The 72089-nt window shown below is 38.7% G+C and overlaps 1 protein-coding gene across 2 annotated transcripts; it reads left to right on the forward strand.

The window, feature by feature from the left end:
• Positions 1-776: 776 nt before the first annotated feature.
• Positions 777-37939, forward strand: NDNF (neuron derived neurotrophic factor). 2 transcript variants are annotated; one of them, XM_039217774.1, is made up of 4 exons: positions 777-1289; positions 26500-26688; positions 33854-33978; positions 35899-37939. In XM_039217774.1, the coding sequence occupies exons 2-4, from the start codon at positions 26501-26503 to the stop codon at positions 37290-37292; spliced, it is 1707 nt and encodes a 568-aa protein (XP_039073705.1). In that variant the 5' UTR covers positions 777-1289; position 26500; the 3' UTR covers positions 37293-37939. The 2 variants fall into 2 exon arrangements, with proteins under 2 accessions (XP_039073705.1, XP_039073706.1); XM_039217775.1 differs by lacking the exon at positions 777-1289 and adding an exon at positions 4829-4865.
• Positions 37940-72089: the final 34150 nt, after the last annotated feature.

Raw genomic sequence — 72089 nt, forward strand, 5'->3', positions numbered from 1 at the left:
GATCACTAAATCACTCACTACTCCCCTCGCCCCCCTCCTTTTTTCTGTGCCCCGGCCAGGTTGCTAATTAGGTAACTTCTTATCATAATTACCTAGTCAGCCTTAATGGCTTCACACACTCTGCTCCGTCTCTCACTGGTCCTGTAGGGCTGCTTTTCAATTGTTAAAACAGCTGCTGAGTTTCAAACCGGAGGAGGCTCGGTGTGCGCCGAGGGGGAAGCGCTCCCTGAGTGAAGGCGGTGGTAGGCAGGCGGTGGGGCGAAAAGTGGGACATGAATGCACAGTTTGCACACTCTGCTTTCCGTCTCCAGCCTTCTGGATTTAGCTCGTCTCCCCACCCCCTCCCCTCAATCCACCCCAGAGCTCCCCATTATTGTGCACCGGGGTCTTCCTGACGGGGCGATGGCTCCGCGTACGCTTCTCCCTAGGTTTTGTGGCTTTGAGGGGGTCTCGGTGGGCCTCCCTCTTCTTCCCCGCGACTGGCGGGGAGGTAAGGACGGCAATTTGTTCCCTGAGATGCTGCCCGCGAAGGTCCCCGTTTGGGGAGCGCTGGGTCGCCGTGTGTGTGTGTGTGTGTGTGTGTGTGTGTGTGTGTGTGTGTGTNGTGCGCGCGCGCGGTGGCGCGCAGCGGGAGGGAGGGAGGAACTGAGGGGGGAGACAGCGGGCAGAGGAGGGAGGGGGCGGGCGGGCAGCGGTGGGGCGGGAGGGGGAGCGGCTCTGGGCTTCAGCAGTGACACTCGGGAGCGAACACACACTCCCCGCTCGGAGCCGCGAGAGAGCGGAGCGAACCAAGCCGCGCGCCGCCGCCGCCGCCGCCCCGCGCGCCTGGCTCTCCTCGCGCCGCACTCCGGCCAGGCGCCTGTGCCCCGAGCGGCCGCCCGCGGAGCCCGCGACAGGCCCGCTGGGCTGGCAGCATCCTCCCGCCGCCCAGCCCCCGCACGGTCCCGGCCTTTTAAAAGGACCTCCCGCCACTTCCCCACTCTGCCCCGGGATCCCCCAGCCCCGCGCTGCTCCCCGCGCCACTTCGAAGCAACTTCGGCTGCCGAGCGCCGCCAGCTCTCGCCCGCCTTTGAAGTTTGCAGCGCCCACCGCAAAGTTGGGACACTTCGGCCGATTTAATTTTTCTCTTTTATCCGCCTCCTCCTCCGCCTCCCAGCCCCTTCGGCTCCTGAGTACTGGTGCTTAGCATCTTGGCCGGTGCCCGGGACCTGGACTGTTTCGCACACCACACCTCAGGGAGGGATTTTTCCTCTCCCCCTCCCAGGAAAATCAATCCGATTTTTTTTAAGGTAAGTAACGAGAGGAAAGCAAACTCACGACGCCCCGACGCCTTAGCCCGCCGCCCCAAGACCTGGTACAAGGAGTGTTAACACCCAAGGGCTCCTCTGGGATTGGGGGTGGAGGCGCGCGTCCCCTAACTCAGAGGGGCCCAACGAGGCTCTCCGTCGCCGCTGGACGAGGGCGCCAGATCCCAAGGAGCTGAGGGTTTAAGGGGCGTGAAGCAGGTCTCCCTCGGTTTTCCACGCTGGCTTCGTGGCTGGGCGGCCCCAGCGGTGTTAGGAGGTGGAGAGACAGTGCACGGGCCGGGGACGCGGGGTTCCAGGTGCCCAGGGTGCGGCGGAGTCCGGGGAACCACAGAGCATGTACCCCCGACTTGGCCTGGACACTCCTTTGCCCGCCTGCCGGGAGCACTGCTGCCGCCCCCTCCGGTTCACCTCCTCCAGCCTTGGCTGGAGAAAGTCTGCGAGACTGGGGTGTCGCAGGCGCGGGCGTGTGGGGCGAAACGCGTGGAGTCTGGACTGCGCACCCGGCTGGTTCTCCGGCAGAGCGGGCGCGGGCTCCTGCTGGGAGCCCCCCAGTCGCAGCCAGGGGCTCGGGGATCTCGGTCCGCTTCGGCAAGCCGAACCTCTCCGCTTTGGCACCGCGTTCGTGCTCGGCCTCGTAGGCGAGCACCGTTAGAGAAACTTCCTCGAGCTGAGCAGGGAGGCCGGGGACCTGACTGATCCTGCTTTCGCCGGGGTCCCAGGGCAGCCACCGAGGGGACGCTCCTTCGGCTTCAGACCGAGCGATAGGGCGTACGGAGTGCCCTAGCCCTGTCTGGGCACCAGTGGGTGCTCGCTCCAGTCCGCCCTGCCTTCAGTGCTGAGCTGAGAGTTGGGGCGGCCCCGACACTCAGGAATCCGAACGAGCGGCTCCAGGTCCCGGCCGTTCTCCTGGGACACTTAGCAAACTGCAAAATTTAGGGTGTGGTTTCGTTTCATTTTGCGCCCTTCCTGCCCCCACCCCCCACCCCCGGTACCCCCGACCGATGCCGGAGAATTCCCCGCAGCCGTCGGCAGTTCACGCGGGTCGGGGAGGCCCTCGGAGTTTGCCGCGGGCACCTCTGCAAAGGGCGCTCAGCTGACCTTCCGGCAGGTCGCGGTTCCCCTCCCGGCCCCCTTTGGGGCGCTGTCCATCTCCTGCTCCCGGGTACAAGTAGCTCTGGTGAAACCAAGACCTTGGGCGAGAAATGAACCTGAGAAAATGTCTCTGGGTTTGATTTTTTTTTTTTTTAAACATAGTTCCTTTTAGCAACTTAGTTGGACTGGTAAATTTGTCTACTTCTCATCATTCGATCCTACTATATCGAAGAATTTATACTTTCATTTAGTCCCTGACCTCTCCAACCACACTCCCCTCTTCCTCCCACTCCCTCGCCCACCCCTTCTTTCGCCTCGCTTCCTGAATCCTTTTTCTTTTCTGAAGGAGGGAATCTCCGCACCTCCTCCCCTTTTCCTCCCACCCAGTCCCTGAGCGCTTGTGAGAACCAGGGGAGTCGTCAATGGAAATAAATAGGACCCCGCTCCATTCTCCGCCCCCTTCAAACAAGTAAAATCCTCCCTGGGCTCACAGAAGTAGAGATAAAACATCCCTCCAGAGGGAGCGGTTTTGAGGATTTGATGGAATGAACGGTTTTATTACCTTGAAAGATGTGATGGATGGACGCGAGAGCAAATATGTGTACCGAGAGCTATCAGTAGTTATTAATTATTGTTTAGTAAGAATGATAATAAGGCCGTACCCTCGCTGAAGACCGTGTTTATATTTGGTTTTGATTTTGTGTCAGTCTCTTACTACAGTGGTTTCAGAAAGTGAGTACACCAAAAGGTATTAATTTCTCACACTCATTCTGTGTATGGAATTAATTAAATGTCAAAAAGATACTGTCATTTTACCAAAGTCTTAACCCATGAACTTTTCAAAGGATTCAGTCTTATGAAATGCCCTCCTTTGCCTCCCTCTGTCTCCTTAAAGTTCAAAAAACATGGCAACATAATTAATTATAGTCCCAATTCCCATCTTCAATCTAAACCTATATGCAGGATTACATTAAAATATCCCATAATGTATCCTTTAAAAGTGACTCTAATGAGTTTGAATTCTTCGGGAGGGGGAGTCAGCTGGGAATGAGGGGTCCAGAAGTTAGAAAAATTAGTGACTCTTTCAGATTTCACTAAAAAATCTTTTAATTCTTCCGTTAGAGAAAGAAATTACAAGTGTTTTCTCTGCATAATTCTTAACGTCAGTGAATATCCTTAATCTTTCCCGCACACTAGAAACATAACAGCTTGCAGCTTTGTACTGTTTTAATTTTTATGTCAGGACTTCTGATTCATTAAACCTGTATGTGGAAGTCACAGGCTCCACGTGGCAATAACACTCCGTTTTAATTAGTAACTATCATAAAAAAGAAGCTAGAACTCTGTAATGGGCCTAAATTGCTAGGAATTATGTGTGGTTTAAATTACGCATTTATTTCAGCAGAAATGAAACCATGAGTATAAAACATCTTTTAATCACTTGCAGACACAGCTTTTATCTCCCAAGATGTAACAAAATATATAATTGAAAAATATCCTTCTAAGAATGAGGGAAACCCTTACCCTCTGTTTATTTGTCCTGGGTCTATTGAACATTCATGTGGTAACATATGAATGGTAAAAAAGCAAAGAGTGATGTCATAACCTTGGCAATACCATGCTGAGGGAATGCTTACATTCAACGTAGCCACAGTGGATCAATCTTCAGATAACTTAAGGTAGCAACTTTTTCAATTCGCTTCATGAACCTGATGATTCAGATTTTAGTTTTCTCACTTGGATTTATTGACCGGAGTCTCCGTGTATAATAGGCGAAAATTTGTGTTGTAAAACTAATTATTTGGCATGAAGGAGGGAAAAGGTAGAAATAAAATGTATCTGTCCATTGTTATCTTCCTATGTTCATTTCTGTAGTATTTCTATTCAGTCTATCAAGAGGTCAGAACTTTTATTTTAAAACTGATTGTGTTTTTGTTGTCAGTGTTAGGACAGAACTTCTTTTTCGTTTTGCAGTGATGAATGAGTAGATATTGGAATTGTGACGGCTATGTCTGAGTTAACAGATAGCAAGGAATAGTAAGAATTTCACATAATGTGCACGGATTAAAATTATTTTGATCTTTCTTCCTTAGTTGTACAGTGATAAAGTGGTTGAGTATAGTGACCAAGCAGCGTTCTCACACTTTTTTGCTCCCTCTCTTCTTGTCAGGTCTTGGTTTAGGGAGCCCTGCACCCATAGTACCCTCCAAGTAATAAATGGACCTTGCCACGGTCAGTTGCCGTCAGCTTAGTCATCAGGAAGAAAGCATATCCCATAGTCATCTATATTGTGTCAAAGGCAAGTGTAATCTACAAAACTAATTCAGATTACTCACCTGACCTTGAAACAATGTCCAGAACCTCTAAATGTTTATTTTGGAACAATTATTCTGAAGAATATAATTTTTTTCTTTTCTAGTTGGCTCAGTCAGCCATTCATAGAAGCAAAAACCAAACAAGTTATAGGTGAGTAGTAAATAGTAAATTGCTCCAAATCTTTGCTTTCAAACTGATTTCAAAAAATTAAAGTCCTCCAATATTTAATTATTCCATGTAAAAATGCCTTGCAAATTAAGCCCTGAAGTTGGGATAAATTTTGCCTTATTTTCCCATTATATTATGGCAAAAATTGACACCTATGATGCACATAATCATGCGTCCACATGTTAATTTTCACGTAAGAGTAAAAGTTAATACTGTGCTATTGTTGGTAAAAAAAAAAAAAAAAAGAATCACATAGTACAACATAGAAAAACAAACTAATACTTTATTGCATCATATAGTGGTATGCTGATCCTAAATTCAGTTATATTTCTGGGGGAAAAAACACAGCATTTTATGATGAATCTGTGTTTGAATGTGTGTATAGATCTCTTGGGACTTCTGAGATGACACCTGACTTTTGATTTCTGTAACCCATCAGTGCCAAAACCAGTGACAAAAGTATGTTTGTTCTCAGCTGCTTACTTCCTGAACACATTCCCTAAACCTGAAGATGCTATATTCACACCTTCCTCCTTTCTTTTAGAATTTTATTACAACTGTAAGCCAACTAATCCATGCATTTTAGTATTTTGAAATACTTGGAAATTATAAACTATATAATATTAATTAACACCAAATAAAAAAGGTTTTGCTTGTTTTGCATTTTAATAATTAAGGGTAAAGTATTTGATCGGTATGGAATAAAACCAAACCAGCAATATGTTTCTGCAGATCTCTCCCTTTGGGACAAAGAGACAGACTTGACCACAGAACAGCTGGATATTGGGTCCTGTTACAATGTCAATTTTTTTAAAGAACTCACTAAGCGAAATTTGATTTAAACCTTAAAGTCCATAGACCTCAAGTCTTTAAATATAGAAACATCCAAGATTATATGTCATTATTCCTTCAGCAATTATCCATGTCCTTTGGAAGCTGATTTATTTTAGTTAGTTGGTAGACAGTTTGGGGTTTTGATTTGTTAATTTTTCCTGTGTCAAATTTGAAAAGAACATACATTTAATATGTTATATATTTCTCTGAAATATTTATTTTAGTTTCACTTGTTGAAAACTCTGAAATGAATCTTTAAAAAAGAAAAATATGACAGAATATATATAGTTAATGTTTCCAATGGCTCTTTTAATTGTTCTTTTGAAAGAATTTGCTGCCTTCTATATAGTTATTAGAAAAGGAAGAAAAACGTTTTTAGAAGCAAAAGGTAATAGGGGCACCTGGGTGGCTCAGTCAGTTAAGCGTCTGACTTCTGCTCAAGTTGTGATCTCACAGATGGTGAATTTGAGCCCTGTGTCAAGCTCTGTGCGTGGAGCCTGGAGCCTGCTTCTAGTTCTGTCTCTCTTTCTCTCTCTCTCTCTGCCCCTCCTCGCCCCTTGCTCACACTGTGTCTTTCTCTCTCTCTCTCAAAAGTAAATAAACATTTTTTTTTAAAAGAAAGAAACAACAGGTTATATGAAATTTGGAAAGAACTCAATAAAAACATCATTACACATGATTAGAAATCAGCTCAGATGAAGGGAACTCTTAGACACAGTGTGGACATTTTACATATAATAACCAAATAACAAAAATCAAGTTAGCAACATGTACTCATGTCCATTTTGTAACTGGAAGGCTTACAGTCTCATAAATAGTGGCGCCTGACTGTAGTCTACAGCGACCATACAAGTTTCTGTTGTCTCCCTAACATGAAAGCAAGGCAAACAGTCTCGTATTCCAGCTGTGTGCTCAGAGGACATGTACTCTACAACCTAAAGACAGCCAAAAAATATGGACTGTATTCAAATGGGCTTTTTATCTGTAACTAAAACTCACCATAACCACATCTTGTTCTCTAAGGCAATATCCTTAAGTACGCAGATCTAGACAAAATGAGACTGAAATTTATCATTTTCTTTTTTTAAATGTTTATTTATTTATTACTTTTAAGAGAGAGAAAGAGAGAGCATGTGCATACAAGTGGGGGAGGGGCAGAAGAGAGAGGAAGACGCAGAATCTGAAGCAGGCTCCAGGTGCAGAGCCAGAGGCGGGACTCAAACCCATGAACCATGAGATTGTGACCTGAGCTGAAGTAGGGCACTTAACCGACTGAGCCACCAGGCACCCCTGAAATTTATTATTTTCTAAAAAAGTAAAACCTCAACTGATCATTAGAAAGATTTGTGAAGGGTGACAACTTGTTTTTGAATCACCATTCCGATTGTTAAAGTTATAATGCAGAAACTATGAGTGTTTTTTCGCAAAGATAGAGAATACCATATCTGGATAGTTGAGAAACAAAATGAGTGGCAACCTCGTACACTTACTTGAAAATACTATGTTTACAAGCGAACAGCTCGTCTAAAAGGACTTGATTTATTTTGGGTGAGTTTTCCAACTTAGGTGCCTCCTGGAATATAGGTGGTTACAATAGCACGTTGTAGTGAAAAATAAGCCTCATCAATCCATATGAACCTAAGAGATGGCTTTGATTACTCCCTTTTGTTCAGGCCATGTGTACTCTAAGCTCATGGGCATTGCCAAAGATCACATTATGCAGTTTATTTCTGTAATAAAATACGTTTCTGATTAAATTATCATTCATACCAAAATAATCTCACATAAAAATACGTGTACTTGATTCTTTTAGTTACCTTGTTTAAAATACATTTAAAGACAGATAATAAATACATTTTACCCATAAGAATACATTAGTATATATGCCATGATTTAAATTTAAATATTATTCATATGTTGATAGTAGTCAATAAATGTAATTCATATTAAATCACAGCATTCACTAAAATTCACTGATATTATCAAAAGTTTCAAGTTGGGATTGTTTCAGAAGTAACTGGATCCTATAACTGGAGAGGGATCTGTTGCCAACAGTGGTGACAGAGATCGGAAACAGCACTGGTAGCTAAAACACCTGGCAAACTGAGAAAAGACAGCAATCATTTATCTTTCGGCCTTCCCAAGTCTCAAATATTTCATTTCTAGAGATGATCCTTCGAAGTTTGCTCAAGTGTGCTATGAAAATATATGACTTTTTAAAAATGAAAAATGAAACTGCCTCTTAAAAAGAAGATAAGGATTTGATACTCTGACGATCACATTAGCAGGTACAACTGTATTAGTAGATGGACAAATGGGCAGGTCCCCTGAGGTACTGGGGAAGCGGTCCTGCCCCTAAATGTTACCAAGGCCTCTCATGGTACTAAAATGCTATCTTCAAAAGAGGATTTTTTTCCTTTTTAAAATAATTTTGTTTTTCAGTATCCCCTATACATATGAAAATACCCCTGGGAAGGGAAACAGTGGAAGCTGTTATAACTAACACTTTACAGAGATGTTAATAGCTAGATAAAGCCAGATCGGAAAGAATTTTAGAGAAGGGAGATACATATCTTTGGATTTCTTAGCCTCTCCTTTGGACAGCCTACCTTTAGCATGTATCTGTTCTTTCTTCTCTTCCTCTGATAATTGACTCTCAGTTTCTTATACTCTAGTGTACGTTATCCCCAGGGCCAGCCTCAGGGGCCACATTCGGAAGGGCCCTTGCGCTTAGTCAAATGCTCTTCTGTCACCATCTCGAAATTCTTAATTTTTGAACAAGAGGCCTTGCGCTTTCCATTTTACACTGGGCCCACAAAATATGGAATTCACCTTCTTTCTTCCTTGATGTGAATTTAAGATATGGAATCTTGATGTTGGGGAATTGGTGAGGACACTTGAGATTATCTTTGCAAGATTAGGTCTAGTGAGTATTTGTATTTAAAAACATATCTTTTCAGTAAAATGAAGGAAACAGGGTACTCTTTTAAACAATTGAGGCACTGAACAGATATCTAGCTTTTGATAGTGTTGATCTTATAAAGCAGAGGTCCCTGAAAAAGGGTGTTCTCTTTCCTTCATAAGGTGCCTCATTATGATGAAAGGAGGAAATATCAGAAACCCTGTCTATACTGACTTTTATGAATAAAGAAGGAAAAGAAGTTTTGTTAACATTATGTCATAGATCTCCTGTCAAAGGCTATCTTACTCGGCATATCAGATGGTCACTGAAAAAGAAATAATGGCAGAGGTGACAGCTTCTATGAAGTAAAAATAATGCAAGGTGAAAATAGCAACATTACAACAGCTCTGACAAGAAGTCGGTCCCACCCGAGAAAAAGACATGAAGTATAGAATTTCATCCAATATAATCAGCTATGGTACTCATCACCGTATCGAATGCCTTAAGTTATTTTATATATATGAGATACAGGTGTGTATTTTTTAATCACAATTCTAAAAGATTTGGAAACAACACATTAGAGAGCCAGAGGTCTTGAACAGCATGCTGAAAGAACCCTCAAATAAATTTGTCACCACTGTCTTCAAAAGTATTCTTAGTTATATGTATAAGTATTTGATAATTCCTGTGCTACAAGTAAATAGATAACACACCCCATTATGTTTTGAAAATTTCAGTATTCTAAGAGTTAAAAAAAAGTTATCTAACCTGCTCTGGTAAAAATATTTATAGTGCTACATTTTGAAATTTTTTTTTGAAATTTTATTGTTGATTATAAAGTTGCTAGTTATTAACTTATGTTAAAGTTGCTTCCATGTTTTGAATTTCACAACATGAATGAAAATTATTCTACTTATTAACAAAATTATAATTTTGTAAGACCCTCAATAGTTTACAAGGTCCTTTCCACATCCATCATTTACCTTAATCTTCACAGGAACCCAGTGAGGAAGATAGCAACCCTCTTACTGCTGAGAAATCTGAGACTCGGTTTCAGTTAAGAGACTTCCTTATGCTCATTCACACACTTTTAAAATGAAGTAGGGACTCTTGGTTTCATAAGCAAAATTGATGAAAATGTCTAAAAAATTTAAATTGAGATTAATTGCCAAATTAATTTGCAAGGACACAATTTACTTGGAGTTTTTTTGTTTACAATTTAATGATTAAGAAATATTGTTAATCTAGTCTAAATTCATAAGATCTTAGGTATAGACAGCTAATGTACTAAATGTTTGTTTGCTGGTTTTGGTAATTAACTTACTAGAGAAGTTTTTAGAGGAAAATGATTACTATTTTCCACATTTAAATCAGTATGTGTTGAGATACAACACTGAAAAATTAATAATCTGCAGAATCCCCTTTTAAAATAGTGGTAATTCATAATAATAATCCACCTCTAGAGTCATTCCATTATTCCACTAATAATATGGCATTTTTGAGAGATAAGGTTTGAAGTTAGGTTTGTCTTAAAAATTTTTAAATAAATGATCCCCCCCCCAAATTGGATGAAATTATACATTTCAATGGAATGAGAGTTACTGTAGATACATATGATAGGATATTCCAAATATTCTAAATGTTTAAAGCCCTTTAAAACAATGTGGAATAAGTAAGTTTAAACAGTGAAGATATTTATATGGACACTCATAACACTTCAGCCAGCCAGGTCAATCTGTGATTGAAAAAAATTTCTATATTTAAAGTTTTATTCACACTTACAAAACAATGACAACAAAGAGGCAGTTTTGAAACATCGTTTTCTCTTGGCAGGCTCTATCTTGTGTAACAACCAATGAACATTGTTGACCCCCAACACTCACCAGCTGCAACCTTTCCCTAATGCTTAAAAAAAATGTTTTTTTTTTAAAGAAGGAAAACCACACCTAACTGTATATCTTACTTTTGGAGGAGGGGAGGGATTAAATAATTATGGTCAGTGTTTTGTGGTTTGTCATCTCTCTGTTGTAGATTTATGAGCCTGTGTTATTTCATCATAATTTACTATAAACTCTTCATTAAAAGCGACCTTGGGGTCTGCCCGCACTATCTGCCTTTTGAGTGCCCTGTTCTTTAATCATCTCTTAATCCAGAAATAATAATGCAGAACATCCCAGGAACTGAGCCTGATCCTCAGCTCTCTAATCTCGACACGTGCATCTGAAATCCCTTGCTAGATCTAGTGCCTAAAAAGCCTGAGAATACCCACCTTTGAATCCGCTTAATCCATCTTTGTTTATTAAACAATATTGATGCCCTCAGATATGGTCTATCAAGGCTAACAAAAAGAATATTAAGAATTTCCTCGTGTTTATGTGATTATTTTTTAAAACCCAACATCTTGGCCTTTCCTCTGTTTCTAGTCAGCCTTTAAATAGGAACCTTATCTGTTACCTGATAGATTAGGTAAATTCAGATAGAATAACCTGAAACTTTCTGATACTTGTTTGAAGAGCAAGTCAAAACATGTATCTTTAGTTGCTGAATAAAATTTTGCAAACAGTTTGAGAACCTGTTTTATACTATTTATAGATAAATAGGACCTTTTTTCACACCCACTATTTTAAACCTCATTAACACCCCTGGGAATGAATGTTTTCCATTTTGTGGATGAGGAAACTCAAAAAGATTAAGAGACTTGCTCAAGGTACAAAAGCCAATAATGGTTTGGTCAGAACTCCTTCAACTCAGATCTTCCTACTCAAAGTGCAGTGGTCATTTTCTATTTTACTTTGGCAGCCTTTTAACTGTCCCCAGACTTGGAGACATGAGACCAGAGAGTGAGATACAGAAAGAAAAGAGAGGTGATGCATTAACTATCCTCTCTTGGAGGTTCTCTCAACTGCGAGATTGTCAGGAACCAGTGCCCTTGGAGAGTATTATCTCATCTCTCCAAAGACAGGGCTCTACATTTATAGTTTGTTGTTGGCCTTGGATTTTATAAGAGGGATTGCCAAAGAAATCCATATTTTAAAACTGTTACTTGAACTTAATTTCTTTTTATAAGAACGCAATAACTACATACCTATGCGCCCCCTGCTTTTTTCTTCTTTCTTCTTTTTTTTAAATCTAGAAGTAAGAATAACTTAGGGTTTAATCATTTTAACTATTTAAGGTTCCTGGTACGTCTGGGTTACTCTTCTACCTTTGAAGTATATTATCTTGATTACAGTATGTTTAAATTACTACTTTGATTTTGTCCTGTACTTTGGCACTGGAGGCCACCTCAAAAACTCTTTGATAGCAGACAGCCTTTAATGCTGTCATATCAAAATAAACTGCCTGCGGGGAGGAAAGAAGCAGAGCTTCAGGACCATCAGGTATTTGGGAAAATATGGGATGAGGTCCCTGGAATCAAATGCCAATTTTAGTCTATGGTATTTACTATTCTCTGATAATAATTATTTCTTCTTGATAGCACCTTATTTCTTAGTACTGTATTTGCCAATTCTATTAGGTATATGAACAAATTAGAATCTTGTCACAGTCACCTAAAAAATTCCACTAGTCAGTTATTGGGCTTTAAGTTAAACAGATATATTCCCCAGAGTCTTCTTGTTTTTTAATGTAAAGAAGGTAAAGAAAAGAGAAAGCTGTGAAAATGGGTAGATGTAATAGTAGTTCTCAAAGTAAAAGAAAGAAAGGATACGTATAATTTCCATGTCATCCATGCTAAGTAGATGTTTAAGACATTAACATTTGGTAATGAGTGAAAATAAGAAATCAGAAAGCTCAAACAATGAGGGGCACATGGCTGGCTCAGTCGGTAGAATGTGCGACTCTTGATCTCAAGGTTGTAAGTTCAAAGCCAACATCGGGCATAGAGATTACTTAAAAATAAAAGATAAAAAAAAAGAAATTTCAAGCAATGAAAATACTGGAGAAGTAAATCACAGTGCCACCATTACCAGATTACCAGTCATGGGATTGGAAGAGACGGATCTATTCAAAGTGCACTCCATGAACCATCAGCATCGTATCCCTGGGGAGCTTGTTAGAAAAGACGAGTGACAGGCAGACTTTTTGAATTAGAATCTGCATCTTCACAGGAAAGCTGAGTGATGCGATTGCACATTAAGTTTTGAGAAGCACCAGTCTATAGCATTCCTATTCTTTGATCAGAAAGTATCCCAACCAAACCATATTTCACATATTTTCAAGGAAAGTTCCTTTTGAGTAATGCACTGTGCTATTCTTACATGTCCTGGTAAGAACAGAAAAACTGCTTCCTTATACTAGGCCTCTGGACCATCTGACACATCCCACCCATCTATGGCAGCCTGCCAACAGGTTTCCATGAGGCCCACTTCAAAAGATTAAAGAAATACTTCCCAAGTCTTTAAGTTTTATACAATAACCAATTTTATACTCATAAAATTGTCAAAAGCACCCATAACTCATTTCCTATTTAGCTTATTATGTCTCTTATGAAACAAATCCCGTAAATCAGCAATAATAGTCCATTTTATTACTTTCAATTTTATTTATTTGTTACACACACACACAATGCCATGAACATGTGCTTGGAGTTGCTATGTAATCACCATTATAACTGTCATAAAGATAGGATTTCCTTTCTACAGAACTTGAGCAGGTCAAGAATATGTACAAACAGAAGTTAAAATGGTCTGCAGTAGAAGTATACACATAGAAAAGCACACAACTAAATTCCCTGTGGTTGTAGATGCCTGAGTCGTGAAGAATGAGTAGGACTTTGCTGCCCAGAGAAGCAGCAAAGGCATCCTAGCGAAGGCTCATCAGGCAGCTGATCCTGAAGCACACACTGGGAAAAGCAAGCCAAGTGTGGACAGTTGTAGGAAATAAAATCCTGGTGGAGCGAGCAGCGAGGTAAAGGACCTCATGTGCATGGACTTCATCCTCCAGTTCAGGGGGAACCACCTGACTTATCTTTGTTAGCAGAAGAGTAAAGCATTCTTGTTTATAAAGATAGCAGTGTCAGCACTGTGTGAAATGATCAAGGAGAGATGTGGGAAATGGGCGTGAGAGGCAGTCAGTGGATAACTGGAGCCATTGGCAGTTTGGATAGAGAAGAGAGAGCAAATTTGAGAGAACGTGCAGCAGGTAGATTGGCAGGATTTGTTGGTGAAGAGGGGACGGAGATGAAAAGAAGTGGATAGCATTGAGGTTCCTAGTTTGGTACGTGGCAGGACTGTGCTGCTGAGGTCATCCTAGCGTGTACTTGTTTTCATGCAGCATCTCAGGTCTTCAGCAGCCTGGCCAGGAACACTGTTCCGTTTCAGTCAACATGCAAACCAAGGCAAAATGACAAGTTGTGGTGACTTAACCTGCCCATAGACTCAGTGGTGCAGAAGTGCCCTGGCAGAGGAAGGAGTAGAGCCCAGATTCAAATTCCAGCCTGAGTCTGGCTCGGTGAGACCAGTGCTGAGCCACTCATCACCTTTGAGTGTTAGATCCCGGGCATCAGAAGGAAAACGGGCCTGGAGCTAAGAATCAGGCTTGAGGCTTTGGCAAACAACCATCCCCAACTTCCTTGCATAGTCCAGAATCTGATGGGAGAGATTTCTGATTACCTTCCTCTTTCCAATAAACTCCTTGGAATAAGTGTAATAAAGCAAATATTTATTTAGTACCTACTTTGCATAAGAACTAAAAAAACGTCTATGTAGGAGATATAAGGATGGGTAAAATATAACATTTTCCAGGGGACACGTACTTGAGTAAACTCATGTTGCTTCATGGAGAGCTTTTTTCTTTTAGGACAGGAAAAAATATTAACATAGCTATAATTCAAGCAAGATAAGAAAGTGCCATAAGAATCAAAGTCTCAGGTTTCACTGGAGGACCTTGATTCTGCCTTGTCCTCCTCTGATGGCTCCAGGGAGCTTGCAATAGGCACTTAATAAACACTAGTTCACTCACTGGCAGTGTACAGGGAGAGCTCAGATAACACACCATCTAAGTAAACACAACGCCCCTACCATCCTATTAAGAATCTTCCTGCAGATTTTATAGCCCTTTTTTTCTTCTTTCTTTTTTTCTTTTTTTGTTTTTGGTATCTCAGTCCAGAAACTCAGAAAGCATCCTTCCCCTGTCAGAACACCTACTTTTTAAACGGCTCTGTTCAGTTTAATGGCTTTGTCAGATAAGGCTTTATTTTACTGTCTCAATCTCCTTCCCTACAGTGCCATGCAGGCGGCTGGGACTAGCTGGGCCAGCCCAGCCTGAGTGCTTCTAATCCCTCTTTCATCTGATAACAGACCTTAAAACATCTGGTGTCACCGCCCAGCCCAGCAAGCCTGGATTTAACAGTGCCAGGCCTTCCTCTCCTTACATGACTGTGTGCCCGTGGCCACCTCAGTGGGTCAGCGCTGTCTTCTGCTCCCCAAGGATTGTGATTGCGTCCCTCTTAGTGGCTGAGGGTGACAGTTAAGGTACAGATGAGGCAGATTCTTGGACAGAAAGGCCTGTGGACCAAATAGGTCCTTCCCCTCAGTTTCCGTGGCTTCTTAACTCCTCTCCATTCAAGCCCCTGCTGAAATGTCACCTCCTCTGAGACACAGTCCATGACTACTCCTGCTGTCTGGAACGGATATGTGTAGTTGTTGACTTGTTCATCATCTCCCTTACCTCCCGAAGTACAAGCCTTACAAACACAAGAACATCACACATCTTGTTCGCGGCTGTGTTCCCAGTGCCTGGCACAGAATAAGTGCCCAGTAAACATTTGTTGAATCAGCCAATGAACTCTGCAATGCCATCATGTTTGCTCTCTTAGAAAAAGTTCCTGTTGTCACTGCCTTGTTGATGAGCATCGCTTTTTATTACATCACTAGAATCTGGGTTATAAAGATTTCTTTGATCAAAACTTTATGGAAGATTCAGCCCATGTGGTCAGCAGACATAGCTGGCAGAATTACCAAAGCAATTTCTGAAACCAGGTTTGTCATAAGAGCATGAATATCTTTGAACCTGAATAATTTAAGTACCTGGTTTTGTTAGTATGGTTAAGTTGAACTAAAAAGGCCTTTAAAATTTTGAAATTCCTTTGAGAAGGTAGTATATATTACCTGAGATAGAAAATATGAAAAGAAAAATAAGATTGTTGCTGATGGATGAGTTAAGAGGTTGATTATTTTTAGGGTCTTTTGTTCCTTCTGCAGTTTTATCCTTGCTATCACTAGCACACAAAGTCAGTAATGATCTTCGTTCAGAAGAGGTAGTGACTGTTCAGTTTGGTACACCAGTCAGTCGGTATTTAGTAAACCCTTGCTATATGTATTACAAAATACCTGACAATATTGCTGACTTTTCTCCTGTAGAGTATTCTACACTTTTTGGTATCTGCCCTAATAACCCTGCCAGTGACGTCTTTGCTCTCTATAGCCTGCTTTTCCCTGCTGTCACTGAGCTTACTACCTGCCTTATCCTTGCCCGTGCCTCTGCACTTCCCTTCATTCTCATAGCAAGCCTGCTGCCTCAGAATTCCTCCGTGGATGGTGACGCTTTACAGAAAAGTACCCAGTAGCATCAGTGAGGTGACATTTGGCAGATGTGGGCTCATAGGAAGGTTCATTAAGTTTTACTTAGACAGCCCATTTGGACACAGCATATGAAGAGGTCTGGTAGCATGCCAAATTGCAGGGTTTTCTTGTCAAATTTTATTCATAACTTCTTTTTTAAAAAATGTTTTAATGTATATTTATTTTTGAGAGATAGAGACAGAGCACAAGCAGGGGAAGGGCAGAGAGAGGGGGAGACCCAGAATCTGAAGCAGGCTTCAGGCTCCGAGCTGTCAGCATAGAGCCTGATGTGGAATTCAAACCCATGAACCAGGAGATCATGACCCGAGCCGAAGTCAGACGCTTAACCAACTGAGCCATCCAGGCGCCCCTCTCATAACTTCTGTATCTGTCTCTCTTAGCTTCCTGCTCACTGAGAACTCACTGCTCTCTTACCAGAACTTTTTTTTAAGTTTATTTATTTTGAGAGTGAGAGAGAGTAGGGAAGGAACAGAGAGAGAGAGAGAGAGAGAGAGAGAATTCCAAGCAGGTTCCACACTGTCAGCCTGAAGCTCAATGCAGGGCTCAAACTCACAAACTGTGAGATCATGACCTAAGCCAAAGTCAGACACTTAACCCAAGTTGTCGTTTGCATCTTTGTAAAACTCAGTTTCAGTCTTATTCTGCCGGCTCTCTTGTGAGGTCTGACACACTCACCTGGACTGGCAAGGGGTCACAAATGTGGGGCATGGAGAAGAACATCTGGGCCAACAAGCCATCAACATGGATAGTTCTCCTGCCTGTGGTGGGAGTGCCCTGACTCAGTCTATGACTTTCCCACTGAACCATGCTTCCTAACCTTGGGAGTGCAGGAGAGGGAAACTCTGTGGAAAAGAGTTTTGCAAACAGTGCTCTTTGAAAAAGTAGCCTGTCCTGAGGAAATACTTGTTCTTCCCTCTGTAGTCTTTCCCTGTGGTCCTAAGACATGATGTAGGGTTGTATGGCCCTCTTCAGAATTCTTACCAGAAATTTCAGCAGTTGTAAGAAGCATAGGTGGTAAACCATGAGACACTTATCTTTTAGTTTTCCTAAGTTTCCTTCATAAAGGGATATTTTAGTTCCCACAATTAGTTCCCTACTGATCTCTCTTTTTCTCTGTATAAAAATATTTTCTTCCTCACTTCTTTCCAGATTATAAATACCTCAAGAAGAGAGGATGTGTTACGTACCTGGCATGTTGTTCAATGTTTGGCACAAAGGAAGGGCTCAGTTAACATTTGTTTATTAACTCTTACTGCTGCAGTTCTATGTCTGTGCCTCAGCCCCACACCTTACACCTCCATCTCCCTTCCCCGCATCTGGCTCTTCTCTCCCTTTTCCTACTTTCCCTATGAGTCTTGTTCTGTCTTCACCAGCTCTTGGTGAGTTTTCACTCCAAGTCTGTTACTCACTTATTATATGAGCCACCCATTTCCTATTGGTGTCGTGTTATCTTACATTGCAGGCAACTTTTATCCATAATCAATGTCCACTCAACTCAGCTGTAAGCAGCAGAACAGTCTGAATCTACATTACTTTCAGCGTACTTGTGTGTTCCACACAACAGGGACTCAGTATTTGTTGACCATGACAACTTATGTCTTATCTTCTAGGCTGACATGTGCTGTTGCTAGATGCTGCTGGCATGTTGCCATATTACATCGTAGCTAAATTTCAGCAGAGGATGGGGTATACAGTTTGTTAACTGCTTTGGGGGAACATTGCACAGGAAGTCATTTTCATTTTGTTGCAGACCAACAGGAAATAAGGCTTAGTTGCCAAACTAAAGTAAGAAAAGCAACCAAGCATATTATTCCTCCCTTAGGGGCTTTCATTATTCCAGGAATCATTAGCTGTGCCTAAAATCGTGGAAATTATCCCAGCTATCTCAGTTGCACATGCTGAGGAAATTTTGATAAGAGGAAGATGTTCAGTCTTTTGTTCCAGTTTTACTTTGCATTGTCTTCTGTATTGCTTTTGAATTCATCGTATCTTTTAGTCGCCTATATGATGCATTTTAGGAGATCTACTCCTTCCTTTAGTAAAATGGGTCTGGCTTCCTGAATCAAACACTACTCTTATCTGTAGTACACATTTTTGGCCAGTTCTGTTGTTCAGTATTCTTATTATTGGAATTAGTGATGGTGGGAATACAGGGTTACTTACTTTAAATCTGATCCTCTTTCAAGCTTATTCTGTAGGCATGACCATTTTTAAAATTAGAGTGCCCTAGTCTTGGCCCCACTAGGAACTACACACCACGATGATCAGAGGGAAGGAGATGACAGAATGGAAACTGTATTAAGATCTTTGGTATGTTTTAATTTTACATTGCTTTTTCATGCTAATTTAATTTCCTTCCAGAATGAAAGTTGGCAGTCATTTAGAGAAGTGGTAGAGGAGGTTGGAATCATTGCAGTTGAAACGCATGTGAAAATCCCTAATCCATAGATTATTGACATAATGAACTCTGAAACTCTTAATAAATCATTCCCCTCTGTAATGACAGCCCGCATTTAGAGAGCTTTTCACCCGTGGGTTCTGTGCCTGACTCTGGCTCTGCCTTGTTGGGGGTGGCACAGCACACCTGTGCTGTATCATCACTGTGGAACAAGAGCTCACCTGGCATGCGCCACCGACAGCTCCTTAGGGCTGCCCAGGAGCCCTCTACTTCCACCTGCTTCATTTCACTCTTTTTAAATATGGAAACACACCAAACCACAATATGCTCTAGTTCCCTCAAATTTTCAGCCACAGCAGAGGCAATTTCTTTATGGATGAGAATGACCGACTAATTCCAGTGAACACTTTCATTGTTTGCAAAAGACAACAGAACAGAAAAATTGGGGGGAATTCAGCTTTTTTTATTGCTAAATTTCAGCCTTGAAGGAATGTGTATGCCCATGCTGGGCATTCTGCTATTAAAGTGCACAGACAGACCCTCTTTGCTCACAGAGCAGGCTGTGGTGGACGCGGGGGGTGTTCCCCCAACAAAGGCTACATTTTTTTTTTCTTTACAGCTAGGTTAAATGCTTCAGATTTATTATCAGATGTGGCATGGAAGATTCAAACAAAAACAAATGCCCTTGAGTTTAAAAATAGTTGAGAGACTAAATATTTGCACTTAAAAAGGAAAAGAAAATAACAGAAATCTCTGTGGCAGACCATTCCTTGAAATTATCCTCACTAAATTATAATCATGCACTTTCCACTCTCTGTAATTAAACATTAGATTTCATTTATTCCAGATGCATTTGCCTCAAGTAAATTCAGAATGCCCATCCTTCTTTCTGGGGAATTGTAAATTTATTTCATGTTTTTGGCCTACATGTGATTGGGTTCACTGAAGAGTTTTAAGTGAATTTTAATGACATTATGGCTTTTTTCTTTTTCATTGTATGCTTGGCCTATTAATACAGATGAATCTGATCTTACTGAGTTTTACAACATGTAATATCTGTAAAAGCTGCATGATATATTTTACAAATATGTTCACATGTTTTTGTAAGGAACTTGCGAACCTTTGGTGGTTGGTGGTGGAGGGATGGAGGAATGTGCTTTGATCATATCACTCACGGGTAGATGGAACCGCTGGCTGCCATTCTGAGGAAACTACAGTGCTGAGAAACGTCACAATGTCTTTAATATACAGGACACCTTCTATTCAGGGAGTCTTAGACAGTTCATGAAAACTGGAGACAACTTTTTGTTTACCAGATTTTCAAATCCCTTACGTTAGTGAGCTAATATAGCTAAACAGTAGTCTATAAATATAAAGGCAAGCTTTGTAGTGGCTTGAAATATTTCTATTCTCTTAAGACAAGATTATCAGTTGGGATTGTGGTCAAGTACATCTACTATATTTTTAAAAGAAGTAAAAGAGTAACCAGACTTATTTACTTATAACCATTGTTTACACAATTTCCAAAAATACATTTTTATTTTCACCGAGTGACCCAGTGGGTTAACCAAGATGGTAAATTGATTAGCCAGTCTTATGTTAAAGATAACATAAGTATTTAAAGATAAATTTGGCCAAACGACTCTAGTGAAGTTGCTACTGACACCACAGGGCAAGTTTTATTGCTTTTACTACACTGTGCTTTTGTGGTGCTAGAGGTTGTCCTGGGTGTTTAGTTGATATCTTGGTAAATTATTTAAACTTCCCTTAATTTTTTTCTTACTTACCATTGGACTGTTTTACAATCCTCAAACAATTTCCACAGGTTTGTGGTAAAAGGGTATGCCAGGTCAGTTTGACTATTTATTTTAACTACACTAAAGGCTCTACAGAATAAAATGTTTAAACTAATACTGAAAATAAAATCTTAGAATGAGTTGTATGTTTGCAGTTATCCACCATACGCTCTACTCCTTACCCTTTGGGAAACAACACAAATGCTTCATATCTCTTCATTTGCATTTTCTTGAAAACTGATCTCGACTTCATCCCCTGCGCTTCTCAGTGTTCCTTCTCCCTCTATGGGATGGGAGAACAGAGAGCGCCCCAGAGAGGGTGGAGGAGATAAGTGGAAGAAGTGACCCTGGTCGTCATTTCTAAAACATCCCAAAGAAAACCACTCTCCACTCTTCTTGATCTGTAGTTTTTACCCACTCGCCAGAGAGGGGGCAGCAAATAAAAAAATAAACTGTTATATGTAAAAAGTTCTTCTTTTAGAACCACTGCTCATTTGCCTTTACTCTAACATCAACTAACTGAACTCCTATATAGTTTCCAAATAGTTTGACCTGAAGTGTGTATGTGTGTGTGTGTTTGTGTGCATACGTGCGAATGCATGCATGCATGCATATATGCCATAAAATTAATTACATTTAAAATTATTTACTTTGCACTACTCAGACCTCTCTCAGTCTTTGTAAGTACAGAACACATGGCTAATCTTTGGACAATTATATTTAAAAAACAATTTCTCCTTTTAATCTAGGACACATGGGTTTTCCATAGAATAAAACTATCCAATAATCTATATTATCCATAAACTAGACTAAAGATTGTGGTGTATCAACTCATTAGGTCATTTTTCTTTTCTCACTTTGGTCTTGGCAGGATCTGGAAGTGTGTGCCAGATATGCAGATGCTTCTGATGACATGAACACCATCAGAGTTTTAGATTCGCATCTAAAATCAAGTATAGGGACGTCTGGTGGCTCAGTCGGTTAAGCATCAACTTCAGCTCAGGTCATGATCTCACAGTTTGTGGGTTCGAGCCCCACATCAGGCTCTGTGCTGATGGCTCAGCCTGTTTCAGATTCTGTGTCTCCCTCTCTCTCTGACCCTCTCCTGCTAAGGCTGTTTCTCTCTCTCTCAAAAAAATTTAAAAGGAAGTTAAATTTTTTAAAAATAAAATCAAGTATAGCGTTTATATATGTAATTCATCAGAACTTTTTAATTGAAACAAAGTCAATCTTCTCAATAGGATAACACCATCTAGTTTTCCTAGGCTGTGAATAATCGTGGAACTAAGTTGACTGATCTGCCTAGAAAAATAAAAATATTTGGAATCATCCTAGCAACTTCCTACTTCTGTTGGAACTAGAACCTTGATTATAAAAAGATAGCACGGTTTCTTGCTGTACAGACAGGTTGCCTAGATTACTACCAGATGCCCATGACAAAAGAAATAATGCTGAAAGAGAAATTCTGAGAAATGTTATTTAACTTAAACTCTAAATCTAGATAAGCACTGGATACCTAGAAGTAACAAAAATAAATGAGAGGAAAAGTTATGCCATTAGAGGGCACTTTTGTAATCTTAGAAGAAAAGTCAGTTCTTATAGACTGGCTTACCCAAGTCTTATTCATAAGAAGAATGTATTTTTAGTTGTTTATTTAAAGTGACTAATTCTTAAGCTGAGTGTCTCAGAGAGAACATTTTACTGGTAGGGGAAAAAGTCTGTATAATCCTAAAACAATCCTTTAAACAATATCTAAGTAAAGCTTTAAACTTGAGTTGGTGAATAGAAGTTGTGAAAATATACACAACGTGTCTGTGTAATAGTTTTCTGATTAGCTATAGTCAATTCTTCCTTTAAGTGCAGTTTACTTAAAGTAATTTGCCTGGAACCTGATCAAATTGGTCAAATGGTTAACTTTCCCTAATATCAGTGTAAGCTTTTTCCCAATAGTAAATGAGTGTTATTAGATAAGATTTTGAAAAAGATACTCCTGTAAAGTATAGTGATCTATGCTTTGAGATCATACTATTTTTTCTAGTTTTATTGAAAATTAGCTGTCATACATCACTGTAAAAACATAAGGTGCACAACATAATAGTTTGGATCTATCTATCTATATTATGAAATGATTACCACAATAGGCTTAGCTAACATCCATCTTCATATAGAGGTACATTGAAAAAAAAAAGAAGAAAAGAAAAAAGGGATCATATTAATTTTCAGCACTTTCCCAAAAGTGTCTGTCTTGCCTATAATATATAGCAATTAAAATGGTTAAAGTTGTTTAGAAACAAAAAGTTGACCTGATAGAATTTTAGCTGGGGAAATAATGATTTTTTTTATACAAAGAAAGCAAAAGATAAAGTTGAGTCTACTCCCTGTTGGTGGTAATCTAAATAAAAAGATCTACCTGAGCCAGTAGGTAAGTCAGTAAAATAATTCAGTAAGTAAAATGTAGTGTCAAAAACTATGAATGATGAGTCTGCGATTTCACTCTACTCGTAAGTTAACAAGTTGACTTGTCATGCATAGTTTCATTGATGCTAGATGGCATTAGACTACTGGGTTGAAGACAAAAGCAATACATACCCAGAGCACCTCAGAGCAATAGCAGAATCCACAGTATTATCATTTTCTCCCACTGGCTCACTGACTTCCAATTCTCATGGGATGAAAAGAGGGCCAGATAGCACTAGCCCCCAAATAGATTTTTTTGTTGTTGTTTACAAGAGAGGAGCCCTGAGCTTGGGAACCCAGATTTTCCATGATATAGTGATCATGCCTTTATCTTCCAAGGCTTTTCGTTACACAAACATTCTTGAAAAGATAATGTGGAACAAAAGAACAATTCTTCTGCTCCCAAGACATGCAAAAATAATCACAGAGACCCATGGAGAATTATCTCTCACCACTTTGTAGAATCCTCTCATCTTAAGTTGTTGTTCATTGTTAGTTATTTATAAATTAAAAAGTTAGCTGATATGGAGAATACACAATAATCCTATTTTTGAAATTTTAAACTTACATATGGTAGTTTGTATTTACTACACATGTTATATTCACTATGTGATCTTACCTGTCCAAGCTTCAGTTAGATCATTTTTGAAATGAGAGAATAGTGCCTACATCATTAAGTAGCATTACATGGGATAATATATATAAAGAATTTAGAAGAATGCAGCATGTACAAAACAAACTTTGTTAATATCATTTTTAACTCAAAATTCACTTCTTATCATTAGCTGATTTAATAAAGAGAAAGTTCTTCCCATGGATAAGGATGCTGGAAAGATTCCCACCAATGGTAACTAGTGACCTAACTCTGGAGCTGACCCAAATATCCCAAATATCTGGGGCGCTGGGCAGCCTCTCCTGCTTAGTTGTACAGTGGTACTGTGCAACTGACAGCTTCATGGGCAAACATAGAGCCTAATGAGGTAAAGCTGCCCCAGAGTGGTTCTAGGGCAAATACACCTGAGTATCTCATGTTCAAGTGCTGCCATGGTATGTTGGCTCTAAGTTCCTAATAAGCGTAGAAAGCCAATTTGTAACCATTTCTAAAGAGACAAATTTTATTGTCTGGCTGCTTCTGGTCTCAGGGGGCAAAGTTTCAGGGATGCTGTTACGAAGTAAACTAGACCGTTATGCTGAAATCATAATTATTTCTTAACGAGGGCAGCAAAGCAAATTCTAGCATATCAGATTTTTCATTTCTTTTAGCCACAAGAAGAAGAGCATCAGAGGGGAGGCATTAAGAGTTGTGAGTAGAGGTCCCATTTGGTTTAACCCATGCCAGCCATGTCCATGTTTGTTTCAAATAGGTTCACTGAGTTTTTATTTTGATTCGTCTAGCCATCTTTTGTAGTTACAAGCTTCTTCTGCTGTTAGTAAATTAATGTGAGCTCCTACTTCACATCCCCAACTTCCCTTGGATTGCATCCTGACAATCATTTGGATATTTGAGGTTCAGATTATTTAATGAAATTTAAGAAGGCCTGGACTTTCTCCTAAACTGCTAGCTAGTTGGAAAGAGGAGTTGAGTATTCAGTCTCAGAATCATCATTCGTTTTCAAAAGTTTGAAATCATCATCGAAACCTCAAAAAATTGAGGTCCATCTGGAGTGGTTAAGTGAATTACCTTAGATTACACATCTAATTAGTGCTGCAACTAAAAAGTTAAATTTCTTAACTCTCAGTCAAGTTTTCATTTGATTACAAAACAATTAAGAAATAAGCATGAGAAATATGAGCCCCTTGTAAAAAACTGTTATGGCTTTCTTGAAAATATTACAAAGGATAAACCTTTGGGCTCTACAGTCATATCCACCAGGATTTTTATCTCTTCTCTGCTTATGTAAAAGGAGATTTATTTTTCTATAAGAATAGTACCAACTTCCCAAGGTTATTGCGAGGACTAAATGCAATAATGCAGTTAGTGAATTTAGCATCCTTTTTTTATACATAATAATTCTCAATTACTGCAAATATCTTATATGGAAAACAGCAGAACAAATGGCAGAAAAAATGCTTTTGAAAAAAGAACTTAAATTTACTTTTTGGGTAAGCTCACTGTGAAAAAGTTTCTTCTCACATTTCATAGAAAAGAAAATCTTATTCTTTTCAAAAAATATTTTTAGTTGTATGAATCTATTTTGGATAGAACTCCAAGGAAGAAAAATTAAAGTCAAAGGATGGTTTAAGTAGAGGTGATCTCATTGCTCTAGGAATGACTCTTTAGAAATAAAACTGGCATTCATTTCATTTCAAATTATTGTAAATATTTTTATTTGACCTTCTCACTATTTGAAGCACTTGTGTGTAAAAACATTATCTTTCCCTAATGCTTAAGTTCCCTGATGCATGTTGTCAAAGAGATAAGGGAAAACAAGTTCTTACAGAATTCTATCTGTGAGGGAGAAAGGCACCCAAATCCTCAACTGAAGCAATGCCTTTCACTAGCACTTGATATCAAAAGAACTTGCCTACCTGAGGCTTCCTGTTAGGGACACTGAAACATGTTGAAGAAAGTATCCTGAACAATGTCTCTATAGCAATGTGCAGTAGTGAGTAATCCATAATTACCTATAGGGTCTTTTTTTAAAAATGATTTTTAATGTTTATTTATATTTTGAGAAAGAGAGACAATGCAAGCATGAAAGGGCAGAGAGAGAGGGAGACACAGACTCTGAAGTAGGCTCCAGGCTCTGAGCTGTCAGCATAGAGCCCAACGTGGGACTCGAATTCACAGACTGCGAGATCATGACCTGAGCTGAAGTCAGACACTTACCCAACTGAGTCACGCAGGCGCTCCCCCATAAGATCTTTGATGAAAATGAGTTTGAATGCTAAAATGTAACTCAATGAAAATACTCTGTTGGAGTAGTAAATATATAACTGTGTGGGAGGTTAAAATAAATGACCAACTATACAAGTTCTCAGTGGCCTCATTTGATCTGAGAGTGGTAATCTAAGCCCACATCTATTACAATAAAGTTTTTTTTTTTAATGTTTTTTTGAAGACTCTAGCAATGAATGATAGTTAGACATCAGCAAATAACAAACCTTGTGATTTTGGACAAATCACTTAACCTATGAGAAAGTTAACTTTATCACCTCTAAAAATCTCTGATTTATGAAAATCTGGTCTTGGGAATGATAATAATACTATACATGTATAATCTCAGTCAAATTTCAGGAAAGAATAAAAATAATTGTGCATTGGTAATTTTCTGGCTTTCAGTGAGTCTCTGTGATTTATGTTATGGTTAAATATTTGAGACATTTTTATACACATTTCTACAATAATGATTTGGCTTTTATGGCCATACCGAAGTGGGGATTTTCTCTCTGAATACCCAGGGAAGTTAATGCAACAAGAGTCTTTTATTTCAAAATCTTCTTAATATCTAAAATTCTAATGAATTTGTTATCAACTCTATGAAATAGTATGGAAAAAAAAAACAGGAAAGTTATATCCAAAATGCATAATACAGCTCTAACTTCCTGTCAAAATTAAAATATGCCTAATCTCTTAAAACATTTGCAATATGCCCAAGTTTCTACCCACAGAACTAATGTAAGCAATCATTTCTTTTTGCCCCAGGATGGTGCCTCTCCACTGGTGTCTGCTGTGGTTGCTATTACCACTCAGCTCAAGGACTCAGAAGTTACCCACTCGAGATGAGGAACTTTTTCAGATGCAGATCCGGGACAAAGCATTTTTTCATGATTCATCAGTAATTCCAGATGGAGCTGAAATTAGCAGTTATCTCTTTAGAGACACACCTAAAAGGTATTCTCCCTGAAGTACTCTCTTTATCAATAAACTCATAAAGGATGCTGAAAAAGAAAGTAACTTTTTAGACTTGGATTACATAATTTGCAATCAAACTCTGAATGTCATTGCCTATCTTCTCAAAGAAAAGAAAATGACAGTGCAACTTCTAATCATTAAGTAGTGTCTGTTTGATCCTTTCTGATTGTGATCTCTTTGGGGATGAAGAGGACAATCTTTGTAGTTCTTATATTTTGGAATGATTGTTTTCTTATCTTTAGTATAGCAGGAAAATTCTAAGAAGGGTTCTGTAGTATTAAGATGAAATTAATCGAAAATATGGTTCAAAATAGGGGCATGGGAAGACCCTGAACTCACCTTCTCCTATTGAGGCAACAAATCTATAGCTACATTAAAACAATTCTCTCTGAAGGAGACCTGAAAACCAGTTGAAGTGTTCTTCCACACAAAGGATAAAAAAGCCACATAAAGATGGGTAGAAGAAGCAGAAACCCCACCCCTAGTGTGGCAACTTACAAACAGGAAGGCTCTTTCAAATACAGAGCACATTCCTGAGGTACAAGGAGTTAGAGCCCCACATCAGGCACCCCAACTCTTGGGATCTGCACACAGTAAGTTGAAAAGTTCCTAGACTACATGCAAAGGAGATTCATTGGCTAATCTCAAAGCATCTGCTGGAGGAAAAGAGGTCTCTTAGAATTCTTTGCAAGCATGGAGGTGCTGGCAGGCACCAATTTTTGCACTTTCCCTCTACCTTGATAGTGCCACTTAGCCCACATTTGTGCCCTGCTGTGGCTCCACCCTGCTAAACCTGGCAGGTGGGCATGCCTCAGCTTGCCACTGCACCACAGCCTGACCAAAGTCAACAGTTGTGCACAGGCCACAAAGAGGATGTCCCCTTGAATTCCTGGCTCTGGTGACCACAGTGGATACATTTCTGAGCACCATGGGGGCGCCTGAGTGGCTCAGTCAGTTAAGCATTTCTGAATACCATGAGACTGAAACAATCAGAGAGACTGTCATTGGCAGGTTACCACCACCAGGGCACTGCATAGACTAAGACTGAGACACCCCCAGTCTCCCTGTGACCAATCCTTCAAGACTGGGAGAGATAGCTCTTTTGCCTGATTCATAGAAACCAATATAGTCAAGCAAATTGGAAAAAAACAAACAAACAGAGGGATATGTTCCAAACGAAAGAACAAGATGAAACTCCAGGGGTGGGGGGAACCTTAATGAAACAGAGATAACTAATTTACCTGAAAAACAGTACAAAGTAGTGGTCATAAAGACACTCACCAATCTTGGGAACAGAGTAGGTGAATACAGAGAATTTCAACAGATAGAAAATATAAGAAGGTACCAAACAGAAGTCCTATATCTTAAAAATACAATAACGTAACTGAAAAATACACTAGAGGGGTTCAGCAACAGATTAGATAAAGCAGAAGAAAGAATCGGTAACCCAGAAGACAGGGCAGTGAAACTCACCCAAACAGAGCAGCAAAAAGAAAAAATAATTTTAAAAAGTAAAGGCAGTTTAAGGAACCTATAGGACATTAAGTGGAACAACATTTGCATATTAGAGGTCCCAGAAAGAGAAGAGAAAGAGAAGGGAACAGAAAACTTATTTGAAAATATAATGGCTATAAACTACCCTAACCTGGGGGACAAAACACACATCCATGTCCAGAAAGCCCTGAGAGTTCAACATAAGATAAACCTGAAGAGATCCACACCAAGGTATGTTACATTAAAATGTACAAATAAGGGAATGCCCCTAAGATAATCAGCAGATATTTTAGCAGAAACATTGCAGTTCAGAAGGGAGTGGCATGATATATTCAAAGAACTAAAAGCAAAAAACTTCCAACCAAGACTAGGAAGATTATCATTCAGAATTGAAGAGAGATAAAGAGTTTAATAGACAAGCAAAAACTAAAGGAGTTCACTACCACTAAACCAGCCTTATAAGAAATATTAAGGAGATTTCTTTAAGATGAAAAGAAAGGCCACTAACTAATATTAAGAAACCATATGAAAGTAAAAATCTCCCTGGTGAAGGTAAATACACATTAAAGGTAGTGAAATTATCACTTATAAACCTAGCATGAAGATTAAAAGACAAAAGTAGTAAATACTAACTGAAACTACAAAAATTACTTAAGGCACATGCACAATAAAATGATGTAAAATGTGACATTAAAAGCGTAAAATGGGGGACTGGAGAGTAAAAATGTAGTTTCAGAATATATTCATACTTAACTTGTTAGCAACGTAAAATAAACTGGTATATATACATAGGGTGATATTTTTAAGTCTCATGATGACCACAAAGGGAAAACCTATATTAAAATAAGTATATGAAAATGGAATCTAAACATAACACTGAAGAAGTCATCAAACCATGAGAGAAGAAAGCACGAGAAGAAGAAAGGACAAAAGGGAATGACAAAAAAGCTAGAAAACAATTAACAAAATTGCAGTAAGTACACACCTACTTATAATTATTTTAAATGTACATGGACTAAATTTAAACATAAATGGGTTAAATTCTCCAATCAAAAGACAATAGAGTGCCTGAATTCATTTTTAAAAATATTATATGCTCCCTACAAGAGATTCACTTTGCATATGAGGACACACACAATGAAAGTAAAGGGATGGGAAAAGATGTTCTATGCAAATAGAAACCAGAAGACGCTGGGGTAGCTATGCTTATATGAGAAAAAATAAACTTTAAAACAAAAGACTGTAATGAAAGACAAAGATGGGCATTACACACAGGGTTCAATCCAGAGTAAAGATTTAGCGTTTGTAAATATTTATACACCCAATAGAGATAGGAGCACCTAAACATATAAACAAATATTAACAAACCAAAGGGAGAAATTAACAGCAATACAATAGTAGGGAAACTTAGTACCCCATATTCATCAATGGATGGATCATTCAGACAGAAAATCTATATGGAAACATTGACCTTAAATGACATAATAGACCAGATAAGTTTACTAGGTATATACAAAACACTTCATCTATAAGCAGCAGAATACACATTCTTCTCAAGTACACATAGCACATTCTCCATGATAGATTATATGTTAGGCCACAAAAAAAGTATCAGTAAATTTAAACATCTTTTTAGACTATAATTGTATGAAACAGGAAATCAACCACAAAAAGAAAACTGGAAAAAATCACAAATATGTGGAGATCTCAAAACATATGACTGAAAAACCAATAGGTCAATGAAAAAATAATAAAAAAATACCATAAGACAAATGAAAGTGGGAATGTAACATACCAAAATTTATGGGATGCAGCAAAAACAGTTCTCAGAGACCAAGTTCATAGCAATACAGCTTACCTCAAGAAATCAGAAAAATCTCAAAGAAATAATCTAATTTTACACCTAAAAGAACTAGAAAAATAGGAACAAATGAAGCCCAAAGTTAGAATAAAAAGAAAATAATAAACATCAGAGTGAAAATAAATGAAATACAGACTAAAGAGACAAGAGAAAAGGCCAATGAAACTAAGAGCTGTTCTCTGAAAAGATACAATTGATAAACCTTTATTTAGCTTCACTCACTAAGATAAAATGAGTGGACTCAAATAAATAAAATCAGAAATGAAAGAGAGTAAGTTACAATTAATACCAAAGAAATATAAAGGACCTACGATGAGGCTACTATGAACAATTATATGTGAACAAACTGGACAAACTAGGAAATTTGGTATATTAATCAAGACAGTATGGTATGGCATAAAAACTGATACATAGATTGATGGAACGGAATAAATGGCCCAGAAATAAAGTACGAACTTATGGTCAATTAATTTACCAATATTATACAATTTGCCAAGAATATACAATGAAAAAAGGACAGTTTGTTTAATAAATTCTGTTGAGAAAACTGGACAGTCACATGCTAAAAAATGAAACTGGACCCTTAAACTCCTGAAAGGAAACATAGGCAGTAAGAGTAAGTTCCTTGATAGCGATGTTTTCTACTCTCCCTCCACTTTGGATCTGCTGGGGCAACAAAAGCAAAAATAAACAAGCGAGACTACATCACACTAAAAAGCTCCTGCACAGTGAGGAAATCATTAAAAAATAAAAAGGCGACCTACTGAAGGGGAGAACATATTTGCAAATCATATATCTAATAAGGGGCTAAAATTCAAAATATATAAAGAATGTATACAACTTAAGAACAAAAACACAACCAACCTAATTAAAAAGTGGGCAAACAATATGAGTAGACATTTTCCACAGAAGACATACTTGTGGCCAACAGGTACAGGAAAAGATGCTCAGCATCACTAATCATCAGGAAAATGCAAATAAAAACCATAATGAGATATCTTCTTATATCTCTCAGAATGACTATTATCAAAAGAACAAGAAATAACAAATACTGGCAAGGATGTGGATAAAAGGGAATCCTTGTGCACTTTTGGTGGAAATATACAGCCACTATGGAAAACAGTGTATAGGTTCCTCAAAAATGTCTAAATGGAACTATCATATGATCCAGCAATTCTAGTTCTGGGTATGTAGCCAAAAAAAATCAGCATAGTGACTAGAGTCAATGTATGCAATGTACTGTACTGCATATTATGTAACTTTACATGGTTAAAGGGAGAAAGTAGACTTACTGTGATGGTCATTTCACAGTGTATACATGTATCAAATCATTACTGTGTACATCTGAAATTAACATATTGCATTTTAATTATATTTCAATAAAAAGAACTTACAAGGCTAACAAATATGAAATGAAATTAATACATGATTCCTCAGGGGTTTACATTGCCTTATAAGGATAATATTTCTTTCCAACAATATGATTACATTCTGAAAATAGTAAACCAAACTGTAGTAAAAACTATCACTGTTCATTTACCTTTACTCCATCAACAAATTGGGCTCATACAATGGTTCTAAATATTTTGACCTTTAAAAATCACACACAAACACACAGACACACACACACACACACGTATATATAGTATATATTGTTAACACATGCTATGCAACCTGACCAGAGGAAGAAAATTCTATTCTCCAATATGTATTTGTTTATTCTTTCTTGTCTTTGCGCCCCCTACAAATAATGATTGGGGGCTTTGATATTTGGATGAAATGTTACCTTACACTGAGTGGAGAGGTGCAGCAACAATAGAAACATTTCTAGGAGTGCAGTGTGCAATGGGAGGCATTCATAATCATTGCTGATGTTACAACTAAAGATGAAATTTCAGATATAATTTAGCAACAGTGAACAGCTTTTTTCATTAATTATTCTTATGTTAACACATAAATTCCAAAGGCTAAATGGTTCATGGATTGTTTATCCCTCAGTTTTGGCATTATAATTCGGGACCATGCTTTCTTAGTTATTCAGTACATTTCTGTCTCCCTCACCAGGCAGTAAATATTTGGAGCACATAGATCATGCCCTATTATCCCTGATTGCTGTTCTCTTCTACAAGTGCTCTGCGCATGGTAGCCAACAAATGTTTGTCAAATTGTTAGAGTTTATTCAGATTATCTTTTATCCCAAATCATAAGTGCTTCCAGATGAAAATGTTGAGTAAGAGGGACTCCCTGCTGTTTTATATGTATAATGAGTACCTTGTGGAATTCAAGAATTGTTTTATTTGTCATTGGTTGCCTATGGCCCGTACTTAAGTTACGAAGACACAGTTACTTTGGGAAATAAGCTATTTTCTTGTTTGAAGTGAGAACAGAAGGTAGTGGATGAACTGACATTAATTTCTGCTTCAGCAGCTAGCTCTGCTACCCTCACAAGAATCAAAACCTAGATGTTTGAATGGTTTTTTTTCACTTATATGATGCCAAACAAATTATTTTGTTGTACCTATTTCTTTGTAATATAGATGGGTTCAGTTGTGTGTATATTGTTAGCACATGCCATGCAATCTGGCCAAAGGAAGAAAATTCTACTCTCCAAAAAGTAGATCGAATTGAAAACTAAGCCACCTGACACCTGTCTAGAAGGATGCTTATGGTACATATAACTTCCCACACAGTAAATACGTCAGACATTTGGTTATTTTGCTGGGATGACATCTAGTTTTGCTATTTTATGAACAAGTTGTTTTTGTTTTTATAGTGTCTTCACTTTATTTGTCCTCCACTGCCCTGCCCCCACCTTCCTTCTTTTAATTCATAATTGATGGGGGGTAGAAGTACTTCTAATGCCATTCAGATTCTGTATCTTTAGATAGAATAGACTCTAGGTTTAAGTATCCTGGGGCTGGAACAATAGGGTTACTGTTAGGTTTCTTGGGTTCTGCTCATTAATTTAGTAATTCATTCATTCAAAAATATTTAACAGGTTCCTACTCCATGCAGAAATTAGTGCTAAATTCTGGGAATACAATGGCATGGCAAATGAACCCTAAATGGGCCTTTGTGGGAAAAATGACAATCAAATAATACAAATGTATAGTCACATACAGTCACACATTCAATAAGTGCCCCAGGTGAAAAGTAAAGGAGGGTACTTAGAGTATATACGAGAACCTGATCCAGGATGAGGAGTCAGGAAAGGCATCCCCGAAGAGTGACACTGAAGTACGTGTAAGGACAAAGGGGAGTATTTCAGGCATACAAAACAACATTCCAGAAGTTCTCAGAGGGGGGTGGATCCTGGGAAACTAGGGGAGCCCATGTGGTTGGAGCACAGAAGACAAGAAGCCGATGAGGCAGGCAGAGACCCCACCACTGAGGAAGTTCTAGACTCTGCAAATAATTAAGGACTTTTCCCCAAAAAGCTAAAGTCTAAGTTAATTCATTAATTCATTCAACAAAGGATTATTTTAGTCTCTTAAGTCTTCATCAGTGAACTTTGCCCTCTTGTAGCTTTCATTTCAGTTGGGGGAGATGGAAAAATAAAAAAGTAAACAAGGAAATATAATATGTCAGGTAGTGATAAGGGCTTTGAAGGTAAATGAAGAAATGTGAAAAAGAGTTTCATGAGCAGGAAAGTGATTTTTTACATAAGTTGTCAGATTATATCTGTTGAATGAATGAAAACTAAACCAGCCAGTGATTTTTTCCAGTGACTCTTGATTTTAAGTCTTAGAATGGATGATCTCAGTCTGGAATTGGTCCACTTCCCCACAGGTATTTCTTTGTGGTTGAAGAAGACAATACTCCACTCTCAGTCACAGTGACTCCCTGCGATGCACCTTTAGAATGGAAACTGAGTCTCCAAGAGCTGCCAGAAGAGGCAAGTGGGGAAGGCTCAGGTAAGAAGCATGATAAACCTGGCCCCAGATCCTTGAATGGGTAGCTAAAGAGCTTATGAAATATACAGCCTTCTGTTTGTAAGAAAGAAAAAAAAACCCAGCATGAATGCATATGTGAAGAAGCTGGAGACTTTGCAGTGGAGATGAGGGAAATGGAAGATGGCATCAAATGATGGTGATCTTAGTTAAAATAAACAATTAAGGGAGACAGATGTGGAGACTGAATGAGTGAGGAAAAATGGAGAGGTTTGGACTCACATGTCTAGCTGTGGTTCGCAATCTTACCAAACATTGGAGTCAGTACTGGGGCTTTAAAAACTACTGGTGCCTGGATCCCACCCTTAGAGAGCCTGATTTAATTGTCCTGGAGTGTGGGCTGGACATTGGGACTGTTAAAATCTCCCACTCAGTGATTCCAATATGCAGCCAAGATCTCTAGGGAATAAAGAATGCCACCATAAAGAGGAACAAGAAGGCATTTAGCACCAGTGAAAGTCCAGGATGACAAAACAGTCAGTAGAAGGGGTATGTGAGGCATTGAAAGAAAATGCAGATGGTGGAAAGCAAATACCAAGATACAGGGAAATGAGAAGAGTCCATATGTGAACCTGGAGTGATCTGCTCCTTTTAAGGAGTGAAGGCATCATAGCTTAAAGATGAAAGCTTGGTAAGGGCGCCTGAGTGGCTCAGTCGGTTAACTGTCTAACTTCAGCCCAAATCATGATCTCACAATTCATGGGTTCAAGCCCCGTGTAAGGCTCTGTGCTGACAGCTTGGAGCCTGGAGCCTGCTTCAGATTCTGTGTCTTCCTCTCTCTCTGCCCCTCCCCTGCTCATGCTTTGTCTCTCTTTCTCTGTCTTCCAAAAATAAAATGTTAAAAAAAGTTTTTAATGAAGGCTTGGTGACTGGTACCAGGCAAAGGATGCTAGCAAGCTACTCTGCTCACAGTGATAAGAGAACATTGTAACTAGGAAAATATGGGAAGTACAGCAGAGGAGACAGAGAATAAATAGCCATGCGAGGTTGTGTTAATCTCATGGTCTGGGAATATGAAATTCTGCAGAAGTCACTCAAGCTGCAGTAATAAGCTGAACAAGGCTCATTCCCACTCTGGTGACCCAATCCTTCACCAAGTCCTGTCAACTTATCTGGCATTCCTGTGATATCTGATGTTAACAGTAAAAAGATAGAAAAAATTAGTTTAGTTTCAATACTTTCCTTCTATTATTCCTGGGCATGTGTTCTCTATGCTGAATATTAGGTACTACTACTGGTCCTTTATCTTCTATATTTTAATGAGATACTGTCCAGTCCTAGTAACAAGAGCAAAATCTGTGAAATGGCTGGCCATCAAAACGCAATCAGGTTGAATCCTTTTGATAAGCAGATTGACAGTAGGGATTCATCTCTAAAAAGTTTATAGTCTTTTACCTAAAAATTCCACTAATTGGAGTCTATCCTCAAGCCTAAATTTAAAATCAGAAAAGCCCAACCTACATATAGGAGCATTATTTTAAATGATCAAAAATTGACCAAAAATATTATTTTTATGATATAATATTAATATGATTACATTAAGTGAGAAAGACAGGATTCAAAAATGAAGGTTTGTCTGGGAATATATATGTGTAAGAATAAACATTATTAGGTTATAAAGAAAGATGAAAAAATCAATTGCATAAAAATATGTAAAGAACTAGATGGAAATGAATGAAAATATTGATAAAGGACAGTCTCAGGATCATGAATTAATGGATGATTTGTTTATATTATTCTTTTTCTCTGTTTTCCAATTATCTACTGGGAACATTATTAGTTTTATAACAGAAAAAAGAAGGTAGTTTTACAAACACAGTTCAAGGTCAGCAAGCCACAGTACACACCCTGACATGTAGCTTGTATTTCTCTCGTGTCTTCTAGGTGACCCAGAGCCTCTGGAGGAACAGAGGCAGCAGATCATTAATGAGAAAGGCACAGAATTATTCTCCTACAAAGGCAATGATGTGGAGTATTTTATATCTTCTAGTTCTCCGTCCGGTTTGTATCAGTTGGAGCTCCTTTCAACAGAGAAAGACACACATTTCAAAGTCTATGCCACCACAACCCCAGAGTCTGATCAGCCCTACCCCGAATTACCTTATGACCCAAGAGTAGATGTTACCTCCCTGGGACGCACCACTGTCACCTTGGCTTGGAAACCGAGCCCCACAGCGTCTCTGCTGAAACAACCCATTCAGTACTGTGTGGTCATCAACAAAGAGCACAATTTCAAAAGTCTCTGTGCTGTCGAAGCAAAACTGAGCGCAGATGATGCTTTTATGATGGCTCCGAAACCCGGGCTGGACTTCAGCCCCTTTGACTTTGCCCACTTCGGATTTCCTTCAGATAATTTGGGTAAAGAACGCAGCTTCCTAACCAAGCCTTCTCCCAAACTGGGGCGCCATGTCTACTCGAGGCCCAAGGTGGACATTCAGAAAATCTGCATAGGAAACAAGAACATCTTCACCGTCTCAGACCTGAAACCCGACACGCAGTATTACTTTGACGTCTTCGTGGCCAACAGCAACAGCAACATGAGTACGGCTTATGTGGGCACGTTCGCCAGGACCAAGGAAGAGGCGAAACAGAAGACAGTTGAGCTCAAAGATGGAAAGGTTACAGATGTATTTGTCACACGGAAGGGAGCCAAGTTTTTACGGTTTGCCCCGGTCTCTTCTCACCAAAAAGTCACTTTCTTCATTCACTCTTGTCTGGACGCTATCCAAATCCAAGTGAGAAGGGATGGGAAACTTCTTCTGTCGCAGACTGTGGAAGGCATTCGGCAGTTTCAGCTTAGAGGAAAGCCTAAAGCGAAGTATCTCATTCGCCTGAAAGGACACAAGAAAGGAGCGTCTATGTTGAAAATACTAGCGACCACCAGGCCGAGTAAGCAGCCATTCCCCTCTCTTCCGGAAGACACGAGAATCAAAGCCTTCGACAAGCTCCGCACCTGTTCTTCGGCCACGGTGGCTTGGCTGGGCACTCAGGAGAGGAACAAGTTCTGCATCTACAAAAGGGAAGTGGATGACAACTACAATGAGGACCAGAAGAAAAGAGAGCAAAACCAATGCCTAGGACCAGATACAAGGAGGAAATCGGAAAAGGTCCTCTGCAAATATTTCCACAGTCAAAACCTACAGAAAGCAGTGACCACAGAAACAATTAAAGGACTTCTGCCTGGAAAATCTTACCTGCTGGATGTTTATGTCATAGGACATGGGGGGCACTCAGTGAAGTATCAGAGTAAAGTCGTGAAAACCAGAAAGTTCTGTTAGTTACCTCGTAGAGAGAAATCCTATTACATAGAACTGCAGGAAAGACATGAAATCACTTTAAGTATAAACTGACTACTCCCACCAGCTGAGAGAAGTTGTGACCGGTACTCGTACTGGAGAAGGAAGGATATCAACTTGTGTATATGGATGTTTATATGAGTAACTGTTGAGGAGACTTGTTCTAGTGTGTCCCGATGGCACACACTAGCATGTGTCTGCTGCCCGTGGATATCAAAGATAGAGGACATCTTGAAGGAACTGCCATCTCTTGCTTTGACCACTGCATGAACTGCTTCTAAATTATTTTATTACCTAAAAATTTAAGATAATGCCATTCATTGCACATATCCACAAATGCAAATCATTCCTCTCTATAGATGCTAGGATATATATAAATTATTTTATAAAGTCTTGTTTTAAATGTCAGTGTTTCTATGATTGTAAACTATTAAATTCTTTTCCTGTTAAAGTACAGATCTAATCTAAGTATATTAAGTGAACAGCCCTCTAGTCAGTTATTGCTATTGTAAATTCTTATCTGTTGAGTAAAATGTTTAAATACTATATGTATCTCATGTACAAAGTTGACATACATTATATTCATGTACATAAAATTAAAGATATTAGATTATATACTGTTCATTTTCCCAAGCAGCTACCACGGTGTATTCAATTTCTATTCTGTTCACAAAACTGTGTCTTTATAGAATTTGGCACCAGAATTGACCCTTTTTTAACAGTTAAGAAAGCATGTTGCATTTCTCTAAAGTTACTGTGGCATTAGAGAGAGTTGCTATAATTTGTATTTGACACTGAATTGGAGCCAGAGCCAGGCATCAGGAGAGTTGAGGGATCTTCAATAAACTTGTTGTAAAAGAATAAAGCCAAACACTGTAGCTTGGTAAGCGTTCAACAAATCATTCTTAATGAACTAAAATGTATTTCGTTTATTTAAAAACTAAGCATCTATCTTAAATACCAATTTGAGATAGTGCAAGTATTTTCCATCTTCTTGAATATTAGCAAAATAATTATTTTAATTTCTGCCTGAAGCAATCTAACAACCACCAGTTAGGACTAGAGCTAGTAACGAGGAAATGACTGAAGCTACTGTTTTGTAACATTAACAGTCTGATACTTCGATTTGTCACAAATTTTTATAAGCTAATTCAGGCCTAAGATAAAATTCAGGCAAATAATAACAGTAAGTATTTAGCAAAGACTGCACCAAGAGCAGCTTTAGATAGCTTCATTCACCACAGTTCTATGTATGAGATGTCATGAGAACATTAGCTCAGGACTCAGAGTGCGTAAATTTTCAATCACCGAAGCCACATAACCTTAGGAAAATCTGGTAACTCCCATTGCCCCCCTTTTCCATTTATAAATTAAGTGGCAACAGATTTAGATAAGGAGACATTATAAGATACCTTCTTTGTAAGTCATTGTCTTTTGTAGAATTCTATGATTCTCAAATTATAAGGTGCTCCTGTAACTACCAGTGGGGACAGATATAATCTCTTAACTTCTACATTGTCCCCTACATGCCGGCACCATTCATACGGTGGGCATGCATCAGTAGCATTCCTATGGAGCATAGAATCACTTGACTAAGGTAGCATAAGTAGTGGTCGTTAGGAAAGGTGCTCTGATCACCTTAGGATAAAATATTTCCACTAAAAACCTATACTCCAACTACTCTCGGTTATGATATCTAAAGGAAATTGATCACATCTATATAAAACAGTAATGATACCTCAAATAATTTTTAAAAACAAAAAAAGAACATGTACCAAAGCCATGTAGCCTATCAGACTGGAAGGAGAACTTTAAAATTGACAACATCCCAGAGATGTTACATCCTAAGTTATAAATGTGGCGCATTTGGAGGGAGAACCAACTTTCTCATATTACTCACAAATATGTTATTATAGAGCAATGTGCTAAATGGAACTACAGTGGATCAAAGAGTTATTGCAGCTTCTGAAGGTGATGGACTTACCTCTTAGATATTGCTTAATGCCTGGGAACCCCTGGGAACACAGCCAACTCAATTTAACCAAGCTTTTACTTTTCAGCCAGCTGTGTTGCTGGTTACTACATAGTCTGGATAAATTTGAGAATTCTTTCACAGCCCCAGTGAAATTTGCCCTTTAGAACTTGCAGGAAAATTAAGTACACATTGTGAAACTTCTATCACTATTAAAAATAAAGACCTAATTTACAAATGTGTAAGATTTTTAGTAACACTCAGGTGAACTGGAGACAAGAGAGAAAAAAAATTGTTCTTAATTCACAAAGAACTAGAAAGTAGCTAATAAGAAAGCACCACCTTATCTTCATTAAAGTCCAGGATAGCTGTTGTGAGAACAGGGTATTTAGAATCCCAAGGAAAGCCATAGTATCATTGAGGAGGGAAGAATCTTTGAGGACATTTAGTTCAAGGTCACTCTCTTTCTTTTTTTTTTTTTTTTTAAATTTTTTTTCTTCCTGAGAGCGGGAGAGACAGCATGAGCAGGGGAGGGTCAGAGAGAGAGGGAGACACAGAATCCGAAGACAGGCTCCAGGCTCTGAGCTAGCTGTCAACACACAGCCCGCGTGGGGCTTGTACCCACGAACTGTGAGATCATGACCTGAGCCAAAGTTGGACGCTTAACCAACTGAGCCACCCAGGCGCTCCAACTCTCTTTATTGTTCAGGTGCAGAAGAAATTAAAGACCAGAGAAATAAAAATAAAGTTCTCATAGTCGAAACAGATAAGTAGTGGAATTGCCCAGATTCCAAAATACTTCCCGGAATATAAATCACAATTCTTTGGGGGAAGGTGTCACTTGTGGATCATTTTCCAAAAGTACATAAATTTTTTTTGTCTTATTTATTACTACAAAGCAAGTTTGGTTTTAAAATTTTTTTAAGTTTATTTTTTATTTTTGAGAGACAGAGCATGAGCAGGGGAGGGTCAGAGAGAGAGAGAGAGGAAGACACAGAATCTGAAGCAGGCTCCAGGCTCTGAGCTGTCAGCACACAGCCCAACGTGGAGCTCAAACCCACAAACTGTGAGATCATAACCTGAGCTGAGGTCGGACCCTCAACCAACAGAGCCACTCAGGTGCCCCCAAAGCAACTTATTTTTAAAGGCCATTTCAGATTTTCTTAAGAATGTAACCAATGACTGACTTAAAACTTGTAAGAAAAAATTTATGTTTAGTTATTTTCAGAGACATGAAGTATTTTAGGTTTTCATGCACATACAAACTTGAAGCTATAAGATCATTAATCAACTGTTATAATGATAAGCCCTGTATTTTTTGAATCTAAAACTAATCAGAATTTATAAAATTTTACAGCAGATGATTTTCTTGGTTAAATTATTTTGTAATCAATGTCTAGCTTAAATTTTTAAGTGTGATGCATTAAAGGGTATGTGCTAGAAAGGATATATTTATTCCTTATTTTCATTACTCAGAATACATTTGAAAAAATCATGATTTTGGTGTCTTGAAAAGCTAAATGAAATGACTTCAATTAAAAAAATCACTTAGATGAACCTTACAGTTTGAAATCAGTTTAGTGATTCTTAATAGATTAGGAGGTCTAGATGTATTCAATGAAAACATGCACACACACACACACACACACACACACACACAAGCACACACAGTTTTATATACAATTCAGTGGATTTGATGGACCTGAAACCAATCAGGACCTCTTCTAATACTTCACCAACCCCTCTTAGAGATCATCTGTTTCTACTAACTCATTTTACAGATGCGGAAATTGAGGCCCAGCTAGGATGAGAACCCAGATTCCTGCACTCCCAGTAAATGTTAACACTAGGATTTCATTGTAAGCATTTCTTTACTCCAGACAGCATGTAGAGACTCATCCAGAGCATACTTCTTTGTCTCCCTTCCGTAGCTGGCTTCAAAGCAAAACAAAACAAAAACTAGCATCCAGTTGAAAAACAAGGTCATTTGGAACATCTCCAACCACTTCCTTCCCCACTTTGACATGGTGTGATGGAGATAAAATCATCTGGGAATGGGACTTTGGGTCATCTCACCAGAAGTGACCACTGCCAGACTTCAGCTGTCCTCTGCTCGTGGTTGTCCACAGGACCTGGGAGGCATCAGGGCACACTCATCGTTGTGTTTTCCTCCAGAGAGTTTTGGCCAGAAAAATATGCAGCGGTTTGGGATTTGAGTCTTTTCTGTCACTTGAAAGGTAGAAAGTGAGAGAGAGGAGGACAAGATGAAATGGAGTGTGGAGAAAAGTATAGTTTTAGCTAATATCTTTCTTAAGGGGCCTGAGAGAATAAGGGCAGTGAGAGATCTACTACAGCTTACCCTTATTAAGGTTTTGAATTCTGTTTGATGTACAATATTATGGTGGAAAATTTGATCTAGATCACCATCCACTCTATTAAAATTTTATCCACTGATCGATATTCTCACTTCCTAGGAATGGTTGATAAGATTTTTGCTTCTGTTTATTCACATTCCTCCTTCTCAGCCTTTGAGAAACAAATTTAGTAATCAGAGTTTAGAGATAAAGTTACTTAGAATGGCTTTTCATATCTACCCTTAGACCTCTTTGAAAGATACTTTTCAAAAGTTTATTTATTTATTTATTTACTTATTTGAGAGAGAGAGAGAGAGAGAGAGGAGGAGAGAGAGGGAGAGAGAGCAGGGTAGGGGCAGAAAGAGGGAGAGAGAATCCCAAGCAGGCTCCATGCTGTCAGTGCAGAGTCTGACATGGGGCTCAAAGCTATAAACTGTGAGGTCATGACTTGAGCCAAAACAAAGAGTCGAACACTTAATGGACTGAGTTACCCAGGTGCCCCTCAAAGATGTTTTTAAATATTTTTTCAAAGTGTAAAATAAATAGAAGTCTATTGATTGCCATCACAGAAAATTAATTGGTTTCAAGATGGAGGGGTGCCTGACCTTAGGCATAGTTCCATTGACATCTTGTCATTATTCAGACACTAATAAAGATATGGTGACATCAGCTACCCCACAAGTGTTAGAGGGGGAGGAAAGTAGTATGAGGAGGGAAACAGAGTCCTAGTAAAAGACTCATTAAGAAACAGAAATAAGGAGAAATGTAACTCATCATCCTACTATGCTACAGAGGAGAACTTTCAGGAAAGTGTCAGGTTTTCTTGAAACTTGACAGAAATGTAAAGTTTAAAGACTTCAACGGGTGCCTGGGTGGCTCAGTCGGTTAAGCGTCCAACTTCGGTTCAGGTCATGATCTCACGGTTTGTGGGTTCGAACCCTGCATTGGGTTCTGTGCTGATAGCTAGTTCAGAGCCTGGAGCCTGTCTTCAGATTCTGTAAGTATCTCCCTCTCTCTCTGATCCTCCCCTGCTCATGCTGACTCTCTCTCTCTCTCTCAAAAATAAATAAAATATTAAAAAAAAAAAAAAAAAAAAGACTTCTGGCCAAGGACACATCAAGCCCCCTTCCAGGATGTGGATATGTTCTAAGACTTCAGAATTTGAAATAATATTTGAATTGAGACAAAGGTGTAATAAAGAGACGACAGAGCAGATCAATTCTCACTATAGGTGATGAGATCCAGACAGAAAAGTCTGGAAAAAAGAACCATCCTACAACAAGAGATGTGTTGAGTATGTTGCTTTGTTTTTGAGGCTGATACTATCATCAGAAACTGAGTTTTAAGCAGCAATTTCAAAATGTTTTGGGTCTCTCTCTTCTTGTATAAATACCTGCCAAGATTAATGTTGCCATAATTTGGAAATAAGCAAATTTATTTCTTGCCTGTAGTTTGCTCTTGGTATAATCTTTCTAACTTGTTTGAGTAAGGCAGCACAGAATAATACAAGCAGTTGTTTTCAGATATGCTTGACAAAACCCCAAATGTCCAATCCTTAATTATAACCCTGAAAGGGTTTTCCTTCTGAGAAAAATTGTTTCTGATAAACAGAATCAAGTACATTAATACATAGCAGTGTTAGAAGTTAGACTGGTCAGTCTTATCCCTTCCTATAAAATGAACTGAGATGTATTAAATAAGATTAACGTAATAGCTGCTTTTACTATTCAGGCTGGAAAATCTCCACAACACTAAAACAGCAGTTTTTACAAGCAGCTTTATCCTCAAGAGCCACAAAATACTGCATAGGCCTCTGTGTTTGTCTGACCCATTTCATGCTCATCTGCAGATCCATATGGCAAAGTAACTAGATTGTGGCTTAACCATGCAGTAGTTACAACAACAGATAGAATTTGCTATACGAGCAACTTGCTAAGAGAAACTGGTGTCGTCACAAATAGAGCCCGTGTCAAATGGCTGAGTGTCCGTGTATCACAGCAGCCACAAGTAGCCTTAGAGACATTTACTGTGTCCTGCTCTTTCTGGATGGAGTAAGAACTTTACCTGAGACAGGAGGCAAGGGAGACAAGTGAGAGAGACAAACAGGTATACATATATTACTTAAATAACAAAGTAAAATTCAACTAGTTTTATTACGGTAAAATGTCATCTTAAGAACAGTTTCTAAAGAAATAACAGATTCTTTGGGCTGGCTATTTTTAAATGGCAGTATCGAATGTCTCCTTCCTGCTGAATAAAGCTTGCCATTCTTTCTCAGGTAAAGAGTCCAAGATCTAAATTACAGGTTGCTGAATTTTTGCCCGTTTTCATCATGTACATGATAAAGGCTTCTCTTGGGTTATCCATGGTGATCTTCAGGTATGGAAATAGATGACAGAGACCTCAAAAGCAGGGTAAGAGCACAGCATTTACATTTAAATTACTTGTGTTTTGTGCAAGTTCTGTGGACTGGTGGCAGAGTGCTGTGCTTCAAATACAGCTGTGTGCTTAGCAAACTTGACTGCTCTACATTCTGAAAGCCAGCTCCTTTGCCAATTGCACGGGCAAGCGTTCCCGGAGGCCCGAGTTGAAATGTGCAGAGAAATACTCAGCTCTGGAGTTTTTGGTGCCAAAACACACAGAATACTTATGCTCTGCTATGGAAATCTTGGAAGAACAGCACTTCTGTTTCTAATGTTTCTGAGGATTTAAGACAGTTCTTAGACTACTTATTACCTTTCATAAAACTCACTCCTACTTTAAAAATCTCTTGGTGGCTTACCTATATTAAAAAGAGGAAGAGAATACTTTTTGATTCCACCTAGTTTTCTGTTGAAGTTAAACAAGCTTCTAGGAGAAAGGACAGAGATGGAAAGAGTGTAGCAGAAATGGGATTTTGGGTGTGCAGATTTTTTTTTTTAACTTCTGTGGACTCAAACTTTCTCATTTGTAAAATGAGAAGTGATGATCTCTAAGATTCCTTTTGGAAAAACAGGGCAACTAACAACCCTTAAGCACATCCCGAGTGCCAGGCATGTGAAATAGTTATGTAATCCTAACAACTCTGAGATGAAGACACTATTGTAGTCTCACTGAACAGACAAGTAACCCAAAGAACAAAGGAATTACATAATGTGCTCAAGGTCACAAAGTGAATACAAAGTGGATACATCTGGCTCCAAATTCACACATCTTTCTCCTTCCACTTACGTGGAAGTGACCTCTAGTGCTAATTAGTTAGTGAACCAGAACTTCATCAGAATAGAATACAGGGTGAATAAATGGATAAAAATGGGGAAAAGTTAAAATATATTTAAAGCTTGGCCTGGATATTTGTAAACAAATTATCTTTGACATGGGTAAATACAGAGAGCTAGAGACAGGAGAGAAATAATTCACAAAATATCACTAAATTCCTCTTACTGAGTGGAAGTTTTCCATTTTAACGGCTTCCTAGACTATATCACAACAACCTTGCCTGGTGGTTTGCTTATACATATATCCTATTACTTAGAATTTGCTGTAATGCTTACATATGATAGCATGTGTATCTGTAATATGATGCCAATAAACCTTTATTTAATGCCTTTGTGTTTTAGCATATAAAGAGTTTTCTGTGGTTGTTTTTAGTTTTGTTTCAGTTTTATCCTTATACCAGCTATAGGTTTTTTTTTTTTTAATGGCAGATATTTACTAGACCTTCATTATATGTAAAGCTCTGAACTGAGGCATTACGGTATTGTCACACAACAACAGCCTTATGAGGTAGAGACTATTATTTTCCCCATTTTACTGATGATGAAACACACCAAAGATTAGAGAGGTTAATTTAATTGCTTCCCCAGCATCATACAGCTAATAAAGGATACAGCACAGTGTCAAATCCAGGGTTATAGATAAAGCCAGTGCTGGAAGGGATGGCTCTTATGCCTTCCTTTTTGGTTTCCATGAACTCGCACTGGAATAAGCTTACTTTTAAAGTATGTTGGACTTGTGTTCATTCTACAAAGGGCTTGCTTTGTTGAACATTAGGTATTTGTTATTAATATTCTTTTTTGAATTTTTTTTAATGTTTATTTATTTTGAGAGTGAGAGAGAGACAGAGAGCAAGCAGGGGAGGGGCAGAGAGAGAGGAGACATAGAAACCACAGCAGCTCCATGTTCTGAGCTGTCAGCATAGAGCCCAATGCAGGGCTCAAGCCCATAAACTGTGAGAACATGACCTGAGCTGAAGGTGGACATTCGACCAACTGAGCCACCCAGGCACCCCGCTATTAATATTCTTCTGATGCACCTTCTTATATCTTTGTTCCCATACAAATCCTTCCTATGTATTTGGCACTTAAGAAGCCTCCATAGCTATTGCCTGAATCCTAGGCAGAAAGCTAGTAAGCTTTGTGTCCTGCATGGGGAAGGAGGGAGATTCAGTTATCACCTTTGGGGCTAGTAAGTTAGCTGATGTGGCTTCCTTAGGAGTGCTCTTGCCTAGACAATGCTAAGGAGGGATGAGGGCCCTTTTGCCCCTCTGGTTAGTTCTGCCCAACCTTTGAAAATATTTTCTCCTAATTGCTAAGACTACATTTAATATTAAAAACATATAGCATGAAATTGAATCTTCACTCTAATCTCCAAGGAAAACTATTTTTTAACATTTCTGTTCACATTACAATGCTTTTTCCTTCCCTGTACATAAGCTAATATTTATTATTACTCATTTTTATCAAACATGAAATTATACTAAATACACAGTTGTGTAACTTGCTTTTATTTTTGAACTTAATATTTTGGCCTGCCTTCCATGTCAGCTTTATCTCATTCTTTAAAAAAACAAAAAACAAACATCATTTCTTCCCAGACATAGGTGTAAAGAGTGTATCGGCATAAACACATGGTGGTGACCATGTTAGCCATCCTCAAAATCAGTGCTGAACCAGGGCCTACCTCTCTGCATTCATGGTGGCACATGAGCTTTCTCTCCCAATAAGTGACAAAGATTCCCTTGGACCTAACTCTTGTGAGGGTTGTCATCTAGGCTGTTAAGACCTGGACTTTCAGTGTCAACCCCCCCCCAAAAAGAAAACAAAAACAAAAACAAAAACAAAAACCAGCCAGTGTCCTTGTAGGTCCTACCTAGGCCAATTGTTTTTTAATGGTTATTTTTAAGAGTGACAGAGAGTGAGAGGTGGAGGAGCAGAGACATAGGAAGACACAGAATCTGAAGCAGGTCCAAGCTCTGAGCTGTCAAAAGAGAGCCCAACATGGGGCTCAAACCCACAAACTGCAGATTCATGACCTGCGCTGAAGTCAGATGCTTAACCGACAGAGCCACCCAGGAGCCCCTGCATAGGCCACCTTTTGTGAGAATTCTGCTCTGTCAGTTTAGACAGAATCCCCCACCCTGGATATCTAGAAATTTTCTATATCTGACCAAACTTTTCATCCCTCAGCACCCCCAAAATAATATCTTTTCATCCCAGCTTGCTTTCAGCAAGAATCCTGTTAGGACAGTTTAACCAGAATGACCATACTCTCATAGCCATTTTCTATCCACAGACCCTTTCCCTGCCCTGCTACTTGACTGTATAACCCTACTTCTCTTTGTTATATCTGGATCTGAGCTGATCTCTCTCCCCTATTGCAAACCCCATTGCAGTGGTCTCTGGACCTATAGTATCAGTCTTGAATAAAGTCTGACTTACCCTTTTAACAAATGTCAGAATAATTTTCTCTTTAACACAAGTAACACACAGTCAGACCTTGTCTTCATCTTCTACTTCATCAGTATCTTTGTGGGAGTGTTCATCCCCACAATATGGAACACTGCTTAGGGGTTAATGCACACAGAATTCTAAGAAACAGACAAGTGTATTCAAATGTAAGCTCAAAGGAAGCATTTTGAAAGCCCAGCTTTAGAGATTTTTATGTTAACATTTCTATTAAACATCATTTGGGATGATCCGTGTTTCTGTTCCACACTAATCAAGTTGACATTTGGCAAGTAAAGCTGACCATCTACATAGAAATTGTCCCTGAGTCCACGTGACATAGATGACATAGAGGTTAGGTTAAAAGCAGGTCGCCCCCTAGTTTCTCTTTTACTATCACCCTCACAAATCTCTATTCCACCCTCCCCCCCTCCCCCCCCCACACACTCACTTAATCCAATAAGAGCAAGGAATGGAGTCTGTTCAAAGGACTCTTCACTCTGCCTGTTTCTTGAACTGTAATCAGTTTCCTGTTTGGGGAAGGAATAGTGAAGAAGGAAAAAAGTCTCTTATCTTTTCACCTTTACTCTCAAACAATTCTGCCCTGGAAGGAAATGACCTACACAGTCAAGTCCCCTTAAGGCTTTCTCCGGTGAGTGCTGCCTTTGGAGCATTCAGGGAGGGGGGCTGACAAAAGAGAGCCAAGACCCAGGGTCAGAGCTTAGTATCTCCATCACCTGGGAGGTAAATGTAGAGACACCTGTGCAAGGATCTCAATCTAACATGGAACCAGAGGTCGTGAAATGGTGAACCTCTGTCTGGCATGTGCCCTCAGGAAAAAAAAACTTAAGGAGTGAGAGACCAATTTCCTTCTAGAAAACCAAAGCTTATCTCCTGGGCCAGTGAATACCTGACAAGAATCTCTCCCCATCCTCAAGCCAATGAACTTATTGACTGGACCCTGGCTGGACTTCCACTCTTGCACTCCTTGTGTGTAAGACAACCCCCCCTCCCCAGATCCACAATGGCTTCCTAGTAGTTTACTTCACTTTGCATTCCTCAAACTGCAATTCCTCTGCTATGAACAAATAAGCTCACTTTTTGGTCCTTTGAGCTTGCCTCAGTTACCTCTTCATTTAGGATAACACACTCTTCTCAAAAAAGAGCTTGAGCAGATAGCTCTAATATTTTCAATTCACGCTCATTCCAAATCCTGATTAAACAAAGTGACCATAAAAGAGTAAAATGAAACTACTCTCAAGGGACCTATAGTGGACTAAACTAAGAATTGAAAAGTATTTTTAAAGAGTATATAATAAAAATTATTACTGCATCTGCATTTTTGGGTAAGATAAAATATACAGTTTGTGCCAACATCTGGTTTGTTGTACATGTTCTGATTTATATGTATTTACAAAAAATTATATGTATTTTATGTAAATACACAGAGGATACAAAGTTATTTACAGAAAGCATGTATAGAATATAATAACCATAAAATGTTTGTCTTGGATTTATGCTCTCATGTTCCACAATGAGAATGCATTCTAATTTTTCTTTCTCCTACTGCCTTTGTCTGCTTTTCTTACTAAAGTTATCTTTACTCACAAAATTAATTGGGGAACGTTCCATTTCTCTGTATCCTCAGAAACAATTTGTATAATATTAAGGGTTATTGGTTTTTTGAATATTTGATAAAACACACCTGTGAACCATCTGGTTCTATTATCCTTTGGAGCCTTATGACTACTTACTCTATTTATTGGCTGATCATATTCTACTCAGCTTTCCTATTTCCTCTTCAATCAAAATATTAACTCATATTGTCCTTTAGAACTTGTCATTAAATTTTCAAATGAATTGTTCCAAAGTTACTCATAGTATTATGTTATAGTCTTTAAAGATTCTCTGTATACATAATTTTATTTCTTAAATTATTTGTGTAATTATTTTCTTAAAAGCTTCCCAAGAACTTATCTATTGTTTTATTTTTCTCAAAGAAAGCATCTTCTGCTGTCATTAATCTTCTAATTTTTTATCTTTCTTTATTCTTATTCTTTTTGGTGTTACATCCCAATGACCTAAGCATTGTATAGCGGGAAGTTTGTACCTCTTGACCCCCTTCACTCATTTTTGCCTCCCCTCACCCCAACACCCTTCCCCCAGGCTCTAACTGAGAAGGGTCTCAGTTGCAACAGCCCTGTTTCTCTTTGGGTCTACTGGATGCAATTCCCATTGGTTTTCAGAGTCAGACATTTTGGGACTCCTCTCTCCATTGCAAGACCCAAGTGTTGGGTGTCTGAGGTAAGGCACAAATCCCTTGCTCCTCAGGAAGAAACTACAGATATGTGAGATCCCTCCCAATTGTAGGTCACAGCACTGCAGTGGAATTTTTTGCAAGACAGTTTCTCTGCCTCTCTTACCATCTTGATGTGGCTCTTACCATTTGTTGTGAAGGAGCTGTTCAGCTAGTGTTCAGGTCTTTATCAAAGAGTTGTTTTATATGTAGCTGTAGATTCGGTGCGTCCGTGGGAGGAGGTGAGTTCAGGATTTTTCCTTGCCATCATCTTGAAACACATCCTCTGGATTTTACATTGTGTGAATTTCTAATGTTAACTCCATTTCTTTCTTCCTTCTGCTTTCTTTGCTTTTATCCTGATTTTTTTAATCACATGAGTTGATCACTTTATTTATTTTTACTTTTGTTATATTCTAACATTATACCTTAATGTATACAAATTTTCAGAAGTCATTTAAGAGGTCAGGGAATCCCAGAATGGAATACAGATTTTGACCAGAGAATCTAATTGTATTACAAATGTATGAAACCTTCCCACTGTAGGGGATGGAGGGAAGTTTTCTGAACTAGGTACCTTTGAAAATGTGTGTAAGACTAAGAGCAAAAGAAACTACATGCACACTGTGGTCCAGTTGATAAAGTTATTTCCCACTGGCAAAAGTGTTAATTCTGATACTGCTAAGCATGTATACTGGAATTGTACAATTACATTAAATGTACGGCAAATGGAAAAAGATGGGTGTCTTGCTGTCAGAATGGGAGTTTACCAATAAGCAAGGAGAGGAGGAGGCTAGAGTGATCCATGTGGCAATGGAATAGAGTTGGAGATGCTATTATAAACTCATATTTCGATTAATACAGATGCAGATATTTACACGTGGAAAATTTTATCAATATATGTATATACATGGATTGCCATATACACATGTTTTCATGCTCTGTCAGCTACGAGGGTCCAGAGGCAATGATACCCCAGTAACAATGAGCCATAGCTGACACCCAGATGTTGGTTTCTGTCTTCGTCTATGTGGAGACTACTATAACAAAATACCATACTAGGCAACTTATAAATAACAGAAATTTAATTCTCACAGTTTTGAAGACGTGGTCAGGTTCTGGTGAAGGCCCCATGAAGTGTTGCAGACCGCCACTTTCTTAATATGTCCTTACATGGCAGAAGGAATGAGGTAGCCTTCTGGGTTTCTTTTATAAGGACACTAATTCCATTCACGAGAGCTCTGCCCTCACAAGCTAATCACCTCCCAAAGTCCTACCTCCTAATACCATCACCTTAGGTATTAGGTTTTCAATATATGAATTTTAGGTTCAAGTTATTAAGGTTAACATCAACGGTGATATGTGATCTTGATAGCAAGTACTGTGACATGATCTTCCACAGCCTTTCCAGATACCCCAAACCCATAGCCCCAACCTAATTATGAGAAAGCATCAGAGAAATTTCAACTGAGAGACATTCTACAAAATGCCTGACCAGTACTCCTCAAAACTGTCAAGATCATCAAAAACAAGAAAAACCTGAGAAAGTATCATAGCTAAGAGGAGCCTAAGGAATGATGACTTAATGTAATGTGGTAGCCTGGATAGGATTCTGGAAAATAAAAAGTACGTTAAGTAAAAACTAAGGAAGTATCAGTAAATTATAGGCTTTGGTTAATAACAATGCATGAATATTATTTCATTAATTATAACAAATGTACCATAGTAATATATGATGCCAATAAGAGAATTGGGTGTAGGGTATGTAGGAACCTCTGTACTATCTTTTTTTTTTTTTTTTTTTTTTTTTTTTTNAGAGAGAGAGACAGCGTGAGCAGGGGAGGGTCAGAGAGAGAGGGAGTCACAGACTGAAACAGGCTCCAGGCTCTGAGCTGGCAGTCAGCACAGAGCCCGACGCGGGGCTCGAACCCACCAACCGCGAGATCATGACCTAAGCGAAAGTCGGACGCTCAACCGACTAAGCCACCCAGGCGCCCCACCTCTGTACTATCTTTTACAATTTTTGCATAAATCTAAAATTGTTCTAAAAATAGAATATATTAAAAAAAGCAGATGTTGCCTCATGACCTTAGAAAAGTCTTAAAAATGATTCTAGCATGGCTTAGTATCGAAGAATATAGTTTCCTAGTGAATCCACCAGAATGTTCTAGGTTTACATATATCCCTAAGTACCTAAATAGATGTATCCACTGTATGAAGTTACTGAAGATTTGCTGAATGAATAAATACATATACAAACCATTCTAAAACTAGAGTCACTGTTTTTTGTTTTGTTTTGTTTTTGTTTTTATTCATTCATTCACTCAGCAAATATTTACTAAGTGCTGTCTATGTATTAGGCACTATGCTAGGTATTTGGTATATAATATTTGGTATATATTATATTTGTTATATAATAATAATAAAACCAGATACCATCAAAGCCTTTCCAGAAAGAGTAGTCTAGCCAACACTCAGCTATTTTTTCTGACAACCGAGATGAGGCAGATACCTACTGAGATTACTCCTGGCTCCAACAGTAGCAATGTACAGCCAAGAAAGCCCAAGTCTAGCCCAAATATTTTCTGAATCCTAAATATTTTAGCTTGGGGAGGAAAGGGAGAAGAAAGCATCCAATTCTTTAGAAGCAGTTTCAATCATTAAGATGTAATTTAAATAAAATAAGAAAAGGATGTAAAAGGAACTGACAGAATGTAGCCCTGTTTTTCAGGGATTGAGAGACTGTCACTCTGACTCTGACATGTGCATATATGTTAAAATGTAGAAGTTCTCTGCCTCTGCACTGTTCTCCTGGGCCAGAGTGAAAAGGCCTGAGCGAGTAAAGAGGGCCACACTTTGCCACGCTCCTTATTGGTTGAACTAAAGTGCTGATTTAATTCTTCAATAGGAGTGATTCTCATTTTGCAATGTGTAATAGAAACTTCAAGTAAACGAGGGGTATTACAATACTCATGTGAAAAATTAAAGTAATAATAAAAGCTCTGGTTTACTCTCTAGTCACAAAAGCTGAAAACAGCTTTTTTTCTTTTGGATGTTGCATTATTTTACTATGTTGAATTCATTTGAGAAATCCTGTGACATTTTTGGTTGACATAACAGTATTTCAGGTACTAATTGGCATATCTGGACTTCTTATTAGTGGGCTGATTAATAACATGTTTTAGGTAATTTATCTAAGTTCACTGTAACATTCATATAGAAAAGAACAAGAAGGTAAAAAAATATACATTTCTTCCTTCTTATTTTAGAGAGAGAGAGAAAGCAGGGGCGGGGGGACAGAGGGACAGGGAGAGAATCTCAAGTGGGCTCCATGCTCAGCTCACACGGAGCTTGATGACAAGAACTTGGGACCATGATCCTAGCTAAAATCAAGAGTCAGACGCTCAACCGACTGAGCCACCCAGGCGCCAGGATATAAGCCCTTCTAGACTGAGAAAAAAGTTTTATTTAAAATATTCTGTATAAGTTGAGCTGCACAAAAAGTCAACAACAATAACGAGTAATATATTTCCACAGTGAGTCATAAAGTCAAGGGAACATTCATTGTTACAGGTGAAGAAAGTATACAAGGCTTATAAGATCTTGAACATCATCTTACTCTCTCATCTCTATGATGGGCGGTTTAAGTGAAAGATTATTTTGCCATTTAATCAGGGATCACGAGTATCTGCACACTCACCAGAATCAGATGCTGCTGAGAAGTCTGGGATCAGCACACTTAACCCAATTAAAGACTCCATGTTTCCCTTCATGTGTTGTTGTTGATTGCTCGGAAAGCCAATATTTCCAGCCCATTTACTTCAAATTCATTCCACTCCAAGGTGTTATTTTGCATGGCCAGCACTCCTGTGTTACCCCGGCACAGCTGTTGATTTCTCTGTAATTAAAATCCTTGTGGGGAGAGCAGAGAGCTGGCCTTTTACATCATTTTCTCATTAGTTTGGTTTTTCATTCCTCTTGGATCATTGTTTAGGCTTGTCACAGGGAAACTTTCATTAGGGTCTTTTGGCTGTAATGTTGTTTTAACAGAGCAAATGGAATTTAGAAAGCCAAACAAATATCTCTTCATCATTTTCAATTGATAAAAGAAAGATGCTACTAAACAAAACAACCTTTAGGGCTGTTATTTCAGCTGCATTTCATACTTGCATCTTCAAGTTTAGGTAGAGACTGTATTGTTTAAGGAAATTTTACAAATCTTAAGTCAAAATTTTAAGGGAATCAGTTGGGTTTTCAGAAAGGTATAGAATCTAAGTTCCAGAAAGTCAGGAATGTGGAAACTTTGTCTGTTGTTGACTTTCTTCTCTTGGTGAACCTTAGCCTTGATTGCAGACCCAAAGATATAATTAAAATTCACTGTTTTGGGGCATTGCATTTCTTTTAAATTTTATTACTCTTGACCTCAGCCATCTCTTCCCAAGCTCAACTTACCAGGGCATATTTGAATGCCTGTTTAGGTAGATATGCATATATCTATAATATACATGTCTCCATATCCACCCTTTAGTCAGCTGTGTTATTGCTAGAACAGAGTGAAGATAGTTGCTTGTCCTCATACTTCTGGTCTGGACTGACATTTATCACCACGGCATTTAGGGAAGCCTGGTACCAGGCTTTCACACATAGCTAGATTATATCAAGGAGTCATAAATAAACTCAAGGTTGCTGACACCATTGCAGACATCAACATCAAAAGAGAAAATTGCATTGAAACTAAACCTGATTTCAGACAAGGAAACCTTAGCCTTCAAATTTTTTCTTTGTGTTGACGTTGTGTTACTAAAGTTTCCTCTCAGGCTTCCTTTGCCCACTTAGAAACTAGAATGGAGTCCCTGGGAAACTCGGCTAACAAGAGTTTTGGAAAACACTTGCATTTTGAAACTGTAAAAACCCAATGACTTCCCATTGCTTACATCACAAAACAACTGTGTAAAACGTATTACTTCAATAAAAAAAAAAAAAAAAGGAAAGGGTGTGTGTTAATAATAACCTATGCATGGGGAACTGGCAAACCCTACCATTTAAATGTACTACCTAAAATTACACTTTACCAAGGGCCACCTAAAAATGACTGTTTGCAATAGAGGGTAAATGCCCCTCTTCTGTGTCTGCTTAATGTTATGACTTGAGCTCCAGTGATTGGTTTCTTTAACACATGCCTGGTCTGTGAAGCTTATGTAATGGTCCTGCTGTTTCAGTCCTAACTTATTAAAAACATTCTGTGACCCTTCACATTTGCAATACAGATAATGTGGATGCCTCGAAATAAGGGCTATAAATCTTCAGTGTTATGAAATGAGCTCAAATGATGAGAAATGAACAATGTACCTTGTCAACAACTCAGAAACAGAATAGAAACAACATCACTCCTCCACACCAAGTAATTTGTAGCAAGTCATAAAACCACAGAGATAGAGGCTACTATAGATGATTGATCCTGGAAGAGCCTTCTCAGCTAATTCAGTATAACACCCCCAGTTTAAAGTCAAAGAAATGGTCTCCGAGGGGTTAGCAGGTTGTCCAGGGTCACACAGCAAGTTACAGAGGCTTCCTGCTCAAAAATTTTTTTTTCTACAGTATTTCCTTTGTTTGGCTCCTCCACTCACTAGCACAATTTTGAAATTAGCAAACTTTAACCTCATAGTCAAAATTATTTTTCAGAAGTATTTTTAATGATCAAAACTCCATGCAAATATAAACTTCATAGTTAAGTGGTAAAAGTGATGGTCAGGAATACATACATCTGCTCCTCTACCTGTTTCCAACTTGTAATAAATTTGATCATTAAAAATACTTACTTTGGAGCTGTCCTTTAGAAATAGCGTTTACCAATTTGCCATAAAACATTCAAATGAGAGATCGGTCTATAAGTCAGTTCTCCTCATGGCCACACTTCAGCTGCATTTTATGCCTAATCAAAGTCTATTCTCTTTTGGGAAACCAGTCCTGACCCACTCCTCCTTCCTGAGGGGCTGAGGAGCGGCAATCGTGAAGCGCAAGCCTGTGAAACTTATGAGGTCACCAGTTATTTGCAGGCCTCTGGGTGGAACTAAAAACACTGCCTGCCAGAGCCAAAGGCAATGAGGACCAATAAATGCCGGCGCTGGTGCAGAAACAGAAAGTGCATCCTCCATCCTTTATAGCAAGAAGGAGCCACAACCACCACCAAAGGAAGGGGGTGGCTTCAGCAGAGAGGAGAGGATGCTGCTGCTGGGGTTCCTCACATATGGAATAACGCAGGGGCCTTCCGGAGAAGCCAGTCCTGTGGAGCGGGAGTCCGGAGTTTTCTGGGGCCTTCGGAGCCTCTCCGGCTGCAGGAGGGCTAGCAGGAGCCCAGGCTTGTTTCCTACACCATCGTAAACGGTCAGGAGCACCACTGGAAGCTCTTGTTTGCTTTGTTTTTCTCTGTCTCTAAGATACAGACGTGGGGGATCTCAAGTAAGAATAGTGGGCACAGGGTGCCTGGGTGGCTCAGTAGGTTAAGCCTATGACTTTGGCCCAGGTCATGATCTTGCTGGTTGGTCAGTTCCAGCCCCTAGCCCCGTGGGGCTCTGTGCTGACAGCTCAGAGCCTGGAGCCTGCTTTGGATTCTGTGTCTCCCTCTCTCTCTCTGCCCCTCTCCCCCACCCCCTGGCTCACACACTCTCTCTCTCTCAAAAATAAATAAACATAAAAAAAAATTTTTTTTTTTTTTAAAAGAAGAGTGGGCAAAATCAGAATCTTCGCAAGAAACTAATGACAGGGGATACTTTAAAAGTTAAGTGTAAGAGGTTACACTACAAAAGATATCCTCTTATTCCCTTTGAAATGAAGATATAAACCTAACCTGAAAGGACAGGTTGAGAGGGAAATGTTTTATTGCTCTGCTCTTGAATTCCAGAGCTTGAATGTTAGAAGGGAAGGGTTTGAATTACAACACTACCCGGATCTAGAGGAAGAAAAGACAAATCCATTGAAGCAAACTTTAAAAAAATTTCAACCATAGAAAGGGTAACTATGTCTTTTTAAATTCTTTTAAGTGTTTATTTGTTTTTGAAATAGAGAGTGAGTGGGAGAGGGACAGAGAAAGGAGACAGAGGATCAGAATCAGGCTTCTCGCTAATGCAGGGCTCAAGCACACTAACTGTGAGAACATGAACTGAGCCGAGGTCAGAAGCCTAACTGACTGAGCCACCCAGGTGGCCCAACAGTAATATTTCTATGGAGAAAGAAGGCTGATGTCCTCTAACAGTGTAACTGTAAGGCCACAAGTCTAAACGTCTAAACCAAACTGACTCCATGACAGGCTTTAAGTTTCCCCTCTAAACTAGAAGGCCTGGGAAATTCGGCCTCCCCGAAACTATCAGGCAGTTACACATTGCCCAAGGCAGGAGAAACCACCCTTGCAACACCCAATCAGGAAAGGCCAGCGACCACCCTCCACATTACTGAGGGAGAGACCTATACATAGAAACTATAGATAGGACCCTGTTACCTAATGTTAAAGTTAACCCGTTAGTCACCGAACAAGACCCTAAGCTCCCTCTGTAATTGGTTGAATTTAAACGTACTCTAAACGTTGTAATTGGATCCCGCCAAAAGTAACGAATACTCTAGGCAATGTGTATGGTTAAACCCGTTGTCAATGATGTTGAATAATTATGATTGGATCACTGTTCCCATGCCACAACTTCTGTAACTCCCCCGTGACAAACTCCATAAAAACCCTACTCTGCCCTTGTTCGGGGCTCTCAGCACAGATCCGCGCGCTGGTGAAGTCTGTGAGCCTGAGCTCGAGCCTGTAATAAAGCCCTTTGCCTTTGCATGCGTGACTCGGTCTCCCCGGTGGTCTCTGCTCGGTGAGGATACTGCGATCTGGGTATAACATAACTATTGAGTTTTCATTTCTTACAGCAGTTGGGTGGTCTACCCCAGGGGTGCAATAGAAACTTACTCAAAAGGGCATAGGCTTTTGGGCCATCTGGCAGAACTGAAGGGGCCCTAACCTGGTAGAGCTGTACTGGGAGTCAGATCCTGGGGCCCTGACCAAGTGGCAGCCTCACCTGCTGTGGGTGGAAGCCAGTTAACTTTCCAGAAGCTCTGCTTTTTCAACTGTAAAGTGAAGGGTTAAATTAGGGAATCCCTAATGTTCTTTTTAATAACAAAATTTTAATTCGCAATATAAATAATTCTATATACGCTTTACTTGCATGCAATCACTGAAAATAATATTTACTCAAAATGAAATGGCAGAACAAAAAAAGTGACATTGTATGTATGCAACAATATTTCAATGAAGTAGATTTCATTATAGCTTCAATTCATTAAAACCTTTAGCAAATTAGGCAGAATTAGGAAATGCATTTCAGGAGTAGTACAAAGCTAACAACTTTCCTAGATAATAAAAACTTGGACTATGAGCTTTATCCAGAGATTCTTTCATGTTTCCACTATTAAGTAATAAAAGAGATCTTGGATATTTTAAAATCCGATTTCTTCATCTAGTACAACCAACGACGTTAACTTTACATTCAGAAAGCTTTTTTCCCCCTACTAAACAAATCTAATAAAAAGGATCTATATATTGCATTATTTAGTACTTCTATAGATACAGTGTCATAAAAAGTGACAATATTATTTTTAACTTAGAAGATCCCAAATAATAACATCTTATATATTTGTACAATGATTTACATTTTAGAGCACTTAGGTACCCATTATTCTACTTAGTCTTCACAGTAACTTTATTAGGTAGGTCTTTTACCCCTTTGAGTTGAGGATACCTAGGTTCAGAGATGTTAAGTGACTTCCTAAGGATCACACAGCTGTAAGTAGCAGAGCTAAGACTGTGCCAACAATTCAATCATCAAATCTAGGTTTGCTTTCGTGTAATTAGCAATAGAGTGCTATTGTCTTCAGAATGTGAACTCTCCTAGGCAAAGAGTTACCTCTCCTGCCCACTCCCCTATTCCTAATGCCCAGAGGAGAGCCCAGCTAATAGGAACTCCACCAGATTTTGTTGAATGGGTGATTGGTGATTTTATTATTATAAAGCCAGTACATATTTGTCACTGACATTTTTGAAAACATAAGAGTTTAAAAAATACCAATATCCAACCATTCCAATACAATCACTATTACATTTCTCACAAATTTACTCACATTTTCTACTCACCTTGATTCAGATTTTAGGTTTATGTTGTACTTTATGATAGTATGTATTAAGCATATATATGTATGTATATGTTCATATATATAACTGTTTTATTCTTTCCAGCACCACTTTTGAGAAAGTTCACTGTTCTTAATCCATATAGTTCAGATGGGCTGAATTTTCTCCTTCAGAGCACTTAAACTTAGTCATGGTGATTGGTTACAAATCATTTAGAAAAACAACAATAATAATAGCTAATGTTTATTCAGTGTTTACTATGTTTCAGGGACCCTAATAAAACATGTATTAATAATTTGCATGTATAATCTCATTTAATCCTCCAAATAATGCCGTAAAATAGTAATTGTTTCTACTTCCAGTTTTTGTTTTTGAGAGAGACAGACAGCATGAGCAGGGGAGGAGGGTCAGAGAGAGAGAGGGAGACACAGAATCAGAAGCAGGCTCCAGGCTCTGAGCTATCTGTCACCACAGAAACCGACGTGGGGCTCGAACCCACTAACCGTGAGATGATGACCTAAGCCGAAGTTGGACGCTTAACCGACTGAGCCACCCAGGTGCCCCTCTACTTCCAGGTTTAAAGTGAGAAAATTGAAACAGAGAAGATATAGCATCTTCCACAAATTACACAACTTGTAAATGGTAGACCCGGGATATTTACTTGGGGAGTATGACTACAGAGCCCACTCCAAGCAATGTGGGAAAGGCCTGCCTGAGTAAACCAAGAAGGAAAGCCAGGAATGGACTAGAAGTTGGCTCTGCCAACATTTGTTTTCCCAGATGTAGCTATTTCTGAAGATGTTGCCACATCTAAATAGACTGGTACATGTGTAAAGTATTCAAGGCTATTTATTGCTTCATTACCTTCATAACAAAAGACCAGAAACAGGCCAAATGCCTAAACAACAAGAGACTAGTAAATAAATACATAAATAAACAAATAGTATGAACTATTCATACAAATGGACTTATGTGGCCATTGTGCCCCCCCAAAAAGTCAGCTATATAATTTAGCAACTTTCTATATCATTACTAAAAGGTGCATGGGACGTTTAAGCCTAGGTAGACATTATAAGCACAGAATGCTAAATTCTGCTGAGATCGCTGAATATTTTCTTTGGGAAAACAAACACAATCACACCTTTTTTAAACTCAAGAAGGCTCTCCAACAACCCCCAATCTTATATATGTATATATGCAATTATTACAAACTCTGTACTGTTTTTTACTATGCATATTCTGGGCAGGAATTGGGATATTGACTCAACTGCAAGGAAAACAACCAGGAACTCATTGCTTATTTCAGTCCATTGGCCAATGTATATATATCTCACATAGTAGTTCTAATAGTAGAGCTTGTGAAAGCTTCAACTGATCTAGTTCTATTGTCTCCTCAAATAGGATGACTCCCCACAATGTGCAGACATTCAGCCTTTCTCAGCTAGATACCTTACTAATTAATATTCAGGGAAATATTACTAATATTCTTTTTAAATATCTCTAGCCATTGCTATAATCCCTGAAACCTAGCAACACTTCTTTCTCTACGTAAGGAAGGAAAATCACATAACCTTTTGACTTTTGTAGGATAATTTTTTGGAAACTCCCTTAGATAATCCTGATTTAATTTTGTTTGTATCTAAAAATATAAAATGAAAAATGTTACACAGATGTTACACAGGTTATATTATCACAGATCAAACTTCACCATTAGAGTATGAGTTTCTACCAAAAGTTAAATGCACCAAATTGATTTTTTGCACCAAAAGTGATTTAAATGCACTGAATTAATCATCCTCCTCTGACATACACAAGTTACACAAGTTAAAAAGCAAATATTTATACCAACAGTAAATAAACTTGTAGGATAGGCTGTGAGGTAGGTAATGCTTCAGAATCAAAGAGGCTTCCAGAACTCTGCAGAAATAACTAAAATTATTACAACCATACCCTTCAAAAAGAAATTCAAAGAAAGATTCAAAGAGGTTCTCCATTGCCAAAGTAAGCCCCTGGTTCAGGGAAAAAAACATTGGCAAAAATCAGAATACACGTTGCTTAAAGATAATTGTGGTGTTCACAAAACTGTTGTCGGGTCATACAAAACGATCTTCTTGGATTTATAAAAAATACTTAATTTTTAAAAAAAGAATATTGTCAAGGATGTTTCTATTATATGTCTTTCCTACCAAAAAATTAATCCTGGCAAGACTCTAAAATGGGACATGGACAGGAATCATTGCCTACAGCTCCCTTGTATACCTCCAGCACTCTTCACCCCCACACATGGGCAATGGGTATCTTCTGGTCATTATTTACTTCTTCTCAGAATATATTGAGGCGTTTTGTCACAAAAAAGGAAGTAGTAGTGAAAAATTTGTCTGATGTTGTGAGATTTCCACTATACCATAATGGTTTAGAAGGTCCTCAGACAGGTAAGCCTCCTTGATACCAGGTAATTTAAAAATGCAAAGCCTATCTATAACAATGAAAGGAGAGAAGAGAAAGTATATTTGAAAATGTGGACCTTTCAGTGTGTTTGTCAGGAAAACTCAGAAAAGTTTCTTTAGATATGAAAACATATTGATAATAACTTCAACAGATGTAAAGAACACAGATGAGAACATAAATGACAAACTCTCAGCAAGATTAAAAAGAGTGTTTGGGAGGTGTTGTTTTCTCTTTATGGTTTATGTTTTGAGAAATCCTTTTTTACTCTGAGATCATAATGATATCTCTTACTTTGAAAATTTTTCCTTTTATATTACAACTTTTATCCAGCTGCAAAAAATATCATTTCCTCCTTTTTTTGGATCAACTTTATTAAGAAATCATTAACATACCATAAAATGCACACATTTAAAGCGTTCAATTCTACAAGTGTCAGCAAAACTATACACCTGTGTAACTATCATCACTGTCAAAATGTAGAATATTTCCATCATCCCAGGAACTCCCCTTTTTCCTTTTCCCCAGGCTCAGGCAACCACTGGTTGCTTTATTTCACTATAGATTAGGTCCCCCCCTCTTTTAAGTTTATTTATTTATTTTGAGGGGGAGAGAGAGAGTGTGTGCACATATGTGTGGGGGAGTGACAAAGAAAGAGAGAGAGAGGGAGATAAAGAATCCCAAGCAAGCTTCATGCTGTCAGCACAGAACCTGAGGCAGGGCTCAATCTCAGGAACCATGAGACTATGACCTGAGCTGAAATCAAGAGTTGGACGCTTGACTGACTGAGCCACCCAGGTGCCCCTAGATTAGATTTCTTATTCCTAAGATTATATATAAACAAAACCATGTATGATGTACTCTGTTGTGTCAGGCTTCTTTTGCTCAGGGTCATATTTTTGAGATCCATCCATGTTATTGTATAAATCAGTGCATTCTCACTTTGTTATTGCTGAGCAGTAATCCATTGTATGAATATATCACAGATCCACTCACCTAGTGATAGAAATATGGGTTGTTTCTAGTTTTTGGCTATTATGAATAAAGCTTGTATGAAAATTCATATTTAAGATGTTTTGTAGGCATATATCTTTATTCTTCTCAGATAAAGAACTAAAAGAAATTTGCAAGATTGTAGGGTAAGTATATTTATAAGGAACTACCACAAATTTTCTAAAGTGGTGGTATCATTTTATACATACACCAGCAATGTATAAGTGATCCCGTTGCTATCTTTATGCTAATACACATGCACTAACACTTGATATTGAGATTATTTGTTATATGTTAGCCATTCAGTGGGTATGCAGTTGTATCTCATTTGCACATCTTTTTTGTGCTATTAGGCCACTTGCATAACTCCTTTCTTAAGTGTCTGTATAAAAACCTGGTCTGTTTTAATTGGATTGTTTGTCTTTTTATATTTTATTACAAAAAGACATTATATATAAATAGGTATAAAGGTATAGGTATAAATATATCATTGGGCAGATATAAGTATTTTGAATATTTTCTCTTAGTATGTACCTTGCATATCCATATTCTTTTTTTTTTTTAATTTTTTTTTAATGTTTTATTTTTATTTCTAGGAGGGAGAGAGAGAGAGACAGACAGCGTGAGCAGGGGAAGGTCAGAGAGAGAGGGAGTCACAGACTGAAATAGGCTCCAGGCTCTGAGCTGGCAGTCAGCACAGAGCCCGACGCGGGGCTCGAACCCACGAACCGCGAGATCATGACCTAAGCGAAAGTCGGACGCTTAACCGACTAAGCCACCCAGGCGCCCCTTGCATATCCATATTCTTAATGGTAACTTTATTTTTTATTTTTATTTTTTGTGGTAGAGTCTTTTTGATTAATGGTATCTTTAAAACCTATTTCCAAATCCTTTGATACTCCTTCCTTCAAGAGACGGAGCTTAACCATTTTGCTTTGAATTGAGCTGTAACTGTAGTTGATTTACTTCTTATTAATAGAATAAAGTAAAAGTAATGATGTGCAACTTTGGAGACTAGATCACTCTCCCATCTTCTTTTCTCTCTTATAACTGTGAGCATTTCCCTTTCCCACCATTTTTCTTGAGGCAGCTCTTAAGGCAAGATAATGCTACTATAGTCTACTTCAAAGTATTGATGTAGAACATGCTTTTTCTCTGTCCAAATAAGTAAAGAACACTAGAAGAACTTCACTTTCCCCAAAATGACAACAGTGTACCTCCACTATCTTTTCTAAAAGGCTAAGTTTACTTTCTTGATATGTGTAATGATTTAGTATGTAGATACTTTGGTCCTCATAATTGGTTTTCTTCTCCTTCTGCTTCTCCTTCTTCTTCTTCTCCTTCTTTTTCTTCTTCTTGTTCCCACATGTATTTATCAAGTGCCTGTTATTTGCCAGCACAGTTCTAAGCACTTGGGATATTCATCAAAAATAAAACAGATAATTTCATGATAAGAACACTTAAAAAACTAAGCACAGAAGAAACTACCTCAAAATCATAAAGTCATATATGAAAAGCCCATAGCTAATAACATACTCAATGGTGACAGACTGAAAACTTTTCCAAGATGAGGAACAAGACAAGAATGCCTAATTTCACTATTACTATTCAACATATTCTGGAATCAGATAGAAAAATAAATAAAAGTCAACCAAATTATAAAATAATCTCTGTGGATTACATGATCTTTTATATAGAAAACCCTAAAACCCAAAAACCCCTGTTACAATTAATAAATAATTTCAGCAAAGGTGCAGCATACACAATCAACACACAAAAATCAGTTGCATTTCTACACTGTAATGATGACTAATCCAAAAATGAAACTAAGAAAACAATTGCACTTACTATAACATCAAAAAGGATAAAATACATGGTAATAAACTTAACTATGGAGGTAAAAGACTTATGCACTGAAAACTACAAAATATTGCTAAAAAATTAAACAGAAACAAATAAATGGAAAAAATATCACATGTTTGTGGATTGGAAAATTTACTGTTGTTAAAATGTTTATACTACCCAAAGCAATCTATAGCATCAGTCCAATCCTCACCAAAATTCCAATGGCATGTTTTGTAGAAATAGAAAAACCAAGGGTGCCTGGTGGCTCAGTCAGTTAAGTGTCCGACTTCAGCTCAGGTCATGATCTCATGGTTTGTGAGTTAGAGCCCTGTGTTGGGGTCTGTGCTGACAGCTCAGAACCTGGAGCCTGCTTCGGATTCTGTGTCTCCCTTTCTCCCTCCCCCTCCCCCTCATGCTGTCTCTCTCTCAAAAATAAATAAACATAAAAAAAAAAAGAAATAGAAAAACCATCCTAAACTTCATGTAGAATCTCAAGGGCCAAACAGCTAAAGCAATCTTAAAAAAGAACAATGTTGGAAGCCTCACACTTTCTGATTTCAAAACATACTACAAACAGACTACATCTTACAGTAAGTAAGATGGTGTGGGGCACCTAGGTGGCTCAAGTCAGTTAAGCGTCCGACTTTGGCTCAGGTCATGATCTCATGGCTTGTGAGTTCAAGCTGCGTGTTGGGCTCTGTGCTATGCTGCCAGCTCAAAGCCTGGAGCCTGGTTCAGATTCTGTGTCTTCCTCTCTCTCTGCCCCTCCCCTGCTCACTCTCTGTCTCTCTCTCTCTCTCTCTCAAAAATAAATAAACATTAAAAAATTAAAGAAAAAAAGATGGGGAGGGTCCAGTATATATAGACCAATGGAACAGAATGGAGCTCAGAAATAAAGACTTGCATATATGGCCAAATGATTGTGGACATGGCTGCTAAAGCTACATAATGAGGAAGGGTCAGTCTCTTCAACAAATGGTGCTGAGAAAACTGGATATTCTTATGCAAAGGAATGAATTTGGACTCTTTACCTTACACTGCATACAAACATTATCCCAAAATGTCTTATAGACCCAAATGGGTAAGACCTAAAAGTATAAAACCTCTGGAAGAAAACACAGGAGAAGAGCTTCAAGACCTTGAATTTGTCAACAATTCCATGGCCGTGCCATCAAAAGCACAGCTAACTAAAGCAAAAAGAGATTAATTTAAAAATATATGTGCATCAAAGGAAACAATCATCAAAATAAAAAGACAATATACAGAATGTGAGAAAATATTTGCAAATCATATCTGATGAGTTAATATCCAGAATATATAAGAATCTTCAATTCAACAAGAACAATGAAAACACCTGATTAGAAAATAAACAAAAGGGGTCACCTGGGTGGCTCAGTCAGTTAAACAACTGACTCTTGGTTTGGGATCAGGTCATGATCTCATAGTTTCATGGGTTTGAGCCCCACGTGGGGATCTGCACTGATAGCACAGAGTCCACTTGGGATTCTCTGTCTCCCTCTCTCTCTGCCCCTCCCTCATGTGCACTGCCTCTGTCTCTCTCAAAATAAATAAATAAACTTAAAAAAAAAATAAAGAAACAACTTGAATAGACAATCCTCCTGAGCAGGTATAAAAATGGCCAATGAGCATATGAAAAGATGTTTAGGAATCATAAGGAAATGTAATCAAGACCACAGTCAGATATCACCTCATATATACCAGGATGACCACTATCAGAGAACAGAAAATAATAAGTATTGGTGAGGAAAGAGAAATCAGAACTCTTGTACACAGTCGGTGGGAATGTAAAATGGTGCAGGCATTGTGGAAAACAGTATGGAAGTTGTTTCCTAAAATTTAAAAATAAAATTACCTTATGATCTAGCAATTCTATTTCTGAGTATATATCCATAAGAACTAAAAACAGAGTTTTGAAGAGATATTTATACACATATATGTATTACAGTATTAATCACAATAGCCAAGATTTGGAAGAAACATGAAGGTCCATAGAGAGAAAAATAGATGAAGAAAATGTGGTAATATACATCCTATGGAATATTATGCAACCTTGAAAAAGAAGGAAATCCTATCACATGCTACTCCACGGACAAATCTTGAGGACATATGCTAAGCAAAAGAAGCTAGTCATAAAAGGGCAAATACTATATGATACCACTCATATGAGACATCTAAAGCAATCTGTCATGTTAACAGAAAGTAGAAAAATAGTTGCCAAGAGCTGCTGGGGGTACTCAACTGCTTAGTGGATATAAAAGTTCAGTTTTGCAAGATGAAGAAGGCATTCTAGACATCTGTTGCATAATAATATGAATATACTTAACACTAATGATTGTACCCCAAAATGATCAAAATGGTAAATTTAATGTAATGTTTCTTAATCTCAGTAAAAATTTAAAAATAAAACAAACAAAATAAAACAGATAAAAGTCTGCATTCCTCATTAAAAAAGTAATCATGTTTTAGTACAATCACCAACCTCATAGGACGTCCTGCTGGTCAACTATATGAATGATATTATTATGATAGGCATGATGTAGCAGACATTTGAAACACCTTAGTAAAATAACTATGTGCCAGAAAGATTATATAGCCTGGAAAGTACAAAGTTTTTCTACCTCAGTGATTTTTTTTTTTTTTTTTTTTTGGAGACTGAGACATATCAGAATCTGATCTCCAAAATGAAGGTATGAAATATAAATTGTTACAGCTTTCCCCATCTCTGCTACCACCAATAAGAAGAGGAATAAGGCATGAAGGGCCTTTACAGAGAATTTGGATTTGGCAAGGAGCATATATCACATTTGTGATGACTGTGTGTGTGTGTGTGTGTGTGTGTGTGTATACATGTGTGTATATATACCTACATAAAAATATACATGTTTCTCTCTACCAGATAAGTCATAAAGCTGCCAGTTTTAATTGGCTCTGGGCATGAGAAGTCTTTCCAGCTGGTTCAGTGCAAGCATTTTCAAAATCAATGACTGCATACCATATGCTAAGAGTGGTGTTGTAAATAGAGCACATCTGGAACAGCAATTACAATTTGAGTCACCACCTTATTAATTTCAGAAAAATCCCTTTTTATTCTCCCAAACCAAAAACCAAGTTAAAAGGGCATTTGATAGAAAATACCACCTCTACTTATTTCAAGTGTTTAAAGATGACACTGACATCTGTAATTCTTCCAGAAAAGCAATACTGCTTTTAGTTAACAATTTGATATGGAAGGATGGTTACAAAGGCTTCCTCTTGGCATGTCCATCAGAATAGCCTTTACTTCATAAGTTCGTGAGCCAGTGTGTATTATCTGCCAATTGCCAAGTATTCTTGTTTAAAATCTACAGTAATAAATGGAGGAAATAACCAAGGTATGTTTGTGGAGCCATTATATCCACTCTGAGACAGCCCCAAGACAAAATTCTTTTTATCTCTGGAGCTTTATATATTCATTTGCAATCAACAGTCATTGGTAGAACACAGTGCTATTTAAGTGAAAAGCCTTATTAGCATCAGAGAAGAGCCCAGTAATCCTTGAAAAATTCAGCAACTTCAGTAAATGGTCACTGGTCCCTTTAGTGAAGTGCAGCATAAATATCTACAAACCAAACTTCAGGCCTTATCACAATGCCTTTCCTTAAATGCACTCTTTAGTAATGGACCTCTGGAAATTGCATGAGAAGCCGTATCTCTCTATTGTGATAACTCAGGTCAGGCTGTTGGGTTTGCTAAATGTAGCATATTCTAGAACACTCAGTCAGTTGCCCTTCTTTCTCAGTTTGAGGATTTCCATTTATCCAGGAGCTATTGCCAAAGGTCTCAAGAGGAAAAAATTAGACATTTCTGATTACCACTCCTACTTTCCTGCCTACTATGAAGACCACATCTACATCTGTCTTTGCTCTAGTGACTGAGAGTTGCCATTCAGGCATAAACCCATTTCAATAGCAATATTTTCATCCTTAGGGGAAAAAAGGGGAGTCATCTCTTCTGAGAAGCAAGGTGCAGTGAAGCTTGGGCTCTGGGTGCTATAATTAACCTAAATCCCCTCAATACTCAGCTCTTCTCTCTCCCAATCAATGTTTCAAATTTCATATATGAGACTGAGAAAGCCTATGTATTTGACTATCTGGTAAGAGTAGACAGTGTATCTGATTTTCAGTTATATCAGCTTTGAAGTGACAAGAGATAATGCATTAAAAATTTTTTTTTAATGTTTATTCATTTTTTGAGAGAAAGAAACAGAGCATGAGAAGGGGAAGGGCAGAGAGAGAGGGAGACACAGAATCTGAAGCAAGCTTCAGGCTCTGAGCTGTCAGTACAGAGCCTGATGCGGGGCTTGAATCCACAAACTGGGAGATCATGACCTGAGCCAAAGTCAGAGGCTTAACCAACTGAGCCACCCAGGCGCCCCAGATAATGCATTTTTAAAATCACTCATAAAAGTTCCCTGGTTCTCTGCCCTTCAATTAACTAGCATTTAAAACCCTGAGCTTTTCACTTCTTTCCATAAATCTCTGTAGAAATCAGAAGGAATCACCTTGCCTTCAAGTCCTCATATTCTCTATGTAATGGGCCATCACAGCAGCCCCCAGCTCACCCCAGCCTTACCTTTGTTATACCCAGATCGCAGTATCCTCAACAACCACAGACCACCGGGGAGACTGAGTCACGCATGCAAAGGCAAAGGGCTTTATTACAGGCTCGAGCTCGGGCTCACAGACTTTACCAGAGCAGTGGATCCGTGCTGTGAGCCCCGAGCAAAGGCAGAGTAGGGTTTTTATGGAGTTTGTGACGGGGGAGTTACAGAAGTTGTGGCATGGGAACAGTGATCCAATCATAATTATTCAACATTATTGACAGCGGGTTTAACCATACACATTGCCTAGAGTATTCGTTACTTTTGGCGGGATCCAATTACAACGTTTAGAGTACGTTTAAATTCAACCAATTACAGAGGGAGCTTAGGGTCTTGTTCGGTGACTAACGGGTTAACTTTAACATTAGGTAACAGGGTCCTATCTATAGTTTCTATGTATAGGTCTCTCCCTCAGTAATGTGGAGGGTGGTCGCTGGCCTTTCCTGATTGGGTGTTGCAAGGGTGGTTTCTCCTGCCTTGGGCAATGTGTAACTGCCTGATAGTTTCGGGGAAGCTAGAACTTAGGCCTTCTAGTTTAGAGGGGAAACTTAAAGCCTGTCATAGAGTCAGTTTGGTTTAGACTTGTGTCCTTACACCTTCAAGGGCCTTTTTTCCAGGGGATAATTTAAATAACCATTTTGCTATTCCCATTTCCCATTTTCCATTGATAACTGGATTGTTTCTAAACAAACCCAAATACGTCAAGTAACCACACTTCGCTTCCCATACTTGAGGTCGAGTGGCCTGACACTATTTTGAAACTAACAACTCAATGAGAAGAGGTCCAATTGCAGGAAATTAAAACTCTTCTAGCCCTCATAAAGAGAAAGGGCTTTAGTTGTTTAAAAATCAAAAACGAAACTTAGGAAGGGCCTAATAAAGAAACATACTTGAGAGCAATTCTGCTGAACTGTCCTCTGACCTCTCATCATCAGCTAAAATGGAATGAGGGGCTGTTGACTTCAAAAGCACACTGCCTGCCCCAGGGTCACAGCAGCACTATTCACAATTGGCAAGAGATAGAAGCAACTAGAATGCCCATCGACAGATGAATGGCTAAAGAAAATGTGGCATATACATATAATGGAATATCATTCAGCATTAAAAAGGAAGGAAATTCTGACACAAGCTACATGGATGAATCCTGAGGACATCATTCTAAAGGAAATAAACCAGTCACAAAAAGACAAATCCTATATGAATCTCTTTGAGTTATCCAGAATAATTCAAGTCCTAGAAACAGAAAATGGAATGATGGTCAGTAAAGGCTCTGGGGCAGGAGAAATAGAGCATTGCCATTTAATGAGTGTAGAATTTCAGATTGGCAAGACAAAAAAGTTCTAGAGATTGGTTATACAACGATGTCAATATGTTTATTACTACTGAAGTGTATACCTAGAAATGGTAAATTTTGTTTTGTATATTTTATAACAATTAAAGGTGATTAAAAAACAAACAAACAGCAGATTGCCTTAGCTGAGACCCAGGGATGAGGTTTGGACACTGTTACTGCCATAACTGCATCTTACCACTAGCCAAGGATATGACTGGATACTGATCTCTGATGAAGAAAACTCCCAAGGCCTCAAGGAGCTTTTCTTAGCAGAAAAGCAGCAGACACATGGCCTCTGTATCCATGGCCTTCAAAGCCCTGCATGACTATTTCTGATAACCAGCACCTCCCAATTACTCTTGCACAGAATGTAGGAAGACTACCAGAAGGTTAAACGGGTGCTAAGTGCCAATCCACTATGTCCACCACAGAAAAATGTTGTTCTATAAGGAAAAAATAGTTAAAATACATTTTCAGGACTTCTGGTTCTACTAAGAATATGGGCAATTTAGTTCTGAGACTTCCCACTTTCCCTGAAACCTATACTGAGAAATAAGGGAGAAAAATGGGGGGGAAAGAAACCAAAAAATTTCCACATACTGCATTTTCTATAAAACTACAAAATGTAGAAACCCCCCAAACCCTACAGTATGTGTAAGAGGTATCGCCACAGGAGAGGCAGGAAAGCTGTGAGGTAAAAGAATGGAGCTCTAGGAAGCTAGTAGTGGTAGATTCCAGAGATCTCTAGAAAATACCCACAATATTGTCATGAGAGGGAGCTATGCAGATCAGTGTAGAGATTAAACAGGGCTCAAGAATGAATTAGGCTCATCTTCTGTCAAGATTGGGGAGAGAGGCAGAGAAAATAAAAAGGTAAGGACTCTAGCTAAGGGAGCCAATAGGTGGCAGACCTTTAACAGGTCTAGCAAAATACAGATCTGAGAGTGTGCACATTCTCAGAATGGAGTCACATGTCTTAATGATGGTCAAGAGGAGGCCTCTGGATGGGGAGAAAGGAGATTGAGAAAACTGTGGACTGGTGGAAAAGCTCTCATAAACCAGATAGGATGCTGGCTGTCAGATGAAGTGTGATTACACAGATGAAAAAGAAAGTGTTTCAGTCTAGCACAGTGATTTTCAACCCAGGGCAACTTGGGCAAAATCAGGAGCCTTTTTGGTTGTCACACTGGAGAACATCCTGATGCACAGGACAGCCCCACAATAAAGAATTATGAAGCCCCAAATGTCAATAATTCCAAGGTTGGGGCACCTGGGTGACTCACTTGGTTAAGCATCGGACTCTTGGTTTTGGCTCAGGTCATGATCTCAAGGTTTATGAGTTCGAGCTCCCTATCAGGCTCTGCGCTAGCGACATGGAACCTGCTTGGGATTTTTTCTCTCACCCCTCTCTCTCTCCCCTTCCCCCACTTGTGCTGTCTCTATCCCTCTCAAAATAAATAAATAAACTTTAAAAAATAGTTCCAAGATTGAGAAACTTTGCTCTAGTAATGGAAAAGGGAGCCCTTGAGCTGTGAATTTTTAGAATGCTACCTTGGGTCACCTCTTCCTTCACTGAAACTTCCTGTTAATGGTCCAGGAAAATCAAACAAATTCAAATATTAAAAAAAATAGAAGCACAGAATCCCATGAATTATACTATAAAGGAAACTGAAATGAAGAGGCTCATTTTTTCCATAGATAATGAAAATTCTCCAAAAAACATTGCCATGAAGGAGACGAACACTATAATCCAACTGTCCTACAGAAATTGTGAAAATTGATAGAAGACTATACAGAACATAAGTACAATAACTAAGGGAGGAGGTGGTGAATGAAGGCATTGGGCAGCTACAATTTGAGAATTTGAAGTGAACGTGGAGACTACAGGTGATTTAGAAAATGCAGGAGATCAAGAAACTACTAGAACAAAAATACAAAGTTTATGCTATGACTGCAGAGTGAGCAATTGCAAAAGAGACTGCTTGGCTTGAAAAGATTAAAATG

Source organism: Hyaena hyaena, unplaced genomic scaffold (genome assembly GCF_003009895.1).
Source record: "Hyaena hyaena isolate Hyena2069 unplaced genomic scaffold, ASM300989v1 scaffold_716, whole genome shotgun sequence".
In the NCBI taxonomy this organism is placed as follows: Eukaryota; Metazoa; Chordata; class Mammalia; order Carnivora; family Hyaenidae; genus Hyaena; species Hyaena hyaena.

Excerpts from the sequence above, each read along its gene's own strand:
- NDNF (XM_039217774.1), top strand. The coding sequence starts at position 26,501 with ATGGTGCCTCTCCACTGGTGTCTGCTGTGGTTGCTATTACCACTCAGC. Across the intron at positions 26,689-33,853 it reads TTTAGAGACACACCTAAAAG|GTATTTCTTTGTGGTTGAAG; the intron begins GTATTCTCCCTG and ends ACTTCCCCACAG. Across the intron at positions 33,979-35,898 it reads GGCAAGTGGGGAAGGCTCAG|GTGACCCAGAGCCTCTGGAG; the intron begins GTAAGAAGCATG and ends CGTGTCTTCTAG.